Raw genomic sequence first — 72,089 nt, 5'->3', positions numbered from 1 at the left:
TAGACCTTCAGTAAGTGTGAAAGGGTTTTTCATTATATTTTTCTATTAATTCCTAGTTGTGTGATTATAAGACTTGAGTTTTCCTTAAGATCACAAAATAGAAGCAGACAAAACACACTGCAACTTATTGCTAAAATCTCTGCCACGGGGGAGCTTTTAAAAAAAGGGTGTCATTTGATTTAAATTTTAGCAGTAGATTAAATTGTAACTTTATCCCATGGTAAATTCTAATTTCTTGAAATTTGTTTAATCGTTAATTAAATTATTTTTCATTGAAATCTGTGAAAAAAATCTACTCACTTGAAACATTGCATAAACTAAATGAACCCTGAGCCTCCATTTTTTAAATAATGATGTTAAATGTGAAGGAAAAGATAGAATAGGTAATGGTAATGAAGGAATGGGATGCAACCAAGTGGAAGTAATATGCTCAACACAGGGGCTACCAATTAATCTCCATCCCATAATTCTGAGAGAAGTGGAACATGAAATCAAAACTGGTGGAAACATTTTTTTTAGGAATCAACAAAAGCAGCACCATGTAACTGACAAACTGCAAACATAGCACCTATATCTAAGAAAAAGACAGAAGTGACTTAAGTAACTGCAGAGCTATATTTCTCCTTACAATAGCAATAGTAATTTAACAAATGTTGGAGGAAAAAATATTAAAGACAGGAAGATAGTGAACATTAGATTAAAAGGTAAATTGCACCAGACTGACTTGATATCTTTCTTTGATAATATCATTGATTTTCTAAGCAAGGGAAATGTAATAGGTATATTTTCTCTCAACTTCATTAAACTATTCATATGGTGCCACATGGAAATTATAAACTGAGCTGGAGAAAATGGTACTAGTAGAAGACTTGCAGGATGGGGAAGGAACAGCTAAAGGGAAGACAACAATGAATTGTGCTGAAAAGAGAGGTGTGGAGGGAAGTTACTATGAAGTTTGCTGAGTGTAGATCTTGAGACCAGTGTTATATTATATATTCATCACTGACCATAGCACAAAAAGTAATTAAATTTGCTGGTGAAAAAGTTAGTGAGGCAATTAAGGAAGATACAAATGCCACACAGGAACAACTGTATCATCACAGAGATAGGACTAACAAAAAATGGGAAAATTTTAATAGGACAAATTGCAAGGTTATACCCTTAGGGACCAATAACAAGAATTGCAGGAAAACTGAGGAGAAGGGAAGGTTCATTACTCAGAAACGACAGAAGAGGATAAAGACCTGAGTATATTACTTGAACACAGGATGAGTAACCTATATCAGGCAAGGTATTTCCAATAGAGATAGGAAATATTAATACCATTCTATGAGACAATGGTGAAACTTCACTTGGAATAATGTATAGAATTCTGGTTCACTCATATTTTAGAGAAATGAATTCAAACTGAAACAGGTGAGAGAAGGACAACAAGGATGATAAGGGGAATGGGAAGTCTATCATGCAAGAGAGAAATGAAAGAGCTTGGTTTGTTTAGCCAGGCAAAATGAAGTCTGAAAGGAGATATAATTGCTCTCTATAAATATGTCAGGTGAATAAACACCAGGGAGGGAGGAAGAACTATTTTAACTAAAGGACAATGTTGCCAAAAGAACAAGTGAGTATAAGCAGGCCATGAATAATTTTAGGCCAGAAAGTTGTACAAGATTTCTAGCTTTGGGCTGAGGCTAGAAATTTCTAGCCTTGGTCTGAGATCATACAAGATTTCTAGCCTTGAACTGAGGTACAAACATAGCAATCTAAAATGAGTAGTGGGGCAAAAATCCTAATTTAGGAGGTTGGTACATTTATTAAATATAGCATATGGAGCATTTGCCTGAGTTATCAGGGGATGAGACTCAGTGACTCAAGACATCCCTTACTGTCCATTGTCTGATGTTCCCTATGCTAAAACTGAAATATCTTCATCTAATTTTGAATTATTTTATAATTTATAATATAAGATAATAGATTCCTGACTAGCTATAACCTTTAAGTCTCACTCCTAATGCAGGTAGTTACAGTAGTTTTGAAATAAATATGTTGAAGAGAGGTAATGTGAAAAAAGAAGAATGCGAGTAAGGTGCCATTTCTTCTCCTAAAAACTCCACTGTATTCCAGGGCAGAGAAGTCTTGTATGTGGGGCAATTCTTCAAGGTTGTGAGTAACAACCAATTTGTCTGCTGTATCTACAGTGCCTGGGAGGCAAGGTTTGATCTAGTGATTACATCATGGAACTTTTAGTCAGATTCAACAGATCTGGTTTCTCATCCCAATTGGCCATGGGTTTAAAGATAACCCTGTGAAAGAAATGTTCAGCTAAACCCTGCTTAACTGGTCTCTGTAATAATCTCTGTATATAATGTTGATCCTCAAAACCCCCAATCATTTACTGCCTAACCTGGAAACTCCTTGAGGTCTATAAATACCTACGATTTTACCAGTAAAGTTTTCTAGACTTCTAGAAGTCTATGTCTGGTATTGCCAGAAGTAAGTCTTAAGTCTTAGTTAGCTCCTAATATTGCTTAGCAGTTAGAGACCTCAGTATTCTTCTTCCTGTCTTGTCTGCAGTGACCAATCTATTATGTTTTCCTGGAGCATGCTCTCCAGATCAGCCCCCACCCCCCAAAAACACAAGGGAACGAACGGTCCTCCTTTATGAACTAGCTCACCAATTATTCATCTGGTATGCAGTTCACTTCTCTGCCAGAGGGGACTTGAAGCTGCATCCCCCAAGTAGCTGCTGTAACCACCAATCCCTGCTCCAATGATAAAGTATTTTATATTCAACATTCATTAGAGCATGTCTCTTCCTTTCCAAGAACATTCATTAGACTATGTCTCTTCCTTTCATATGTCATATATACACTCACCCTCTTCCTTCTCTGGTGCAATGGATATTTAAGTAATTTGTGTAAAATGCAACAATTTCAACAGGTGGGATTGTTAAAGCTCCATCTAAGAATACCCTATAACCTGGTAGCTTGAGTACTTATCTGGGAGGTGGGATCTATGGGTTCAAATGCCTCCAGCTAGAGGAAGAAATTAAGTTGGGCTTTAGCACGCCTTGAGTGACACACACACAAACCTATTGCTGACACATCACAAAATATTAATTCAAATGGCAAATGTAGCTTAGTTTTAATTATTCACACTAATGCTTTGCACTGTGATGTAGTAGTAAATGTTCAGTAGTACATTCTTTGAAATGTAATTATGTCTTAGCAATGTGAGGCCTTACATAAACATCACATTGACTATTAAATATAAGCTGCAAAAGGTGGAAGAAGCCATTGTTTCAATATGAAAATAATGAACTATATGGGCAGGTGAAATGTAAATTAGTTAGGTTTTACTGTATATTCTGTACTGATTTATAGCATATCCTTAGCAGAATCAGGTGGAGTGATTTGCATACATGTGTCTTATTATGCCAACCAGGGGAGATTTCTTGTAAATATCAAAGAAACCTGTTTGCAATCCATTCCTGTGGCTGACAAAAAATGATTTTGCGAGGTATTCACAAATTCCACTTGTCAATGGTAAACAAAACAAAATAAAACTCTGATACTGTGCATTCATGACTTGCAAACTTGCTAGTAGAAATGGTATAGCAGTTTGTTCAGTACAAAGACCTTCACTGATGAGACCTCCTTGTCTTTCAGTATGACCAAATGCTTTATCAGCTGAATGTTTCATGAAAGGATAGATGGCCTGACATGAAACTTGTCAGAAAGAGAATGCAGGAAGACAATGTAGTTTTGTTATAAGCAGGTACTTGACAATAGGAAGAATATCTTGCAGAGGTTTTTTCCCCCCAGCTTTGTAAGGCATAGCTGTAGGCCATCTCTCTGTGACATATCACTTTCCGGCACAGAGACAATAACATGTATGGGATTAAAGAAACATCACAATCCCATTCACTGAATTTAAGGAAGGAAAATATATCTAAGATTGGAAAGGAAAAATGAACAAAAGTTTTTAACATTGGTGATGGAGTATTTTTTTATGTAGTGGTGGAAGAGGTTGGGGCTATCCCTGAAACAAACCATTTTAAGTATAGGATTTTTACAGCTGATCAGACAACTAGTCTAACATTCTCCCTCCAGCTGTAACCAATACCTGACGCTACAGAGTAAAAAAAAAAAGGCCCACAATGCATCTAAGCCAGTTGTGAAGAGGAAAAAAAATCTTTCCTGACTTTTTCAGCCTGAAGCATGAGATCAGAATTCCCTTATTTGTCTTAGCTGCCAGAGATACCCAAGCTGAATCCAATCTGGCATTTTTTTCCACATGCCACCTTCCCAGTTGAAGTCAGTGGGAATACTGAATGCCCACCGAACCCAATAATCATTAAATTAGCCAGACTAATTAAAATCCATTTACAGTTTCTCAGTCTATGACAGTCTGCTGAGATAAATTCCATGGGCTAACTAGTACAATACTATGGTTTTAAAAAATGTTATTCATTCTTTCAGATTTTAATGGGTCAACTAAATTTTGGACATATCCAATAACTAAAGGCCAGAGTATTCATTACTAATAATTTAACAAATTAAGCCATATTTTGTACTTCTTGCAGGGGATCTCTACATGCATTAACATGAAGCAATAAGCTCTGGAACATATCACAGCATTGGGTCCAGAGCGCATTGAGCTGGGTCAGAGCAGCCCCAGCTGGCAGGGGACCCAGTGGGGGGGGCTTCAGTCTGCCAGCCCAGGGCTGCTCCGACTAGGCTCATCATGCTACAGATGGGCTGGCTGGGGCATGAGTGTACTTCGGTGTTGGGCTAGTCAGCAGGCAACATGTGCACTGTGGTGGAGTACTTTACTCTGCTGCAGGATAGTACTTGTATATACTTGTGGCAGAGTAAATTAGTTTATTCTGGCCTCATAGTGTTGCACATGTAGATGCTGATGTTTTACTGTGGAGCTAATTAGTGAGCTCTACAGTAAACGACTTGCTTAGATGTGCCCATAGAGTTGCAATTCCAAATCTGTTTTGAGTTGTTTACAACTTTTCAATGAATAACTGTGCAAACAAGTAGTAGCTTACATGTTGTTAATAAACTGCTCACTTAGCTGTACTTGCTATTTATTATTTGCTCTGTACCATCCCCTCCCCGCAGTGGGACACGAGGGGTCAGTCCCTTTTCCTGTTGATATGTTACCTGTTCCAGTAGCATAACTAGGGCTGGGCAAGTGGAGCACCAGCCCCAAGCACCAACTTAGAGGGGATGCAAGATTGGTAGCCACCAAGGCTGCTGGCCATCTTGCCTCAGCTGCCTTTTTTGTCTACTTGTTGTAACTACTTGTTACAACTCTAACCTGGTCCACATATTGTCTACAACTGTTTTATTAACGTGTTTTAAACTTTTATTTTTAAAAAATGAACTCTTCAAAATAACTGAGATATAACCAGGATAAATATACAAAATTCCACTAGCATTAGTGACACTTTTCACTTTGGAAGAATATTCAGTGAAGAAAAGTCTGCATATCAGAACATTCTTGAATAAATAAATAAAAGGGCTCTCAAGAACCCATGAACTAAATGTATGACTTTTATTCATATGAATTCTAGTATTTTTGCTGTATTTCCTGAACTTTTTCTTGCAGCCCACTGGAATTTCTTCTGAGGACAAATTGAATACGCTATGACCGCTTGCATAGATATTTAACTTGAACATGTTGGATTAGGTACAGACACTAAAAAAGCCAGGTGGAATCAAATGAAGTTGCATGGTTTTCTGTAAGCAACATAGTTTGGATTGGTAGTCAACAGAACACACATTTGCCTTTTGGCTGATGGGGGAAGGGCAAATCGTAGACTTGGTTCCAACATTTTTAAACCAATCTACGTATGCCAGACTTCTGTTCTGTTGTGGATATAGACTCCTTTCTGATAATTTATACCAGTGAAAATGTAATGTCCGTACCTGGCCTCAGAGTAGTTAACTAATACATTTATTCTTACAAGGTCATATTAGGCAAAGAACTAGCATTACCCCCATTTTACAGAGGGGGCACTGAAGCACAGAGAGGTTAAAGTCTAAGTCTATAGCATTTAAATACCTCCAGCTCTCAGTCACTTGTCAAAAGGCATCTGTAGTTGAATGGAAGATTAAATATATGTCTCTCAATTCCCAAGTGAGCACCCAAATTGCTGGTCTATGCTTTGTTTGACTAGGAGCATGCTAATATTTAGAAAACCTAAACTAGAGCAACAGCAACAATAATTAAAATATTATGACGAGGGACAAACCTGTGTGAATTAGGTTAGGAGTCATTCCTAGCTGCAAAATTTACAATTGTTTTAGAGAAATATAAAAGTTTATTAGCAATAATGGCACTGAGCTTAATTTAGGAGAAAAAAATTGAAAGAAAGTAACTTGCAAATGAAGCATTGATTAATCAGTTAAAAGATGGCCAGAAAATAACAGTAAACCACAAAGTGCTATTCTACCCTAAAAGTGACTCTGTAAAAAATGTCACCTCATCATTCCACTTTTAGCCTTCCCCTTACATAAATTGCTGAAGCCCTTTTGCGAGAGAGGGTTATGGAGCTGGAAAGACGACTGTTTGGGCATTCACTTTTACAGTCAGGGTCAAATCTGCTTAACTTAGTGAGGAAAAAAAATGTTTTCTCTGCTGTCAGGGTTGTGAAATTCTTTTGTTGCTGTTTTAGGAGAAAAATAACTTCTTTATCTTATACTATTTTTCAATGTTTATGTGAATGTGCTGCATATTGAAAAGATTTTTGCTTTTAGAAGCAATAGGCACTTATGAAAGAGAACTTCAAAAAAAAGTTAAAGTTAAATTTCTTGCTATGCCTGCTAGGATCTATAAATTCTACCAGTGCCTATAGGGAAGGAGAAATGTTTAGAGCTATCAGTCACTGAAGAGGGTCTACTAGTGGGGGAATCTAATTTCACTGGTGATTGAAAGAATGGGAGTGAATGGAACCATTAGGTGGATTTTCATTGTATCAGCTGTAAATGTGAAAGACCTGAATTAGGGCTCCATGTATATTGTTTATCTAAGAGAATATTGTGATTTCAGCTTAACAAGGGTTCTCCCTTTCCCTGATAAAAGTGTCTACCTCTAATGAATTTGTACACCAGTGAAGCATACAGTGGCCTTTATAAATATGTTTTTATTTTCAGCCCAATATTTCACTTTTTATATTTTTACAAAACTTGAAATCTACTGTAAAAAATTGACGGTTTTATTTGAATTGAAATTTTGCCTGAAAAAATAATTCAGACTAACTTTATTCTCAATTACATTTAAAGACCAACTTTACTCTTAATTAACACTAATCACATGTTTTAATTGCTTTCCAAATCTCAGGGCATTAATTTGTCCAATTCAAAGTTCCTAAGGTTGAATAAGATAAGAAGCAGGGGTAAATGAACTGAATAACAAAAAGAAATAATTAATCTAAAATGAAACAATGCATTGCCTTTTAAAGTAGACAGAAAGCATGAGGCTTCTTGAGGAAAGAAAAAAAAAATCAGAGAATGAATTTTTAAAGTTCCCAAGGTCAAATGAGCTATTTACCAAAATGGTCTTTACTGTAGTAATAAAGCAGAATGTTGGGAAGTCTCGATTCTGAAAACAGATATTTTGATTCTACCTTTTCAATGAAATGTTATCAAGTTTATAATTTAAGCTCTTTCTTAATCTTTAATTCTATATTGCAAGAGAGAGTTGGCTATGTATTGTATTCCAAGTAGTGAAGAAGCCATCCGAGAATGGAGAGAAGAATATGACAAAGATTTTTTTCCCCTTTTTTACATAAACAAAGAAGATGTTTAGAAGAAGAAGAACTTTTCATATAGTCATCTTGAACTTCAATGTGCTTTTAAACATTATTGAGAAATACAGTCCTAAATAGAAAATTGGTATTAAAACATTCTTCCACAGCCACCATCATATTGTTTTATGACTGATTAATAGTAAAAATAAAATAAAATAAAATAAAATAAATGGTTCCCCCATTCCCAACTGTACTTTTTTGAATTCTCAGGGAGATGTCTCTACACTTGCACCAAACTAACATAAGAGTATTGAAATTTATACTGTACGTAAGAAGAACCTATTAAAATACAGCAAGCACTTATCTCAGGGACTTTATAAAGAGGCATTAAACCAACAAAAGCAATTGAAGGAGGTTTTACAAGGACTTGACAGATTGCAGGTTGATGGCACAATTGTTACAATCTCGGTGGAAAGCTGGCTTTATGTAATTAACAATGAAAAACTGGAACTCCCAGGAACCACAGTGAAGAATGACTCAGGAACTGTGGAACCACAAAGGGATTTTCCTGAAGAAACAGAAAAGGAAACAAACCAAAAATGCATGTTTTATATTAAACAAAACATGTAGCATTCAATTTATTAGAACCAATAGAAAGAGTCACGTAGGTGAAACTGATCAAGCTGGACTGTATTCTGTTGGGTGCATCTACATGTCACTCTATGGTGACATAGCAATGAACTACATTGCTGTTCAGTGCACTATGGTGACGTAGTGATTACGTGTGTCTACATATGATCACCAGCTACATTGCCATCGTGGCACGTTCCCTGGGGATAGCGTGCCATTATGGCACAGTCTAACCAGGGTGCAGTAACCACTCATACTGTGCCATGCTTTAGTACTTCAAAAGGGAAGCATCATAGCAACATCACTATATGACAATGTGTAAATGTGCCCATTGTCTATCATTGATAGGATGGTATCATTTTCAATCAGCTACACCTGTTTGAAACCCCTGAATGTAGTGACATCACAAAAAACATTGTTCTGTTTTAAAAACAGATTACATGGTTGATATACCAGGGTAGGGGAAAAGTAGTTTGGTCTACAAAACCTTGTTGATGATGATTTTTTAAATGGAGGAGCTTTCAATATCCAGTTTGGGAGGAATGGCACCTAGGGAAAAAAAAAAGACTTGCAAACTGAGACTATTTTACAGAGAATTCTTGAGGTGGAATAAATAACCAATGTAGAAAATGAGGCATGAATTCTACAGAACAAGCCAACTGAATAGTAATTTATGCTCTAAATTAAATACAGTATGAGTAACAAAGAGACAATCTACAAAACCAGAAAAATATCCAGACCACTTCAATTCTTGTTGATTTTTCCCACTATATGGGCAATGACTATGGCAGAAGACCCTATGAATATTAAGGTCAACCTCCAACCTTCATGCTCCAGCTTTCAGCAGGGCTCCAAGTGGCAGGATCACCACAGCTGCAGCTCCCCGAGGCCCCCAGGATTCTAAGGCTGCTGGGACCAACAGTTGCCAGTCCCAGCCTTCCCTACCCCACCAATGATAACCTGCTGCATGCCACAGGGTGCATGGCACAGGTATTTCCCAGGGAAACAAATGTTCATGCTCATGTGCACATGCCTATGTGGTCAAAAAACTCTGTCCACTTGAAGAAATTTATGATCAAATAACAGTACATTTAACCTTCACCTGGATCTGAACCATAGCTTCATAGTTTAGTTTCATAGTTTCTAGGGTCGGAAGGGACCTGAGCAGATCATCTAGTCCGACCCCCTGCCATGGCAGGAAAGAATATTGGGGTCAAACAACCCTAGCAAGATGTTCATCTAGCTTCCTCTTAAACACCCCCAGGGTAGGAGGCAGCACCACTTCACCTGGAAGTTGGTTCCAGACCCTAGCCGCCCTGACCGTGAAGTAGCGCCTCCTGATATCTAACCTAAACCTACCCTCTGCCAGCTTCTGACCGTTATTCCTGGTCACTCCTGGCGGTGCTCGGGGGAACAGTGATTCCCGCAATGCCTGCTGATCCCCCCTGACTAGTTTATAACAGGCCACAAGATCCCCCCTCAGCCTTCTCTTTTGGAGGCTGAACAGGTTCAGGTCCCGTAGCCTCTCCTCATACGGCCTGCCCTGTTGTCCCCTGATCATACGAGTGGCCCTCCTCTGGACCCTCTCCATGCTGTCAACATCCTTCTTGAAGTGTGGTGCCCAGAACTGGATGCAGTACTTCATCTGTGGCCTGACCAGTGCCACATAGAGGGGGAGGATCACCTCCTTGGACCTGCTTGACATGCATCTGTGGATGCATGCCAAGCTACGGTTGGCCTTCCTAACTGCCTCCCCACACTGCCAGCCCATGTTCATCTTGGAGTCAATGATGACCCCAAGATCCTTTTCCACCTCCGTGCTGACAAGAGGGGAGTTCCCTAACCTGTAGGTATGGTGCCGGTTGTTCCTTCCGAGGTGCATCACCTTGCATTGTCTGTGTTGAAACCCATCCTATTCTCATCCGCCCACCCTTGTAACCTGTCTAGGTCTGATTGTAGCCTGTTGCATCCTTCCAGTGTGCCCGCGTCCCCCCACATCTTAGTGTCATCAGCAAATTTGAACAGGGCGCTTTTTACCCCCTCGTCCAAATCACTGATGAAGATGTTGAACAGTGCGGGCCCAAGGACCGAGCCCTGCGGAACCCCACTGTCCACGTCCTTCCAGGTTGAGAAGGACCCATCCGCTACCACCCTCTGGGTGCAGCCCTCCAGCCAGTTGGCGACCCATTTGACTGTGTGGGTGTCTACACCACAGCCCCCCAGTTTCTTAATGAGAACAGGGTGAGAGACAGTGTCAAAAGCCTTCCGGAAGTCCAGGAAGACTATATCCACTGCTACCCCTCCATCTAATGATCTGGTGATTTGATCGTAAAAGGCCACCAGGTTGGTCTGACAGGACCTGCCACTGATGAACCCGTGTTGGTTGCCCCTAAGCATGCAGTCCCCTGCTGGCCCCTCCTGGATGTGCGTCAGCATAATTTTCTCAAACAGCTTGCCTAGGATTGAGGTAAGACTAACCGGCCTATAGTTTCCCGGGTCCTCCTTCCTGCCTTTTTTGAAGATGGGGACCACATTGGCCCTCTTCCAGTCCTCCAGTACCTCACCAGAGCACCACGAGTGCTCGTAAAGCTGTGCCAGGGGACTTGCAATGACCTCGGCCAGTTCCTTTAGAACTCTAGGGTGGAGATCATCTGGACCGGCTGACTTGAATACGTCCAACCCCTCCAGAAGCTCCCTAACTAAATCCTCGCTAACCCCTGGCCCAGGTGTGCCTCCCCCAGGGCCCAAGGGGGGCCCAGCAGGGAGGTGGCTGTTCTGGTCCCTACTTAGGAAGACGGAGGCAAAGAAATCGTTAAACATGTTAGCTTTGCCGTCTGGTGTGACGACCAAGTTTCCCATCACGTCCTGCAAGGGCCTCACATTACCCAGGACCTTCTTTTTACCCCCTATGTATTTAAAAAAGTTCTTCTTACTGTCCTTAATCTGGGAAGCTAGTCCCAGTTCCATCTCTGCCTTGGCCTTCCTAACTACCCCCCTACATCCCCGAGCAACTACAGAATAGTCCTCCCTGGTGATGACCCCTTCTTTCCATTGGGTGTAAGCCTCCTTTTTAGCAAGGAGACATTCCTGGATGCTTTTGGTGAGCCACGGAGGCTTGTGTGCTCTCCTGCTCCCTTTGATCCTCATTGGGATTATCTTCCTTTGGGCTTGGAGGATTGTCTCCTTAAGGACACCTTGGCTCCCCTCCCCTCTGGGACCTCAGCACTTCTCCAAATATCCTCCTTAGCTCGTTGAAGTTTGCCCTCCTAAAATCTAGGACCGCTGCCTTACTGCATGCCTTTGCCACCTTGCGCTGGATGGTGAATTCCAGCAGGTGATGATCGCTGTCGCCCAGGTGGTCGAGCACCCGCAGCCCCCTCACCAGGTCATCACCTGTGGCCAGCACTAGGTCCAACAAGGCGTCTCCCCTGGTGGGGCTGTGCACCTCCTGGGTTAGATGGAGGTCCTGCACTCTGGCCAAGAACCTACGTGAATGGAGTCACCAATGACGATCACGCGACACTTCTTCCTCCTGGCGTTCTTGCCTCCTTCAGCTTGCATGGGACATGGTGAGCGTGGAGTTGCCTCCTCCCCGGTTTCGTCCTCTCCTTCCTTCTCCTCCAGGGCTGCGAGGACTTCGTACTTGTTCTCCAGCCGAACTGGAGGAAATGGTACTGCTGTGTTTCGAGCAGCCCTGGCACGGGAGGTGACCGTCTGCCACTTAGCAGTGGAGGGCTCATCTTGAGGTGCATCTTCCTTGGTCTTACAACCCTGCAGGGAAAGAAAATATCTGTCAATTTCCTTCTCTGCCTCCCTGATTCCCCTCAGCCTGCTAACCTCCTCCTGGAGCTCCCACACCTGCGCCTCCAGGGCTCTAAGGCGGGTGCCTGCAGGACAGGTGTGGGGGTCTCCAGTCCCTGCTCCCCCAGGCCTTGCTGGGCAGCTCCCGCAGGCCAGGGGGTTGGGGGATGCCAGCCCCCCACCATGGGCTCCATCTGGGTGGAGGCCTCAGACAAGCCTCGAGAAGGCCGCGCCCCCTGGGCAGGGGCCCTGGCAGCACTCCGTGTCTACACCATCGCAGGAATCGCTGAGTTTCTAGCTGAGTTCGGGTCCTCTGCTGAACCAGTGGCTGAGTAAAGGAAGAAAAGAACATTTTCACCAAATAATTTAATATTAAGTTTGACAACACCCTCTGCCACCTCTTTTGGGAAGGATGGAGAAAAGTACAACCACTTACATGACAAGAAAATACAGCAAATTGAAATATCAAACACTACAGCACTGATAAAGATTTAAAGAGCTGTAAAATAGCAAGATGCTAGGAGCATTATTAATAATCCCCATATTAAAAATTAATGAGTGAAACCTGCATTACAACAAAATACCATGGGAACATGATGAAGTGGCTGCAAAATAGACATTCAGGTATAGTAATCCAAATGTGAGCAGGACTCAGCTAAAAACCAAAATGGAATGCCAGAGTACATAGACAGCTCCTTGCAGCCACAAAAAAGCATTTGTCCGAGCTGCTTAAATTGCTCATCATATGGCTAAAAGCCTGGGATGAGGTAAGACAGACTACAATGGTATGTTAAAGTGCCAAAGATATTCAGGTTTTCCTGGGAGAGTCTCCTCTTTTCCAGAAGAAACCATGGGTATATAGGTGTCCAGAATTAATCTCCCAAAGGAAAAACAGCCACTCCCAGAGAAAAATAACCCCAGGAACAACCAGGGTTAAATCACTCCCAGAAGAGTTTCTGCTGGGAGAGTGAATATCTGTACACATTCCTTTCTGAAAGAAGTCAGCACAGTCCTTCAGAATCCCAGGGTGCTTTGCCTACTCCTACCCCCTGATCAGGGAGACAATGTGATCTTAGGCTAGACTCTAGGGCTAGGTGCAGACAGTCAAAAAGCTCACAAGCTGAATGAATTCAGTCTTTGCAGGTTAGTTTAAACTGCACAGATTAAATTGAAACATAAATTAACAGACATTTACCTTTGATTAAGGAAATACAACTACATACCTGCAGTGGCTCAGGCCAGAAGCTGAGGGTCATTAGAGCATGGCTCCCTGGCTGTGTTCACTTCTTCATCCTGCTGCCCTTGAGGTCTCTGGGATTTGCAGTCCAAAATTACAGCAGCAGGAATCTGCAAGGTTGCTTATCACTTCTTCTTCCTGCTTCCAGGTGACTCTGGGATTTGTAGTCCACAGTTGCAGCCAGCAGTAAGTTTAAGTGCAAGAAGGGGTGTTTAACCCCCCTCCCTAGCCCCAGATTTGCACTGGGGTTTGCTGGGGGAGGGGGGAGAAGTCCTCCCTTATAGACTGGGCTGCATTCCCAGCTGGGCTTGCCCCCTCACCCCCTTGTCAGCCATCCCTCACTGCTCCAGTTAGGGAGCAGGGGGGCAGGGTCAACCCTGCTCTCTGGAGCAAACAACATAGCCCAGCCTGGGGCTGGAAAGCATGGTGGGATCACTGGCGGCACAAGAGGGGGTCCACAGGGCTTAGTTCCTCTCCGCAACACAGGGCAGTGGTAGGGCCACAAGGCAGCCCAGCCGCAGGCTCCTGGTAGCTGCAGCAGGGGTGGGGAGGGAGTGGGGCTGGGGCTGGGGCAGGCACTTCACACCCGGGGCAGGACAGGGCACCAGACAGAGCTGTGAGCAGCTTGTTCATGGCATAGAGGTGTGGAAGCATGGCTTCTGCTGCTACACACACCCCAAGAGGGCATTGGAGGGTGCTCCTGGATCTGCATGGGGGAGGTGGGATGCCACTGCAGGCCAGGGCCAGGGCTGTGCCAGGCTCTTCCCCATGGGAGCTAGGCCAGGCTGCACTTGCGAAGGTGGTGGTAGTGCTGGGAGGTGGGCTATGCCCTCCTGTGGTGTAAGCAGCAGCAGGAGCTGCTACCCACTTCCCGTACTGGGTACCCCCCAGGTGAGCCACTCATGGGTCCATCCTATGCCCCGTTTGGTCAGCCCTGCCAATTTTTTTTTTCCCTCTGCCTATGGCTGGGATGCTGGAGGACTGTGATTTTAATCTGAATGAGAACGGGATCTGGGACAAGTTTCATAAACTGGTTTGACTCAAATCACTTAAGTCTGACACTACATTCAACCAAGTTCATCTGAAACCAGTTTCAGCCATTTTGAAGCTGATTTATGTGCACTAAGCACATAAACACATTTATGTGTTCTGTTACAGGTTTAAAACAGTTTCTGATCACTTAAACCCATTTACATGTAACTTCTGTCCTATCCTAGTGCTTCAGCCAAGTGGGGAGCACAACACACACCCTTCACAATCCCCACATTGTGCTACAGGGAAACACAGGCTGATCTTGAGCAGTCTGGGTCAGCCAGTCAGGGCTGCCCTGTGAACTGTTGCCATTTTGTCTCTGGACACACTAAGGGAGCCTGCAGGGTATGCTGAGATGTGTGCACAGGAGACTCTTGGCTGTGCAGCATCAGTACTGCAAGGTTTCTGCTCTTCAAAGGCTCAGCATGTGCATGTCTGTTCATGCGTCTTCAGGTAAGTTAATCTACCAAGAAGACGACCCTGGGAGAGTTGTCACAGATCATTTGAATGTGTGTGAAGCCAGTGAATAAAACAACACATGCATTATACCTGTAGTGATGCAGTAACTGATGCTAAACACTTATTTGAAAGAAAAGAGGTAAAGTTGGTAAAAACACCTCACACACCAAAAAAATAACATTCTTGGTCTCAGGCCAGATTCAGTATATAGAATACATTTGGGGGACCCCCCTTGCCCCCCCCCCCAAAAAATCAAAGAAACAACCCACCTGTTCCCTGCCCCCCCCCCCCGCAAAGCTAGATACAGCCTCCTGTTTAGTTTAATAAAAAAAATAAATAAATCATAGAATCACTGAAACATTTCCAGTACAGGTCAGTTTAGTTTTCACAGTGGTCCATATATGCACATTTAAAGTACAAGTATAATAGAATAAAAACAAGAAATTATCATTTAGGTTCTTATACAAATTGCTCAAAACTGAAAAAAAAAATAGCTTTACCAAAAATTGTCAGGTTTATTTTGCAGTTTGAGATGGAACTTTTTTGTGTTTCTGTTAATTGATTTTTATTGACAACATTAATATTTTTCATGTAACGTAAAATCATTTTTCAGTAAATGTAACTTGAGAATCATTCTGATCAAAATGTTCATGAAAAATGTCATTTAGATCTATGACAACATAATATTTGGAGTAAGATGATAATGTTGAGCAAGTATATATTCATTTTTTGAAGGAGGCTGTTATACAGCACTATATCGTGGTAAAAAAATTGATCAGTTTTATTTTCAATTATTATATTTCAAAGTTCAATTATTATAGTTCATGAAAAAGTGTAGATTCTATTTTCTCACTATAGTACAAGCCAATCACCAGTTTTCACACAGAGTGAAAAAATAGCTGAAGCTGTAATTTAGAACAGGTTAAAACTTATTTTGCAGTATATTAATGCATGGATGAAAGTGAAAGTCCTTTTTTTGTTACTGTAGTCTAACTTCCAAGTAACGATGACATGAATGTAAAGGGACATGTACTCAGAAGCCAAAATGAATATGTACTCTTATCAGAATAAACATCTGTTCTTGTAATAGAAGACTTCAAGCTAGTACAATTTTCTTTTAGAAGATATAAGTCTCTTCTTATAAGGCAATACTGGACCAGAATCTGTTCTCAAACCCTTATTTCTATGGCTTTTGTATTCAGCTATGCTTTCCTCTGTGATGGGTCTAAAGCTGGTCCTGGATTTCAAACTGTATCCCCTATATTTGGGGAACATAAGCTTGCCAGTGGATCATCTAACTCTGAGACCCAGGATTAATTATTCTGCCAACAAATGGAGCCATAATTCCAAGGAGGGACTCTGGATGACCAACTGGACTAGTCTTTTCTCACTTCTCATCTAAATAGAAATATTCCCTCCCACACACTGTACCTTAGCATTTCTATTCACCCTTTGGCAGCAGCAACCACCTGTGGGAATGGCCAGCATGGTGTTGTTGGTAAGTAAGGAAACGGGTCTTCTTCTATGAAAGGAACTTTATTGAAGGCACAGGTGACAAACATACAGAGTCATTTTATCTGGCCTGTTGCAGCCTGCTACAGAATTTGGGGTCTCTGGACCCTGACAGACATGTCCATCACTGGCAGCCCCCTCAGCATTGTGGTGCCACTCAAACTGCATGCTTCTGCAAACTGCATGTTTCTGGACCTGTGCTGTTGCCTAGACATGGCCCTGTGCTGACACACACTTCTCCTCCATGCCACCATATGCTCCCAGCTCCATACAGCCACCCAGCCAGAGCCCTGTATTACCACATGCCCCTGACTCCATGCTGCTACCTAGCCAAAGACCAGCACAGTTGCGGATTTTCAACTCCATGCCAATGCCTGGCCAGAGCCCCAAACTGATGCCACACGCTGCCATCTACCTCCACTCCCATATTGCTGCCAAGTGCTGGACTTAGTCTGCCTCCTGAATATGGCCCCATTATAGTCACAGCTGGCTCTATGAATCCTTCCTGAGAAGAGCCCCTGTAGTTCAGGTCTGGCCTGGTGGGTAGGGTAAGTCTGAAACCCTTGATTGATGGTATAGGATGAAATGTAACAATAGAAGTAGCTTCATCTCTATGGAGCAGCACACTAAGGCATGTGCCACCCAGAATAGCTATGTAGCAGGACCAACCCCTGAGGATGGCCATGGCACCGTTGTTTCTGCCCCATCCCAGCTCCTCAGGGTACCCCTTCCCTGCTTTGCTTGCCATGCTTTGATGGAAAAATTATGTTACTTTGGGAGACTGCCCCAGAGTGAGTCTTGCATACCTAGTCTCAGCCCCTATGTTCTTCTCATCCTGCTTTTCCTCTTTCTTATAGCTTTGCATCTCCCAACTCTGCCCCAGAATCTCTGGGTCCCCTGGCCCTTAGCTAAATTGATCTGCACCTGACTGGTGCTGCTCTGTACCTTGCTGGCATCGCTCTGACCTACAGTTAGTAAGTGTTGCCCACTGGCCCTAAACATGTCTTAGGGGCACTAGCATGGTTTTGGGCCTCCCCCATAGCCATACCCATGTATCATGGGTCTTCTTTTACTGGGTTCTCTTGTCCTACCTGGGCTGCAGCCCACTGGATCCCAGATCTTTTCAGGACTGTTGTCTTGCTCTCTCAGCCCACAAGGTCCCTGACCCTGGCAGGGTTCAAATCATAAAGCATTTCTCAGGCAGTTCTGTGATCTTCAACTGCCTTTGTAGCCACTCCCAAACCCCAAAACAATAGCTACCAGAAATAAATGGAAAGAGAAATATTGGTCTCAATGAAGGTAAAGAGTTGTGTGATTATAAATTTTTTTCCTGTTGTCCATTGATGTATGCAACCTATAGACTAAAAAGCCCTTAAAAAGTTGGATTTATAAGAGGCAACAGGTTTATCCCATTCACAGTGTATAGCCAAACATTTTAAAAGACCACTTGGGTGTTTTTTTGGCACTTAGACAACTGTGCAGATGACCAAATCTGAACCCTTAAATGACCTGAAAACAATATAATGTTACCCTTGTGTGACATGGAGACTAACACTCCTGTTACTTGAAGGGAAAATTTGCAGCAGACAGAAGCCAGGCAGCAGAATAAAGGCTGCAAAGGTGTAGGCAGTCAGAGAGCACTGTTCTCTAGGCAGAAAGCTGCACATTAAGGAGAAGGGGAACACCTGTAGGCAGTCAAGAGCACATTGCTCAGACTAAACTGGTTGCAGGAAGGCACCCAATTAGAGGCCAAAGGCTAGCAATGCCTAGTGCAGAGGTTAGGCTCTGTCCTATTGTTTTAGGGTAGCAGAGCCACTGGACAACAAGAAAGCCGCAGTAACAGTAATTGTAAGCTCCTTTGGAAGTTAGGCAGCAAATCCTGATGAGCAATCACTGCAGGGAGTTGGGGGGGAGAGAGACTCACTTGACGTACAGGGGCATGGCTTAGGGAGTATAAAAGCCCAGGGCTTGAGCTAGGGGTCAGTCTGGCTCTGGAAGTGGTGAGGGAAGGAGCTGTGCCCTGAATGGACTCTACAGGAGTGACTGACTAGGGACTCCTTGCCCTGAGGACTGTAAGCTACCCAGGGAAGGAGCTCTGCACTCGAACCAAAGTTGAGAGACTTACTGGGCAGTGCTTGCCATGAAGACCACAAATAAGGCATACAAATAGATTCTTTATAGAGCCAGTAGGCATAGGGTTTGTGTGGTAGCTAGTGTGCTCATGTTTTGGTTATAGTTATAACAGGTGGACTAGTTTGGGCGCTGGTAAAGGGAGGTTGGAGATCCCGGTGGTACCAAAGTAGTATGAGACTGTTTTGGGGAGTCCTTCCAGGGGCTGGAGCCCAAGACCCAGAATAGGTTCGTTTCAGAGGAGTAAACCTAGAGGAGAGAGAGAAAGGAAGCAGTACACAGTACCCAAGAGGTGAGAACCAGAACCAGAGATTCCACAGTCCACAGATTAGAACTGGGACCAGGAGCCTATAGCTCAGAGAGGCAGAACCACAGCTTGAGAGGCAAGAACCAGGGCCAGGGACTTGTAGCCTAAAGCGGGTGATAATAAACAGGGCCAGGGAGCCCACAGCCCAAGGGGTGAGAACTAGGGCCAGGGGCCCATAGCCTAGGAGAAGCAGAAGTGGACAAAGAAATAGCCTGAGCCCCAGGAGGAAGAGAGAGTGATAGAGGCTATATACAATGCTCCAGATATGTTTTCTACTTACAGGTGTAAGAGTCTTGCTCCCAGCTGATTGGGGCTTCTCTGGTGACCAAAGACACTTTCTCTGTATCCGGACCTACAAGAGGCCCTTCTGTTCTTGCCCACCGTGTCTTGGTTTAACTACTTAAGCAGAAGGTTCCTGATAGATCCAGGGTTGCCCAGGCGAGACCACCAGTCATCTTCATGGGACTCCTGACTCCCCCTTGCCCCGTCCTTTCACCAACCAGGTGTTCCAAGCACAAACAAAATGGAAGCTCACAAAATCAAAATAAGTCTTCTACTACCTGACCAATGGTCAGGGCTGCCTTTGGGACAGTATCTTATGGATAATTTGTCCAATCTTCAATTCTAACATAATAAAGGGCTTAGTCTGCCTGTCTGTGTGTCTGTCTGTCTGTAATGTTTTTGGGCAACTGCATATGCACTACTGAGAGAGCTGGTGGTGATTGGCTGCAGGGTCTCTGCTTCCTCAAGCAGGGAGGGAGCTGCCACCACCTTAGACAGGAAGGCAGGAGCCCCACTACTTCATGGGAGAAGCCTCCATGGGAGGCGGGTGGGTGGAGGGGAGGGAAGAGCTGCTGCCACTGCCGCCTCCTCAGGAGGGGGGAAGCCCCACTGCTCCACAGGAGAAGGCAGAACCAGGTGAGCATTTGGGAGGGAGCCACTGCCACCACCACCACCTGCACAGGTGGAGGGAATCCCCAGTGCTCTGCAGGAGCAGATGGGAGGGAGGAGCCACTGCTGCCACCCCCTCAGGTGGAAGGAAGGCCCACTTCTCTGCAGGATGAGGTGGAGGAGGCTGGTGGGCAGCGGGTTGGGAGCTGCCGCCGTCTCAGGTGGAGAGAAGCCCTGCTGCTTTGTGGGAGGAGGCAGAGGCACCTGGGGGAAAGGGAGCCACCACACCAGAGGCTGGAGAAGGAGGCAGTGGCAGCAGAGGGACTGTTTACATGGCTTGCCCCAAAGGCAGTGTTGGGGGGCATGTAAACTCTCCCTTAAACACTCCACCATTTATGATGGGCAATTGGCTAGTAATTCAATAAATTCACAGGGGAAACATAAAATATTCAAAACCTCAACATTCCAGCACTCATAGTTAGCTGTTCCCATCTTTCATACCCCACTCAACATTTTGGGACTCCACCTCACTTCTGGTACCTCTTACTGCTGCTGATCTCTGGCTGGGGATCTCACTCTTAGGCCCCCACTGCCAGAGACTCCTCTGAGTGTCTGGACTTCTGTAAATCTCCTCTGGCTCTCCTGCAGTTCACTCTTTCTAGCCAGCCAGCCTTTACCATCAGGGCAGTTTTTTCCTGCATGCTGGCACTACCTGGCGTACGGGCTGTCTCCACTGTGTGAGCTCTCCCCAGCATGCCCACTCTCCCAGTGTACTGGCTTTTTGTTGGGATTGGAGGGGGCTTCCAATTACACCAGAAGCTGCTGAGTGCCTGCCCACGTGTGCTAGACATATGCTTCTAAAGCATGGCTGGGGCAGAATTCAGATTGGTCATTGCTCGTTTGGCATGGCTGAGACTTCTTCCTGGGCCCTATGCTATGCCCCCAGGGTACAGGGCTGCTTCCCCATTTCCTCCTTGTCCCATGTTCTTTGGGACATTGGGAGGCAAGCTCTCACAGAGGCACAGAGGACTGAGCCCCAGGGCGGGGAAAAGAGTGAGGGAAGTCAGAGGCCTGAATGGAGTATAGCAGAGGTTGGGGCTCAGTGCCCATTCATTAGTGACTGGTAACACCTGTGAGTCATGGGCATGGCTACAGGGGAGGTTGGAGTTTGTGAATAGCCCATAAGGCACCTGGTGTCCTAGGCGCTACATACAGGGCCCACCTAACATAGAAGATGGGTCAGGGCTCACTCAGTGGCCCTTGGGGTACCTCCCTTTCCAAGTCTATTAAGAATACCAAGTCATGACAAGTGAGACCAATAGAGCGTAGCTTAGTGTGAGGGAATGGGGCCTAGGAGCAGCCGTGAACTCTCTAGCGCCCCCCTACCATCATTTACGGTGGACTCAGCACCCTCTGTTTCTTGCCCGCCACGTCTTTGACGACAATTAGTTCAGATGGGAGGCTGCCTTTATCCCCTGGTGAACGGTGTGAGTGTTCCTACCCCTACTCCATATGGGGTGCCTCGGCGCCCCCTGCCTTAAGGGCTATGCGTGCCTCCTACCTCCCCTTTAGCACGCCCCAAGCCTCACAGCTGTTCTCTGGATGTTGTTTGGTCCCTTGCCCTCTGGCGCCCTCTCTGGCGCCCCTGGGCCTATCGCACCCTGGTGCCCCTCTCTAGCACCCCTGGGCTTACCACACTCTTGGCGCCCCAAGGCTGTCCCGCCCCAGTGCCCCTCTCTAGAACTTCTGTTGTTACCAGCGCCCCTGGGCCTGGCACATAGCCGCCGCCCTACTGCTGGTACCCCTGAGCCTTGACACGTAGCCGCCACCCTGTTACCGGTGCCCCTGCACCTGGCACATAGCCACTGCCCTGTTACCAGCGCCCCTGGGCCTGTTGCACCCTTGGGCTACCACTCAGCCTGCTGCCCCACTCTGGGGCCTAAGCCGCGCCTCACGCACCCTGCTGCCCCCTTCCGGGGCCCATGCCACGGTCCGTGTGCCCGTTGCCCTCTCTAGGGCCTGTGCCGTGCCTCTCGCGCACGCTGCCCCCTTCCGGGGCCTAAGCCACGCTTCCCGCGCTGGAGCTACAATCCCCACTCACCGAGCACCTCTCCGGCACTCATCCACTGTGCCAACTGCGGCACCCGCTCTGTGCCCCCCGCTGGGCACCAGGAGCCCCCAAGCCACTGGGGCGCTCCTGTGAGGCCTCCTCATGCCCCTACAGCCTCACCCGGTCCTCCGGTGTAATCATAACACAAACCCGAGCCCAACGGCTATAACAAAACAACAAGGAGCCTCCTGGCTCATAACGTACCCTCTGTGCCATTCTGGGTCTCAACCAATACAGTCCTTCAGGTTTGCTCTCCCCTCGCATCATTGCAGCCGGTGAAACCGCCACCATCAACCCTGCTGCTCAGCTCACCCACAGAGCTACAGCTCCCGCGGCTGCCAGAGGAGAACTGCTGCTAGGCTCCAGCCTGGGCTGTTTATAAAGGGCCTGGCCCTGCCCCCTTCCAGTCACCTGACCGGCTGGTTACCACAGCAACCCGCAGCTGTGCTGCCCTGCTGATTGACAGCTCTCCTTCTCCTTTAAGGCACAGGACACCTCAGTGCCCCTGTGACACTTAGAGGTAGAGTTGGACAGGAACCGTTTGTCCACCAGGGGGCATCATGGTCACTTCTGGGGCATGGTTCTGTTACATCTTGGTACCTGAGTCTTTTCAAGTGTGAGCACTTAGGCTGCACAAGAAAACAGAGACTCAAGCGCTATCCCAGATTCAAAGAATCTATAGTGCATAGTGAGGCAAGAGGCAGAAAAAGGGTTAGATCATGGAGTGTTTTTTTACTATTCCCCCTTTCTGCCCTTTCAAGATTTCTATAATTTGCCATATATAGGTCAAGTAGCATCTCTGGGTAGAGCAGAGTTGACCATCTTCAAGGGAGAAAAAATGTGAAAGTACGTGGGGCAATTTGCTAAGGGGTGGATCTAGTGTAGGCATACAATGAGTCTATATGAAGAGTACAAAATCCCACAAAATCTTCAGGATCTGGGAAATCCACTAGGTTGGCAAGTAGGCAAGAGCTGTCCAAAAAACTGAATATCATTTCCAGGAAAAATGTCAAGATTTTTGGAAATGTTTTTAATGCAAAATCAAGCCCCCTTCTCTGCCCAAATCTGGATTATTTTCTAGGAATAGAATAATATTTTATGTTAGAAATACCAGAATATTATGACAGTGGAAATACATTTCTGCCAGGAGGGCTGCAAGGACCACAGAGGTGCTGATGAGTTAGTAAAAAAGGTGATAACCCAAAAAGACAGAGAAAAACTGAAGCTGAACAATATCCAGTGAATTATGAAAACATCCAAAAGATTTTTTGCTGCACTAAGGTATGGTATTTAAGCTCACAAAATAATATTAAGGACTTAAGCACATCTGTAACTACACACATGAGTAATCCTATTGGGCACAATCCTCTAATGCCTACAACATTATTAAAATTCAACAAATGAATATTTGGCAGAGCCTTTCACTCATAACAAACTCTAACCAAATTAAGAAGTCAGAAAAAGGAAACAGCTGAGATATTAATATTTAAAACTTTGCTGTGCAGTGGACATATGTAATAACTTTTCAAAGAGACTTTCAGAAGGATTTTTTAATATTGTACATGCAATACTTGTCCTATATACATATTTACTTGACAGACTGGAGAAGCTGTTTTAAAAACTGTTCAGGTCTCCTGGGTAAATAATATTCCTTTCAAAAGTTATGACTACACATTTAACTGATAATCCAGATTGGATCTGTTATGCATATCATAAACCCTTTTTTCCAGCTGCCTAGTGAATGTTTAATTGTTGAGTAGAAAAAGATCCAAATTATTTAATAGTCTCTATTTTTTTAAACTGTAATTATTTTCCATTTTTAAAATCCCCAAACAAAAGCAGTCCGGACACTTTCTTCCACCAAAGTAATCAAATACATGTAGTTAACAAATATAACTAAAGGAATACAGCATTTTGGGTCCAAATTTTTCTGTCTGGTATTGTTAAGGCATGATGAGAAACTTCTGCATTATAAAACTACCATTTGTTCTTAAAATTCTGATGATAAGAATCCATGATCCAGGTTCTGCCTTTATTTACTCACAAATAATAGTAGGGTGTAACAGGGAACCCTAGCCCTGTTACCAGAAAGCAGGCTGGCCCCTTTAAGACCAGAACTTTCCAGGCATGGCCTGCTGGCAGGATAAGGGTTAAAAGCTGAGCCTTGTTGTTTAGTCAGGTAACAGGAAGCGGGCAGGCCAGAACTATAAAAAACCTGGGCTGAGTAGGCTAAAGGGTTTTTTGGCTGCAGAAGGGGTGGACTTCTGACGACTCCCAGAGAAACTGCAGCAGCCCCATAAGAAGGAGTACAGCAGACAATGGGAAGCAGAAGCACCGAGCCATGGAAAACACGAACTAACAGACTGCCTTCCTTAACTTTATTTTGGTTATAGCCCATAGGCTTACTGTTTGTGTTTGATTGGTAAGCAGGTGGTTTATGGTTGATGCTGTAGGGGAGGAGGAGGCCTCATTAGCACCTTGGGGCGCAGTCATGAAAGGCCAAAGGGCCCCAGTGCACTAGTGGGTGCAGCTGTACGGGGCCAAGGGCCCACAGCTGGATGCAGGAAAATAGGACTTTGAAGCTGGGTCCTAGTGGGTGGATCTAGGCTAGTAGCCTGAGCTATATGAAAGGGGCTAAGCCTGAGGAGGCAGAAGACCCAACAACTTGGTGTCCAGGAGTGCAGTGTGAAAGGGGGACCAGAAGGCCTAGTGCCATAGTGAGCACAAAAGGAGGGTCATGGGACCAGAGAGTATTAAGGGGCTAGAGCCTCAGAGTCAAACCCTACCTGGTGGGTTTAGGTTGGTAGGCCTAGCTTGAGAAAGATGGGGGTGAGAAGCCCAAGGTGGCTGAGAACCCCAACATAGATGTACAAACAACATCTTTGAGGTGTGGGGCACATACAGAGGTGGTCGGAGCATGCAAGGACAGCCTAAGTCATCAGGCGTACAATAGGTAGTTTCCCACTTATAAACTAAACAATATTTACATCAAGACATGGCAGGTGAGTAAAGGTGGGATACAGGACAAAACACAGGAGTGAAGCATTAAAGGACTTCAAAGGTGCCCCTCACAAGCCACTACAAAGCGGCTAGGGATGGCAATGTGTTACATAGGGAAATAAGGTGTAGAACAGATTGCCTTCTTTCCTACCCCCCAACAGAAGCTAAGGATAATTCCAACCTGATACCCAAGAGTACAAGAGGGAGCTGAATTTATTTGTGCTCATCTGCAAAATATAACACCAAGGGAACATAGATTAATCAATATAAACCACAGCAAGCTTCCAAACCAGTTAGTCTATGCACAGTGGTCCACAGCATAAACTAACCAAAGGTATATGCTGCCTCTTTCTAAGGGCCTGATTTTATAAAAGATGACTGTGAAGCGTGTTCTTACGAATGTATTAATGTGTAGAAATATTTGGAACATCAAACCCCACAAAACCTAAAAGGATGCACATGACTGAATGTTCCTCCAGATCCATCTCATTACCTTGACAAGTAGCATCTTTAGATCCAATAATGCACTGGCCTGTCTTGCTGGACAAAAGCCACAAAATATTTTTTTAATATTCTAAAATAAATTCATTAGTGTTTGCTCTTCACATACATTTCCTAAGTATGATTACTGCAGGGGTGTGCAAAACTGGCCCCATTCAATTCAGATTCACATTTGGATTTGGCCCAAATCAGGGACAGTGATTCAATCCATTGATTTGAATCACTATCCCTGATTTGATTCAGCCAAATCCAAATCTGATGATTCAATGGTGAGTCAGCGAATCAGAGATTCGGACGCAGGCACAGATTTAAAAGTTTTTTCTACATACCTTGAGGTAGCAGCACAGCTCGTGATTGCTGCAGTGCTGGGGCAGACAGAGCATCCCACAGCAGCGCTGGGGTTGATGGCAGTGAACCCCGAAGTTGCCCAGTAGTACTTCTGGTCCACTTCCGGGTCTGCCGGGGAGCGCGCAGGGGGCTCCCCATGCCTCCCCGGCTTGGCAATTTGCTATGGGGGGACCCCGGGTGCCCCTCCCCCAGACTCAGGAGGAACTAGTCACCATGCTGGGGGGATTTATGGGGGGAGGGGCTCAGCACACTCCCCAGTGGACCCAGAAATGCTTCTGGTCCACTTCCGAGTCACTGCCAAGCGTACTAGGGAGCTCCCATGCTTCTGTGGGATGTCGCATCTGCCCCAGCACCACAGTGATCATGAGCCCCTGCTACCTAATGGTATGTAGAAAAAACATTTAAAACTGTCTCTATGTTCAAATTGCCAAATTTTTCCAAATCAAGTCAAAGAGATTAAAGAGTCTGCTGATTTGATTTGGATTTAGAAATTCAACCACTGAATCAGTCCGAATCTCTGCCAAATGAAATCAGAGACTGATTTCATGCAGCCCTAGTTTACTGACCTGAATATTATTTAAACAAAAATTATGAGATATTATTGAAAAATGTTCGTGAATAGCAAATTTCAAAATGTTAAATATGAATACTAGTATTGTAACTTCAAACATTATTTTTGTATAATCAGAAAATGATGATGCATCTCAGATTACCTATTTGTCTAGTCAAGACAAACTGTAATCTGAACATTAGAACTGCAAATGGAACATCAGTTAAGATCATACAGGAAGCTAGGGGCTAAAATTATACAAGAAATTATTTGATACGTAATTTTTAACATATAAATATGGCTGTTAGAGTGAAAACATATTTAAACTGTCAAGTTTTCCTTCATTTTTGACTATTAAAAAATATGGGTGTTCAGTGAGTTTTGGTTATCTGAAAATCAAACACTATACTGTTAATTTTTTCCATAAAAAATAGAAAAAATTGTTGCTCAGAATTCTCCTCTTACCCCTAACATTCTTCATTGGAAAAAAAGTCTCAATTGGTGCTATAAATAAATTCTAGAAAACTGTGACCATATGTGGCCAGAAACAATTTAATTAAGTATTTCAATTGGATTATTTGTTCAAACCTATTGGCCAATGTCCACTCTGCTACTCCTAACACAGGAAAAGATCTTGCCTTCCCTTGTCAAGCTGTTGACCTTAACAGAGCTATTTGGTATAAAAATCATCAACAGGGTCTAACCCCAGGAATTCCATCATTAAAGTACATATCTCTCCCACTGCAGATAACTATGTGGAAGTGGGACAATAAAATGGTTGGAAATATAATTAATACTCACTGGGCATGTCTACATGAGACACCGTCACTGTAGCAATGAGCTATGGCAACATAGCTCGTCACTACAATGACATAACATCGGTGAGCACAAACCATTATGCTAATACTACATCACTGTAGCAATGAGCTACATCACCATAGTTCATCATTACAGTGATGTAGGGTCTAAAGCTAACCATGTGCCACTGGGACTGAGCATTACCATCCAGTATGGCACAGAACTCTCATTTATTACTTACTAAATGACTTCACAGTACCAAATGCGCAGTCAGAGATGCATGTAAACTAGCCCATTGTGTAAAGGAGGTCTTAGTGTAAATAATGATCAGTTATTCCTCTTTGTAGGCTAATTACTAGAAGGGTAAATGACACACTAGATCCTGTGTGTTATACATGTGCAAAATAAGTTCCAAATAAATTCTTAACAGAAGAAAATAACTGAACTTTGTGGTGCAGAAAAATATGACAAGATGATACCAGGCAGTATCTCACTTACATTTAGTCTTTCCTACTCTTCAATTTTGGCATCACCATTAACTTTAATCTGTCTGTCCATCCATAATGATTTATTCACATTCTGATTTGCTGAGTGGTGGTGGTGGACCCGGGCTGATGTGGTGGCAGTGGGGAGAGGGGAGGAGTGGGCCTGTGCTCAACATGGAGGTGGGAAGGAGGAGCGAGCCGGAGGAGTGAGGGGGGAGAAGTCGGCCCACCACAGCAGTGCAGGGGGAGCAGGGGGCCTGGCTTGACGTGGCTTGATGTGGCAGCGGCTGGCGGGGAGGGGAGGAGTGGGCCTCCTTCTCGCCTTGGGCATGGGCCCACTCCTCTCACACCCACCCACCCTCATCGCATACTAGCCCCGAGCCAGCTCCTCCCGTCTCCCCACTGCTGCTGTGTTGGCCCAGACCCTCTGTTTCCCCCCACCCCTGCTACTCCATCGCCACCTACTCTCCCCACCCCATCATTCTTGATGGGCAATTAGCTAGTGGTTAATAATAACCATATGTAGTCCTGCATCCACACTAAACATGACGTTACTCTTGTTCTGATAGTTAAGGCATGGATATTCAAAGGAGGAAGGTAGCTGAGTCGATTCTATTGATCTGAATCATGTGATTTAGAAATAGATGATGTGGAGGAGAAAAAAAAAATTCCTCCTCTAAGGGACAGATTTTCAAAAGTGATTGGACAGACTTTCAAAGGCTCAGACACCTTCAGCTGACACCAGATTTTTATAAGAAGACCTAGTTTCCTTTAGACAACTAAATACAAGCTAAATTTTCTAAATTGATCTTTATTCAGGAGCTCCTACTATGTTGCTTATGACCAGATTTTAAAAAGAGACAGGAGCATCTAAAGTGCTTTTGAAAATCTGGTCTTAGTTATAGATGCTGGCCTCTTTTGAAAATGTAAATGGTTGTGGTACAATGGCACATAGAAAATCATGTTCAGCTCCAGGAACCTAATTACTAAAAAGATATTGACAAATTGGAAAGAGTTCAAAGAGAAACAAAAATGGTCAGGGGTCACAGGAATTTACATATGACAGCAGATAAAATGAGCTAAATATGTATCCAGCAGCTAGGAGATAATTAAAGAAGGATACATGTTAAGGGCCTGCAAGTATTTGTTGTCTTCTGTGAAGAGAATTAAAATTTAGGATGGGCTATAGGGTTACAACTAGAAGGAAGGAATAAATATAAAGAAAAAAAGTAAGATCTGCCAGGCAGTAGAACAGGTAAAAGCCCCACTGCTTGGGACATTTAAAACTAGATTAAAGATGAGCCATTGGAGACCCTAGGGAGCCTCTTGTTAAAATTCTACCACCAAAATGCAGGGAGATGTTAAGTGATTTCTCTGCCCTGAAAGAGTTCAAACCCCTCTTTAGCAAATCTGATGGTGCTAAGAACAACTCTGCTAAGAGCAAATCTGATGGTGATGAAATTGATCCCTGGGGAGCATAAAAACAGTTCTCAAAAGCATATATTTGTCCTAGTGGGTGTTGGCACTGGATTCACAACTCAGGCCCGATACCTTGCTCCAGGCAAGCACAATCTTCAGGCTGACATTCCTCCAGTTGATAATAGGCAATTTTTTTGATACACAGTGACAGGCAATACAGGCAATGGAGGCAAAAGCATTGAAAAGCAATAAAGAGTAATGCACGCAAGCAAGAAAGATGATTACAGCATACATTACCCAAATTCTCCAGTGCCCAGAATACACACAAGGTGAACAGTTCATCCATCCAGTATGTAAACTTCACCTTAAGGTTCTTTGCTTGAATGTCTGATGTCAGCAACCTTTGAGGTTGGGGGGCTGATGCTAACTGCCCACTTGCTGTTTTGAAAACCCCTCCTTCTGTATTCTTTCTTCTCCGATGACTCTTCATCTTTGGGCATCATTGATTGGTCTTCCTGTAGTCATCAGACTGTCCATGTTCTGTTTTGTCACACACAATCCCATTTTCATAAACCTATCACATGCATATATCCTAATATGGCCTTTACCAGTGTCCTCCTAATTTGGTCTGTTCCCCCAAACCTGGAAAGCCCAAGGACTTTTGCAAATGGGCACTGAAGCCCTGCAGCCAGCCATATCTCTACTATGAAAATAAAGCTTAGATTCCCAGTTCAGTTTCCCAGAATGTATATTTCCTTGGCCTCAGATACCCTGTCTTTCCTGAAGGCTGAGAGACAAAACAGGCTTTTAGAAATGAAGTAACCCTTATTGTTGCCTTAGACCATTGTTGTAATACAATATCTATTTTACCTATAAGCCAATTCCTAAAAGCAAACCTTTACATATCACCTTTTAGCCATCAGTGGGCACATCTACATATGCAATTAATTTAATTTAATTTACTGCACAGTAAATTTATGTGCAGTAAACTAATCCCAGGTGCGTGTCTACACTTGCACTCACACTGGGAGGAAATTGTGCCAGATGGAATCAGTTTAGTCTAGAGCTGCTCCTGCTCTGCTCTGTCCCCCTGCCTCCAGGCTTGAGCTGCAGCTGCCCAGGTGCCAGCACCAGTCTTTGAAAGGCTGCATTGTACCTTGTTCCTTCTCTGGCCATGAACAGTCTCCAACCTGCTGGTACAACCCTTTAGGAAGCTGTCTTGAGAACCTATGCCCAGTGCACCATGGATGCTCCTTGCCTTACCCTCTGCCTCCTCTCCCACAGTGATAACTAGTGCTATGGGCTTCTGCTCACTGCCACACTAGCCATGCTCCACACCCATACTGACTTCTGCCTGGCCCTGGTGTGCCTTGACCCCATCTGTTCCACCCTGATCCATGGCCCCACACACAGGTCCATGGCCTAGACTGTGTCATGCTGCCCCCAGGAAATTGGCTACCAGCTCCTGGGCCACCTCCCAGACCCTGGAAGAGATGCTGACGATGCCCACATGGATGCTGCTGTGGCCACCATCCACAAGCTCCTAGGGCTCCGACCCCACTGCATCTGGGCCCACCCCATCAGCCAGGACTGGTGGCACTGTGTTGTCCTGCACATCTGGGATAATGACCAGTGGCTGGAATCCTTCAGGATGACCCAGGCCACATTCCAGGAGCTAGTCCAGCAGCTTGTTCTGCACCTGAAGTGACAACCCACCACTATTCGCCCACCCCTTCCTGCGGAGACCCACGTAGCCATCACTGTCATGAAGCTTGCCACACCTGCCAGCCTGCACTACATCACCCACATATTTGGGGTGGGCAAGGTGACTGTCAGGGAAGTCATCCTTGGGCTCTGCAGTGTCTGACCGTGGATAAGTGATCTGGCTGGCCACCACATCCCAGGGTGCCAAGGCATGCCACCCGGCTACCCAGGTAGTGACCTTCACTGGTGAGGAGCTGGAGCTCATATGCACAGGGGCCATCCCTGCCCTGTCCTCCTCATTGGGGGTCTACTGTCAGAGTAGCAGGGGCAGGTGGTGGCCTAGGCTGCCCAAGCTTCCAGTTGAGGCCAAGGATGGGGACTGTGCTGGGATCTGGTGCTGGAGCCCTAAGGGGCCCTTCTCCAGTGAATTGTCCTGCTCTGTAAGCTGTAGCTGAGATACTGGCAGCCTGGCTGTGCTGGAGAAGACATGCTAGGCCTCACATGAAGGACTCTGTGGGAGCTAAAATGTGGTCCAGCTCTCACATGAAGGGCATGCTCTTCAGTGCAGCCCCAGACCACCTGTTGTAGTCCATCATGTGGACTCACTTCTCCCTCAGGGCCTTGGCCTTCATGCAGCACTGCTGTCCATAGCACTGAAAAGATTTCTGTCTTTCAGCACCAGCCAGACCTCCCCTCCTCTCTCTCCTGTCCTGGAGTACAACTAAAGCACCAGGCCCCCCTGCCATCCCTCAGCCTTGGGCAGTTACCAGCCCATTTTGCATTCTGTGGGAACATAAAGCTGCCTCATTCACACCTCCTCCCATATTGATTTCTCAGGGCCATGCTCAGCTACTCAAACAGCCCCCATCTCCCCAATGCACTCACAGAAAGGAACTAAAGTTGTTTATTGCCTCTGAAGGCAAATTGTAAAAAAAATTGTAAAAAACAGGTATAAGTGCCAGTACTCTGCACCCCGTCCCTGATTGGCAGCACCACAGGGCTGGTTGGCAGAGAGGACACCAATGTCAGGGACAAGAGATAACACACATCTATCTATGAGAACCACTTGGGTTGCGGTATAGCAGGAACAAGCTTCTCCACATCCTTCTTGAAGTGTGGTGCCCAGAACTGGATACAATACTACAGCTGCGACCTCACCAATGCTGAGTAGAGCAGGAGAATAACTTCTTTAGTTTTGCTTGAGATGTATTGTTTGATACATGCCAGTGTACCGTTTGCTCTGCTAACTGTAGCATCAACACTGGAAACTCATATTCATTGTATGGTCACTTTATGGTCATTTATGACCCCTAGATCAATTTGGGAGGGAAGATTTTCAGAAGACATGGGCATCATGGGTGCTGCCTGCCCAGCTGGCAACGATGTGGGTGAAGCTACTCTGGTGGTCAATGACACCCTGAAGGATGATGGAGAAGTAGCCCTTGCAGTTGATGAATGCCCAGGCACCTTGGGGCATGAGGATGTGGATGTTGTCTCTGGCCCCAATGCAGTTGAGGAAGCTTATGTGGCAGAAGGCAACAACTACCTCCTGTGGAATGAAGCATTTGGCTAGGATATTCTGGATGGCCTCTCCAGCTGTGGACTTGCCCACGCTGAACTAGTTGGTGCTGGAGGCTCTTGGGAGTGACCAGCTTCAAGATGATGCTGGCCACCCCATTCTTGGGAGTAAGGGGTGGCTATATGCATGGGGGTGGAGCTGAGCAATGATGTTCATGAAGCTGGGCTGGTGCATGCAGAAGGGCTGGACCCACTGCTCAGCATCCTAGGTGGACAGGACAATCTCCCTGCAGTTACTGCTGGTGGCATTGGCCCAGAATCAACACTCAACATTCTTGAGGTAGGACACAGAACCCCAGCATCCATGGCATTCTGGATGGCCTCATCATCACCAGCCACTTGGAATTTGGTGGCCAGGATGCTTGATAGGCACAGGGTGCAGTACTTGGCTCCATGTGGGATGGGTGGCTTGACTTGCAGACAGGAAGCCATGTCCTATGGCAACCAGCTACTGCATCATGCCCAAAAGGCCATGCATGATATCCCACAGCCTCTGGTAAGAATCACGCAGGGTGACAAGCAGCATGTGCCACATTTCCTGAGTCTATGTCCTTGGGCATGGACAGTGGGATGCCATGTTGGAGTGAAGGCAGGCTAGAAAATGGAAACACATGCAATTAACAAGGAGAGCACTTACTCTGGGGCTCTTCTGAAGTCTCTGGGTAGGGCACATGGGAGGGCCCTCTGTGAGGTGACAGGGACTTGGGGCTGTGGTTGCCTCCACTTGGCAGCCAATCCTGGGGGACTCAAGTCTCTAGTAGCCTGGGGAACCCACAGGACACACTGTGAGGCATGCAGGAATGCTCCCACCTAAGGCCTCAGCCAGCATAAGCTACGTGCACAACTCTCACACCTGCAAAAGCAAAATGTATATAATGTTCACTCCCAGGCTAAACTAAGTTAGATAAAACCACATACTTTAGATTGATTCCTTTTCCAGATTTTTGAACATATGTTTGTGGCCTAAATGAAGCACCCATATCATGCTAGATAATTTCTGCATTAACAAAAGTTGGTTGAAAAATTCCTGTTAAAACTATTTGGGTTTTGACAATTGCCCCTCCCCCCGCCCCAAATCATTTGCTGCCTTCCAAAAAATGACATATATATATATGTATAGACACAGACAAAATACATATATATTTTGGAAGGCAGCAAATGATTTTCAGGAGAAAAGAATTCGCCAGCCTCTGGCTGCTTTACTATTCATTCCATTCAGAAAGAGCACAGACCACCTGCAGACGCTTCCTCAGCTTGACTGAGGATATTTGTATGCAAAAGCTTACAAAAAAGAATGTTTCCAATTATTTGAGTTAGTCTAATAAAAAATATCAGATTTACTGAAAGAACCTTACCTGCCTATATCCTTATACCAACACGGCTACAACCTATAGCCCTCAAAAACGCAATACTTTTACTTACGGCCAGTATTCCTTGTTACTCCTAGTAGTGCTCGGGGGAACAGGAACTCTCCCATTGCCTGCTGGGCTCCCTTGGCCAGTTTGTAGATAGCCACCAGATCCCCTCTCAGCCTTCTCTTGTGGAGGCTGAACAGATTCAGGTCCCGTAGCCTCTCCTCGTAGGGCCTGCCCTGCGAGTGGCCCTCCTCTGGACCCTCTCGATGCTGTCCACATCCCTCCTTAAGTGCGGCGCCCAGAACTGGATGCAGTACTCCAACTGTGACCTGACCAATGTCATATAGAGGGGGAGGATCACCTCTTTGGACGTGTTCATGTTGCATCTGTGGATACATGACAAGGTGCGGTTAGCCTTCCTGACTTCCACATTGGCAGCCCATGTTCATTTTGGAGTCTATAATGACTCCGAGATCCTTTTCTGCCTTTGTGCTGACAAGAAGGGAGTTCCCCAGCCTGTAGGTATGCTGGTGATTCTTTCTCCCTAGGTGCATTAACCTGCACTTGTCAGTATTGAATCCCATACACACACACCTCAGTATATGTATATGTCAACAAATATATTCATGCAGAAACTGAAATCTTTCAACTAAAACCTGGAATATTTTGATTAGAGGTGTAATTGCAACACTTCATGGAAGTTGTAGTTTGATTGCCTCTTTTCCCTTGTGGTCTAAGTTTTCCAGTACCACAATTAGGAATTAACATGATGCAATATTTCCTTTCCCTAAAACAGTGGTTTTCAACCTTTTTAGACTCAAGGCACCCTTGAAAAGACTTGAAGCACCCCTGGAGAGAGTGAAATTACCCCTGGGAAAATGCCAGCTCTTAGTTTTCACTCATTTTTGACTACAAGAAAATATAAGAGTGTTTCTTCTATTGCAAAGCACTTGGAAAGACCCCAAAAAGGAAGAATGTTTTTAACACTATGGATTCCTATTTGAAATCTCTGAGTTTATCATATGGATCATGTTTGCACACCTAACAGTGCTAACATTCCATAGCATTCTGCAGCACCCTTCAAAACTATCACCGATCTTTGTGAAACTTGGCAAGCTTCATGCTCTCAGCAGAGGCTACCATTCCTACAATTTTCATCCAAATCAGACAGAAAACAACAAAGTTATAGATATTTCATTGATTCCCCATTAGAACCTTTGGCCGGATCTCCGAGGCAGCTCCAAAGCTTTGGAGCCGCTTCAGCCGGATCGAAGCGGGAACCCGTTCCAGAGCTCCAGATTGGATTGCTGGCATCCAAAGAGGCCAGATCTGAAGCCAGATCAAATACCTGCCTACTTGCACAAGCCTAGTGCCTGGGGCTACCCCAAATCTCTGACTCAATGTGTTAAGAGGACAAAAGATAGAGACTGTGAATAAGAATGGAGCCAGTGAAGGGCAAAGCCTGTCAGAGACTGAGAGGCAGGGTTTGAACATGAGAAAATGGGACTAGTGGCCCCTGTGACTATTCAGGAGTTTCATGGGGCTTAAAGCCCAAAGTTCACAAGGGCATGACCAAAGATGAGCCGGAAGCTTGTGGCTCTGGGCAATAGTCTCCAAGCAAGAGGCCACAGTCAGAGTAAAAGTAAGATAAGGCCAGGGGAGCCACTGTCCAGACAAGGGTCCACTACCCAAAGGTCTCCTTGCCCTGGGGCAGCCTCCCCCATCAGTTTATTACAACAAGGCATGGCAGACAAGAGTACAAAAGTTAAGTGAGACCCTAAGGAGATGAGAGGTGTTAGCAGAAAAAGGCCCATAAAGATAGCTGCACCACACTGGCACCTGTAGTCATGGTACACATAAGTTACACAGAGTACTGAAGACAGATTAGAGAGAGTGGTCAGGGGTACTGTAATGGTGAGATTTCCTTCCTCTCTTTCTCTTCTGTTATAGTGGCTAAAGTTATACCCAATAAAATAAATCTCTCTCACAAAGTATAACCAATCTGTGGAACTAACTGCTGCAGGAGATCATGAAGCCACATACTGTGGCTAGATTTAAAGAAGGACTGGATACATTTTATGACCAAATAACATCTGTATAGTCATCCAAGCTAGTTTAATGGTGATGAAATTTCATGCTTGAGCATGTAAAATGATTGCTACATACTTCAGAAGAAATATATATTCTTTCCAGATACAGGATGGTACAATTTGGAAGTGCCATGAGAGGGTGGATTGCAGTGGCTTTAGTTATTGTTTACCTTCCTCTGAAGTGTCAAAGACTCTGAATCTCACATTTCATAATTTAGCTTAGAAAATATTCTCCTTATATACAATTAAGTACTTAAATGAGACATTTTATATTCTGGGCTTCAAAGATTCCTGCTCTGTCTTTCTTTCTCCCTCCTCCAGTACTCCCCCGCCCAGTTTCCCAACTAGTGTCACATTCAGGTAAAACAAATGAAGCAAATCTTAGCATCTGGCAAAATTTACTAATTCACCCTCTTGACCCTAACAGGTGAGAGACAGTGAGCTTACAAGCAAACCTGGAGAGGTCTAAATCTAATCTTTGATGCAACAGCTGGCTTTATTTCTAGTGCAGCTTCCATTTACAGTACATCTGGCTTCATTTAATTGGAAAACAAAACAAAACAAAAAAGATCTGCCTCCAGGAAATGGAAGCCTAAGAATAATGCTGACCATTTTCTCCTATTTTATCACCTGGATTTCCTTTACAGAAGTTTAGGAAGTGATAAGTTAAATGGGGAGAAAAATATATAGTGAGCTAAAGATTTCAGTGATATCTTAAGACAGGTTTAATTCACTGGCAGTGCACGGGAGAGGGAAGTATAGGATGCAATAGCTGCGGAAACACTTAAAACCTCATTACCACATATCCCCTCTTCACCCGGAGAGCCCCCAGCCTGTCCATTATTGTCCTGCCTGTACTTTCTGTGGGACTTTGAAAAGAAAAGGTTCAAAGAGCAAGACTTTCATGCTCCCCTTTCCATGTCAAACACTTTCAACTCCTGATTTCAAAGTGCCACTCGGTTGCTGTTCAAAGGCCTGTGGACTCGCAGGGGGTGAGATTGGAGTAAAAGGTTGCACTACAAAGCTCGCTGCATTCAGAGTAATATCCAGCTTGGAGATACAAATGGTAATATAAACTCAAGCACCTATCAATAAAACTGCCAATATATGAAAGAAGGGACAGAATAATTCTAAATAGTCTTTTTCTCTCCCTCTCCCCAAACTGAAATCGTGCTGTTATCAGTTTGGATGAAAGCCTAATTGATATTTTGAAGTGTTCCTTTTCCCTCTGTTCCCATTGTGACCAGGGGACCACAGAAGCAAGAGAGAAAGCCAAATCCCAAATAAGTTAGATAAGAATACCTAAAGAAGTTCCTACCAACATCTAAAAAAACTGCCTTGCTCTAGTTGAGTATTCATCTACCTCCCCTTCTCTCTCTGTAGCCTTTTTATCTGCCTGCCCACAAGATTTGGAACACCATTAATTGGTCCTTAGGGAGGCTGACAGGCCTGTGCTTTTATGACTTGGTTCTTTGTATTGTACACATGTGGGCATCTCTCAGGAGATAAACAAAGAGAAAAACGTGTGGAAAAGGGGACAGAATTTGTATAGGACTAAACCCAGAACAGACTACCTTCTCAATTTACTGTTAATGCTCTAAATTACACGAATAAATCCAACCCCCGCTTTTGCCCCTCCACAAGTCTGCTTCACTTAATCTGCTTTTCCTGATTGCTACAGGCTTGTCTGCTGAGGAATTCTACCTCCTATTTCAAATCAAACATTCAAACTCCTTTTTTTGCCCCCTCCCCTTCTCCTCCCTCCCCCTTTCCAACAAAAGATAGAGGTGGTCTTATGGGAAGATAAAAAGAATAGTTGATCATAAGAACTAACCTGGAGCCAACACCTTGGTCTTTCGTCCCTTCAGCAGTTTCTAAACCCTAAGCACCTGCAGCTAATTCTCATGGCTTCCAGCCCTGGTTTTGGATATACTGAGACTGACAGACTTTTTGGCACAGCTTTCACAGCTTAGGAAAAATAAGTCCACCACATGTCAAAAACAAAGTTTATCTTTTATATCTAGGAAAGAGAAACTAGTGTTGTATTACAGTAGCCATCTCTTGAAAATGAAAACCAGAATCTTTACTGATAAGCTACAGTATGCCATACATGTTAGGATTTCCACTGGGCATCTGCCAGCAAAATATGTATAAAATTATTTTCCCAATGCCGAATAAATCTAGGATCAATTTTTATTTGCTTTACTTATGGGGAATATTGTGAATACGAAGAGCAAAATGTGTTCCGTTCAGACCTCAAAAGTACTGAATGTGCCAAACAATCCCACATGCTATGTACCTCAAATGTTCCTTTAACAAAAAAAACCGGAACCCTGTTGCTGGTTGTTCTAACAGGGAGCTGCGAATCAGAATTCTCTTCCATTTCTGGTTCAATGACTAATACATCATGTGATTGTAATGTGCATCACATGACATAGCATTTTCAAAAAAGTACCGCTTAAAATTAGGTGTCTAAATGATTTTTGGGTTTTTTTAATGATGTCAGTAGGCAACTACCTCCATCTTTAGGTACTTAGAACCTTAGAACATCCTAATAAGTCTTAGAAATAGTCCTTAAGAAATACTTAAGTATGAGTTACATGGCTAAGTGCTTCTTTCTTCAATAGACTATGGAATGCAGACTGATGGTTTGGGCACTTTTTACAGGTAGCAGGAGCTGTGGTTTTAAATGCTCTCTGTTAGAAGAGGGAATTGAACTCAAGGCTCTCCTCTTGGGTGAGTGCTCTAACCAATGAGCTATTCATGATGTCTCATCCTCTAGCCATCATATGAAAGAAGAGAGTAATTTCTATTTCATTCTTGAAAGAAAAAGCCAAGATGCCCCCCTTCAGTGAAGAGTTATGCCGAATAAGGCACCTGAACCTTCCTCAGGTCAAGGGGTTGAATTTAAGACAAACCCATGCACTCAGCATTTCTTACTGGGTAATTCAGATGGTTCCCTGTTCAGCATTCTTGCTTTTCTGGGGCACTTCACTCAACCCAGACATTGTAGAGGGATACTAGGTACCCCACTAAGGGCTGTGGATTCCATTACAGAGTTGCAGAGACCAAGTATCAGGGAGCACAAGTTCTTTGGTGGGTCTTGCCCTAGATCATTTGTGACAATATGATTGCAGAGCTGACACCATTTAAACACTCTTAAAAATACAATCTACCTGTAGCTCGGTTTGCCCATCCGTAGAATAAAAACATTATCCACTTCGGCAGACAAAAGATAAAATTTGAGAGTAAATTCATAAATAATTGTCAGCACTTCAATACATTCCGAGAAAAAAATGCTAAGTGTTTGATAGTATTTACAACCCTTTCCATAAAGTAGATTTTTTTATTATTTCGTATTTTATAGTATGTTAGTCCAATATATAGCATAGCCTTTCACTGGCCTTTGAGTGAACAGTCACCATTAAGGAGCATTTAGTTTTGTTTTATTTATGCTGTTCCACAGGAGATCTTTTTTTATATAATAAGGGCACAGAAAGCTACAAGGGGCACACTCTTCGGCATTAGAAATTTTTAAATAGGTTATGTTCAGAAAGTCAAGCTTTTAGTGAGAATAGGGAAGGGCTCATACTTGGGGATGAGATGACAAAAGAAACAGTCAGAGAGGTTTTGATAAGTCTGAATGTATTAAAGTAAACAAGGCCTGATGAATTTCATCCCAGGGTACTGAAGGAAGTGGCATTAATATAGGTCTCAAAGCCTTTGACTATTAGGAAAAAGCTCTTCACTTTTAAAACAGTGAGGCAGTAGAACAGAATGCCCAAAGAAGTGGTGGAATCTCCATCTTTGGAGGTGTTCAAGAGTTTGCATAAGCATTGGTCATGGGTGATCTAGGCATAGCTATACCTATGCTCTACCATGGGTATTTCCCATGCTTCTGGGCTTTGCTAATTGCCACATGGGGCTTAGAAGGAATTTTTCACCTTCCTGCTGCTAGAGAAGAGGGGTGTTCACCTTTCTCACCAGAAATGGGTGTTAGCTGTAGCCAAGACTGGGGATTGACTGAAGTAGGTTAAAAGGTGGTGAAACTACCAGTGCTCCTGGTGGGTCTTAAACCAAAGTTGCCTGGCTAGAGGTTCTTCCCCCTTTACTGAGAATCAGGCTAATCACCATATTTGGGGTCAGGAAGGAACTTTACCTCATGGGCCATGGGAGTTTTTGACTCCCCCTGTAGTGGGGGATGTCATTCTCTTCCTTTAATGTTTTGAGTGTATTTTAACCAACTTTTAAGCAGCAGGATGTTCGATGCCATGGCCCCTGACCTTTACCTATGGCAGTTAAAGTGCAAGCAGTTGCACACTTAAGCAGTTTAGCATGTGTTGAATACCTTCATGGCACTGCAAAGTTGGGGCCTTATTACACATTGTACTTTGAGCTGCTCAAATGTCAATCAGAGTTTGAGTTTGAGGCAGTCACACCTTAAGGCTAAAAACCTTCTCTGATTGTCCCCCATGTGCACAGATGTGACTTGCCACTAGAGGGCTGGTGAGCAGGGGCCTGACTATGAGCTACAGCTGTAAGTTGTCCCCACAGGTGTGGTGAGAGACAGGCTTCTCTATCCCTGCACTGGGTGAGAGTATGTGAGAAATGGGTTGTGTGGGGTGGGAACCTGAAGCTTGGAGGCAAAGAGTTAATGGAATGAGGATGAGTAATGACATGGGAGGTGGAAAAGAAATGAGGGTGAGGGAAGGGTGATGAAGTGAAGGAAGTTAGTCACTGAAGGATAAAATAAGAATAATAAAAGAACTTAAAAAGAAATAAAGAGGAAGTAAATTAAAGAAGATTTTGTGTTTCAAGAAACTGAGATTTGGGAATGGGGTACAGGGGGTACCAGTCATGCTTCCCAGGGTGGCTATGAGCAGTGAAGGAAGGTGCTTCTGACGGAGCTACAGCTGCTTCCTTTGGAAAGAAGCCTCAGCTAATGGGGACCGGATCTACCCCCCCTACCTTATTCCCCCTCCCACCTTCATAGACCCTACTCCAGAACCCATCCATGCCCTAGAACATGGCTAGCTGGCATGTGCTCTTCAGGCTGTTGGCATGTGGTTACATCCCTGAGGGTGAGAAGGCCAGACTTCCATGGGCAGGAGGGGGAGTTGGTTTTGTGCCATAACTACTCCCTGGGCAGTAGAGTTCAGGGGGTGGAAACCTTGTCCACACAGAATGGGGTGGGGGATGGGGGGAAGGAAGGGTACACTGCATTCTGGTATGCTGGAGGACTGTAGCTTGGGCAGCTCAGTGGGAAATGGCCATACATTAATGGAACATGAGCTAGATGACATGGATCAGAGACAGATCTGTCCTGGAGTGGCATAACTTTAAGCTGCCTAAAGTGTGTTTAAAACTGGTGTCAAGTGCTAATGTGTGGACAATCCAGGGATTAAGAGTTTCAGGAGCTGCCTAAAATTAGTGTGTAACAAGAACCTCAGTTCCTTTCAGATGAGGCTTATCTTCCAAATAACTTTAATAGGTCACGACATTCCAATTATTTACAACTGTTCCAAGTGAGCATGTGACAAGGCTTTAGTTTTCAGCTGGTTTGCTTATTTCTGCATTACATTGTAGTCACTAAAGTGACTAGATTGTTGACTCATCTTTGGAAATATTTAAGGGAAGCCATTACTGTAATGAACACAAATTTAGGTCTGCGGAAGAGCTATCCAAGGAACTAGGGCTGTGTTTCAGGACACCCCTCTGTACTCACTCCACAAGGACCCTAGAGCCAAGCAGGGCAAAGTGGCTGTACCAATACTAATGCAATGCAGACTTAGAGTGACTGGTGCAAGCTTAGGGTTTGTCTACAGCAGTGGTTTTCAACCAGTGATCTGTAGACCCCTGGGGCTCTGCAGACTATGTCTAAGGTGTCTATGAAAGATGGCTATGATCAAAGTATGTAAATACCCACACTTTGAATTCAAAGGGTCTGTACCGCCATTAAAAAATTTGTAGATGCCTGCAAATAAAAAAAGTTGAAAACCACTTGTTTAGTTTTTGTACCACTATTAACTATATTAGTTTAGAACCCAAACTAAACTAATTCCTATGCATGACCCCATCTTGTTAGCACAGTTATGTGAATAGAAAGGGCATTAAGACTGGAATTGCTCATTCCCTTAGTATTCCCTGAGACTGTTAGGCAGCTTGTAATGAACAAGGGTTACCTAAAGGAGGAGCCACAATGGAAATCTCCTTGTCCCTGGGACAATCTCTGTGGAGGATAGTGGTACAAAAACAGACTGCCTGCTTCCACAAATGAAGCACTGTAGAAGTGGCTCCTTTGCTACAGGAAGCTGTACATTTCCTTTTCATGGACGTTAAAATATCCACTAACTGCTGAACACATAGATTGAATCAGGACCCTATTCACACCAGGCAGATATCCACAGACACCACAGCTGTGAGTTTAAGATCATATTGTCCCCTCCACTGTATGGCTTTCTGTACTCCATCATATTTTTAGGTGTGATCAGACTGGTATGAGCAGTCTGCAACCACAAGCATGCCCCATAATGCAAAACTGTGTAATCAATTTACAACTATTTTGTCTGATACTGGGCAAAAAACATTCAGGCAGTTTGCCCCATTATGTCAGTTGCTGAGACCTGGTCCTTCCATGACAGTGTGTCATTTTGCAAAGAAGATAGGACAGCTGGCTTCTCATTAATGCTCAGACTGCCCTGTTGCACTAAAAGAATAGTAATTTTTCCAATCCTCAGAAGGAAATGCTGCTTTCAGAATTCTAAGTAGCAATACTACAAATCAATGCTTCTGACATTTGAAACAAAAAGTAACATTCTCTTTGATTGGTTTACTCAGTTTACTGAGTAAAAATAAATCCTTTTAAAATAGCACATTCTCAATCAATTTATCCTGTACCAATAACCAAGGCCTGATTCTCTGGGTCTCTGGACTTTGTATTGTTATTTAAAATAATAGATAGTGGGTATAAAACTTTCCTAGTCTCAACTGGTAAGGTTTAAAGCAGGGCTGCCAATTAATCATGGTTAATGCTCACAATGAATGTATTAATCATTGTTTGCATTACTTTTTTTAATGCACACATGGTTTTGGAGCCTGTGGTTAATCGCACGTGTGGGGAGCCCGTGCCTGGGTTTCACTCTGCTGCTGTCAGTGCCACCTCCAGGCCACTCCTCAGGGCAATGGTGGCAGTGCAGAGTACCACAGGGCAGCCCAGGAGTGGGCTCTGGGCAGCTGCAGTGTGGAGAGAGGGACATGCACAGATACAGACACACAGCCACAGCCTGCAGGCAGCCAGGAATGCAGCCTGGGGGCATGTGATACACTGCCCAGTAGGCAAGTCCATGAAGGGGAAGGGGTGTGGGGGAAGGAAGGGGCATGGTGGGAGAAATCGAGGACCCCATAGTAAAGGAGGGAGTGGGGCAGGAGGAGGGGCATGGTATGGGGTGAATGTGGCCCCAGGGTGAGTTGTGGGATGGTCAGAGCTGCAGGCAACTCGTCCAGGGGTCAGGAGGGGTCTCCTGCCGCTACACACACCCTGGGGGAAGCATGTTCCCCTGGATTTGTGTGTGGGTTGGAACATTTGTGTGCGAGGCTGCAACTGTGGGCTAGGGCTCTGCTTTCTACTGCCTCTGCCCTGGGAGCCACGCACTGGCTGCCTCTCATCCCTTGCCCACTCAGTGACAGGAGGCACATGGTGTTGTGTGGCTCCCTGGGCAACTGCAGTGGGGCACAGAGTCCTAGCCCACTGTGGCAGCCCGCCTCTGCCCCACACACAAATCTGGGGGCCACATGTCCTCCATGCCTCCCTGGGGTGTGTGCAGTGGCAGAAGCCCCCCACCCTCACACACCCCTGGATGAGCTGCCTGCAGCTCTGACCATTACATATCGTGCCCTGGGGCCCCAATCACCCCAGGCCCTGCCTCTGCCTCGACCCCACTCCCTCCCTAACTGTGGGGGCCTCTATCTGCCCCCTGCCCCTTCCCTTTCCCGTGCCCCTTCCCCACCAAACACACTTACCTGTTGGGCAGTGTCTGTGTGCGTCTGTCAGCCCTTCACTCCGAAGCCACAGCCCCTCCAGCCGTGCTTCTGCCCCTCACTCCTGACCCACAGTAAACCACATCCTGCCAGGGTATGTGGGAATCCCCCTCCCCCAGTTCTAACCTCCTCCACACACACAGCACCCCTTCATAAATTCACACACACACCCACCCCCTAACCATACAAAGTACCTGAATAATTTTGCATAACTTTGAAATTTTCTGCACATATTTTTGAGTTTTAGCTGTGGAATTAAAATCATGATTAATATGACTTTTTTCAATCATGATCAAATGTTTTAATTGTTTGACAGCCCTAGTTTAAAGTCTTCTTGCTTCAGAGGCAGGGCAGTGGAGAATAGGCTTTATGTCACCATCTCTTCCTGATATGATGGCAAAGCCAGTGAAGACATGAAAGCATGATCTGAGTCCCATTCTGCTTCATGGTTCATCAAAAAAGTCACCTCAGTTCTAATGACAAAATCCTCAATATTGTTAGTGATGTAAAAGGCTGATGGAGCACAGCTCAATGTCACTGATGGAGAAGGAATAAGGGCTATGTCACTTAGCATGTTAAATACACTTAGATTGTGAGCACCCACATGTTCAAGCAGTAAAAAATGTGCTAAGTGCACTTGTATCATAGCAAAGTTATGTCTTCTCACACAAGGAGTACTATGAAACTCATATTCAGCTATTGTTCATTACTGTCTTCATAGAGATAATAAAAGCAAATTTCAGTCCTCCACACATCCCCAGATGCAACCCTTCTGGCCCCTTCTTGAGACAGACTATCTACTCACCCAAACCCTACTGCACAAAGGGTGGTACCAACCCTAAGACAACACCCTCTATGAGTTGTGACTCTGTCCAGCATGGTACCACCCTGAGCACCCATTGACACTCTTAAGGTTTGGAAAGGTCTGCCACTTTGGCTTGAGTGCTCCAGTGCAAAGAGTGATCACTTAGCTTTGTGAACTGAACCAAATCAGAGAATCCCTTCCTCAAACCCTAGCAGGCAGGCCTCCAATGGGACTTATGGCAAAGTGCTGGACCTCACTGCAATTTAAGGTGAGGAGAGAACAATTTCCACCACTGCCAACAGTACAAGGGGCAGCTGACAACACCAAGTGGTCTAGAAGTGCCCAGGTAGTAGCTTGGAGGCACCAGTGGGACCAGCTGCAGCTATATACTAAAATCAAGTGCCTGGATTCACAGTACACTTAGGGATGGGGTGTTAACAAAGTCTGGGCACCACAAAGAACATGGTTCCATACTACAAGGAACTATTTTGGATCTTCAAGGAGGACTACACCATGCACTGTCCACTCAGGCCCAGTGTAGCACAACAATGATGAAAACTAAAATGGAGTCACTGATCTGTTACTGAAATGGCCATGAGGAGCAACATGAGGATGCCTGCTCAATGGACTTGTTACCCATCCAGACCCTGATCCAGGCCTTGATCTAGACTCAAACCTGAACTCAGGCTGCACAAAATGGGGACATCTCAGATGAAACTCTAACTGAGCAAGACAATGGACAACACTATACCAACTGCTGGTGAATTTCAGTAGCTCTGTGTGAAAGGGTGACTGGTGGTATATTCAGGAGTCTGACTATGGGGACAACTTATAGCTCAGGCGTGACTCAGGCTTGTGGATGCTTCTGGGGTCTGGACATGGTGAGTGGCTTGGGGGAAGAGGCTAAATGCAGAAATGGCAGATTGCCCTCCTTCCAATCTCCACCCCTGAAATTTACCAGGGGGAAGGGCCATTTTGTTCTTTACAGTACAGAAGAGGTGAGAATTGATGGCAAACCCATGCTTGGAACATAGCAATTAGTGCAGAGATCAATGGCCCAGTTCACAGAATCATAGGGAAGCAGGGCAGGAAGGAACCTCCATAGACCATGTAGTCCAATGCCCTGCCTGATGCAGGACTGTCCTTTTCCAAACCATCCTATACAAATCCATTGCTTACTCTATTAGAAAATTTAAACAGTCAACCCTTATGCAACAGCAAGAAATAACACATTCATCTATCACAGGTAAAGCAGTGGGATCACATCAGTGAACATTGTTCTGCTCCAAAAGTTGTTAAGATCCAAGGAAAAGGGTGTCACATTGCCTGCTACAGAAAAAGACAAAGCACCCACAGTCCAAGTCAGTCTTACCATGGGATAAAATTCCTTCCTGATCCCAAATATCAGGCTGACTCTGAATAGAGGAGCAAGACCTTCTAGTTGCAGCTTGATGGGCCACTTAAAGCTTTCAATGGCTGGGCCAGTTAGGGTGCTCAAATTAATTAAAAATTAATCAGTAAGTGAGAAGTACTGACTGGAACCCCAATCCATCCTACCAGGCCTCAGATCTCCCTACATATCAGCAGTGGTTCTCAACCCATCCTTGTCCCACCCAGACTGACTTTCTTAGCAATGGCAGCTCTCAGCCTGCCCCTCCTCCTCCCATGGTGGATGTCCTCTATGCACTGGGTACATCAGTGAGTTTTTGGGGCCTATCTCTCCCTTAGAATCATAGAAATTTAAAGATGGAAGGGACCACAGGAGGTCAAATCCAACCTCCCTGCTTAGACCAGGACCAACTCCAACTAAATCATCCTAGCCAAGGCTTTGTCTAGCCAAGTCTTAAAAACTTCCAAGGATGGAGATTCTACAACCTCTCTGGGTAACCTGTTCCAGTGTTTTACCATCCTCCTAGTGAAAAAGTTTTGCCTAATATCCAATTTAAGTCTCCCTTGCTGCAACTTGAAACCATTGCTCCTTGTTCTGTCATCTGCCAGCACTGAGAATTGTCTAGCTCCATCCTCTTTGGAACCTCCCTTCAGGTAGTTGAAAGCTGCTATTAAATCCCTTCTCAGTCTTCTCTTCTCCAGACTAAATAACCCCAGTTCCCTCAGCCTCCCCTCAAAAATCATGTGCCCCAGCCCTCCACTAATTTCACTGTCCTCTGTTAGACTCTCTCTTATTTGGCCACATCCTTTCTGTAGTGGGGGGCCCAAAATTGCACACAGTACTCCAGATATGGCCTCATCAGTGCTGAACAGAGGTGAATAATCACTTCCCTTGATCTCCTGGCAAGCCACGCACATGATCAGAGGTCAGGAAAACAGATCTTACGATGACAGGCTGAGAAACATGGGACTCTTTAGCCTGGAAAAACGTAGGCTCAGGGGTGATCTGACGGCCACCTATAAGTTTATCAAGGGTGACCACCAGGATCTGGGAGAACGTTTGTTCACCAGGATCTGGGAGAACGTTTGTTCACCAGAGCGCCCCAAGGGATGACGAGGTCGAACGGTCACAAACTCCTGCAAGACCGTTTCAGGCTGGACATAAGGAAGAATTTCTTTACTGTCTGAGCCCCCAAGGTCTGGAACAGTCTGCCAGCGGAGGTGGTTCAAGCACCTACATTGAATACCTTCAAGAGTAAATTGGATGCTTATCTTGCTGGGATCCTATGACCCCAGCTGACTTCCTGCCCTTTGGGCAGGGGGCTGGACTCGATGATCTCCCGAGGTCCCTTCCAGCCCTGATGTCTATGAAATCTATGAAACTCCTACCAGTGCAGCCCAGTATGCCATTAGCTTTCTTGGTGACCAGGGCATACCACAGTTGGCTTATATTCAGCTTATTGTTCACTGTAACTCCTAGGGCCTTTTCTACAGAACTGCTGCCTAGCTAGTCAGTCCCCAGCCTGTACTGATGCATGAGATTGTTCCATCCTAACTGCAAGACTTTGCACTTCTCATTAGTGAGTTTCATAAGATTTCTTTTGGTCCAATCTTCCAATTTGTTGAGGTCTCTCTGAATCCTAGCCCTAGCTTCCAGCCACAGCCAACAGGTATGGGGGCATGTGTCCCCCCCGAGATAGTCCCCTGATGGCACCGTTCAGGACAGGGCAGTTTTTTTGCTGCATAGGCTGGCAGCAAGTTGTGGGGGCGGGGGGGGGGGAAGGGCAGTAAGCCACGGTACAGAAGTATAACAGTGCATATAGAGCTTTTGGCCCACCCCCAGGCCTGCCCACAAATTGTGCCCCCCAGAATCAAGTAGCACCAGTCACCCCTGCTTACAGCATATCTACTACTCCCCATACACACATCTTGGTGTCATCTGCAAACTTGCTGAGGGTGCTCTCCATCCCATTATTCAGTTTGTTGATGAATATTTTGAACAAAACTGGCCCCAGAACTGACCCCTGGGCACTCCACATGATACCAGCTGCCATCTAGACATCGAGCCATTTAGTACTCTCTCAGCCCAATGATCCAGTCCAATGATAGCAGACCCCCACCATGACATCACCCTTGGTCCATGGATATCAGTTACTGACAGTTGAACTGCATGTGCCAGTACCTAGGGATGGGCTCAGCAAAAATCCCACTCTCATGGCTAGTGTGAAACTGTCAGGACTGCTTTTCTGTGGCAACAATATATAAAAGCACACAATCAAAAGCTTTTATTTAGGTGCATCTGACCATAAGTGAAAGGGTAGCTGAGAGACTGAAGCCCTGAGAGAAGGGGAGGCATATACTAAAACAGCCCCATGCTGCCCTGCATCTCTGTTCCCCAAAGCTGTAGATTTTGGGGATTCCAGGTCCCGCTCACAGCTTGAAGCTGTGGTGATAACAGGCTTGGGTAGAGCACAGGACAGGGCATCTTTTCTTCAGGGGAGAGCTTACAGAGGAGGTTAATCCTGGTTCAGGGCATGATCAATTACTGCATTCACTCTTAGGAGGTCTGGCAAAGCTATAAAGTTGTAATGTAGACATAGGGATGTTCACAGGTCTTGCCCTCTTGAATTTGTCCTGCCTTTGTCTCATCCTTGGGGTATAGACTCTGGACCCCTCAGCTCTGGCCTGGCTTTGGTAGAGATCAAAACCTGCAGTGCTTCCCAGGCATCCCTACATGACCATCTATCCACCCCTACAGCCACTACCTGATTCTCTGATATATGACTGAAACAGAAATGCAAGCAAACACTTCAAACTCAAACACTCAAAGCCCCTCCCTGGATCATCATATTGGTGCCAAAGCCACCTCCCCACTTGCTGGCTGTTTCAGCTCCTGGGAGTACCTAACCTGGCCTGCTGCTCCCACAACTTGCCACCCTGAGCTGGCAGGAGCAATTCTTTTCATAATATTCAGGGCTGTGCTAGCCAGCCCTCTGCCTCAGGAATCCTGGTTTATATCCCCTGGACTCCTCCGGTATATCCTCTTCCGATCAGGTCTTCTGACTGGCCACAGCTGTGTTCTTTCAGCTTAATGAGCAGCTTACTGCTGCTTCTTGGGTTATGTTGCAAGTGCTGATTGGCCAGGGCTGCCTACGTAGTAGCCATATAGTGGGCACGTGCAAGTGCCCACTATAGATCTCTGGCTGCCTATTCTCCTGCAGCAAATCTATGTTCGACTGCTTGCGCCTGCCTGCGTATCTGCCTGGTGCAGTTTGTTTCTGAAAGGAAGAGGAGTTCTGGTTTCCTGTTATCCTACCATTGCTGCTGCCCACGCTGAATTGGCTGGCAATGGAAAGGAGCATGCTAGAACACTAGCTCACTGGCCCTCTAGCAGCAGAGCACAAGCTGTTCATATTAGAGATCATAACTGTGCAACTGCTCAGAACATATTCGAACATTAATACCACGTAACATTCCACAGATTTATTAACACACCATAAGTGCCCCATAAGACAAGGCCTGAAATATGGAATTTGGCAAAAAATCTAAAGCAATGAAATGACTGAAGTTGTCCTACAGGTCTCTCCCACATGGAAAACTTATCACTGCCAACTGAGAAAATTTTTCAGATGAAGTGGTAGATAAGATGACAGAAAGAAGAATATAACTTTATTCTCAAATCCCTCAGTTTGTGTATGTTAGTAACAGTAATTATTGTTTGCAAATGGAACCATCTCAACCAATCCCAAAAAATGCTAAGTAGATTGGGTTAATTTTTGTCTCTGAACTATTTTATGACAAAAGTGATTTTTGAATCTAAAAGAAAAATCCTACAGGAAATTTTCAGTTTTTCTTGACATTTTACAGGGTTTATTTGTTTGTTTGTTTGTTTTTTGTAATAAAGAACAAAAACTGAAAAGTAAAAAAAAAGTGGTTTTGGAAACCAAAAAAGTTCAGATATTTAGTTTTGGTTTTTCATTAAAAGACAATTAAAACTACACGGGAGATTTAAAAGGAATTTCTTTTAAATTCCCATAAAATAATTAGCATTTTTTTGTCTAGCATGAAGCTCTCCTTCAGAGTCAATGTAATGGAAATGTGAGATGGTTCCTCTGATGATGAGCTATCACTCAGCAGTATTATACCCTTACTTTGAATTTTAAATATTTAATTTTTATTTTATCCCTGGTTCTCCAAAGCATATCATCTGTGGCAGAGAAAGTGTGGCTTAATTTTTCTTAAAACCACTCCAAAATTGCTTGTACTGCTCTAAAACTGATCAGTTAGGGATGCTGTGGAATAAGGCTTCCAATAGCTGTATAAAGAGATATGTTGGACAGACCTTTTTCTCTAGTTTTTTAGTGCAAGTAAATATTAGTAAGTACAAACAAGCCTGTTTTGAAGACACATTTCATAAAGCTACTCTTACAATTACTCCTTTCTCTTCCTACAGATCCCTGCCCTGACATACAGTAAATCTTTGCCCACATAAGAAAAAATATTTTAAAAGTTTCTGAATTCATTTTTCAGTATTTGGCTCCAACCTTACTTTTTCCCTAAGTCTTTTAAGACAGGGAAGTGATATCAGCAATTTCACCTACATTAAGATAACCTCATTCTCCCCTGATTTATACCCCATGAAATCCTATTGCACTCAGAGGGGTTGTGGAGTGTGTAAGTCAGGGCAGAGTTTGATCCAGAATGTTAAATACCAGAGCATCACAGTTATAGGCTTATTGCAATTATTATTGGTCCCTGTTGGTTATTTACTTATTTTATATCTCAGCTATAGTTAAATTCTATGCTACTGGGTACATGGGGGAAATAAAAGCACAAATAGCAATAAAATGGATTGATCTGGGATGTTTTTGGCCTGATTCAATGCCCAAAGTTCTGGCAGATTGCATAAAAAAGTGGGATTTTCAGGCCTGCTCAGTGCAGTTTAAGAGCTCAAATCCCTGAGTGGGTGGTTTTGAACACCCACTAGGAATCTTTCATTCAGCCTGTATCTATTTTCAATTCCAAAATTCCAGGCATTAAATCTTAGTTTTACTGAAGCCAGGAAGCATGAGGCATCTTGCTTTCACTGATGGTTTGAGTAGGAACCTGGCGGTAGGTGCTGAGACACAGAAAAGTAGGCTTTAGGGGAGATGCAGCTTCCTAGCCACAGCGGAATATAGATTGCTTGGAGTAATTTTTGCCATGGGGGTAGCTAGCTTGCAATACCTTAGAGCTCTTAGGGCTAGTGTGATGCCTTTTTGAGGATGTGCCTTACTTTAGATTACAGAGAATGTTATGTTTAAGTGCAAATAAGGTCTTTGTAGCTGTGATGGCCCTTTTTGTGTCACTTTCCTTTCTCTTTAGCTTTCAAAGAGTTTTACAACAACTGCTGCATTGTATTTCTATTGTATGTAATGAGCTAACCGCATGCTTTAGGGTTTGCACTAGTCAGATGAAGGGGCAAGGAAGAATATTTTCCTCCCTTGCATGCATGTCATGGCTTCTGGTTTTATTTATATATTTATTTTTCCTTGTTCTAAATCACCAGAAGATTAGGGGGGATGCATTAGTAGTACTAAGAAAACACTCAGATGTGTGGATACTCTGTTTTGCAGACATGTTTGGGGTCAAACTGATCACTAGGTGTGAGAACAAGACAACAGCACTCTTCCAGACATGGGTTGATCTAGGATTTTGAAAAGGGGGGGGAGGGGGGGGGAAGGGAGGTACAGATATTGAGGTTATATAAAACAATACATTTTTCTTCAGTTAGAAATAAACTAGGAGCTTTACTAATAAATTAGAGGTCTAAGTCTGTATTATTTAGTTTAAGATTGAAGCAAAAACAAATATAACTTCATTAGAATGAATTAAAAACAAATCTGCAGGGTTGTGAAACAGGAGCTTCATTACCAGGAGCAGTTAGCAGACAGCAGAATTGTAGAACAAAGGATGGCTTGATTGGTGGAATATCAAGACCATTAAAAAGAAGAGAGATTTGTTAACAGCTGTGGAATGAAGAGTTAAAAGGGGTCAGGTAGTTTATAATGAGCTATGCAGTCAAGTGACTCCTTCAGCACTGCCTGACTAGAAATGCTGCTGCTGCTGCCGACAATGCCAGGCAGTTGGTTTTCAATTTTCTGGAGCAGGAATCAATGAGGGGGTGCAAATGCACCAGAGCAACTTCCCTGAAGCTGCCTCTGCTTCCAGACTAGATGGATCGGAACCATTTTTATTTGCCTTATTCTGCACCATGGAGCATGGTCCACTTCCTAGAATCATCTGGTCATTATAGATAACTTGTCATTGCTGCAGGACTCCAAACCACTGGCAGTGCTTAAATTCACTCCTGCTGTCTTTTTTAAGTCTTTTGAATTCTTGTATTAAAGGTCCTAAGTTTGGAATAAAACAATTAGAGGCATGATTTGTGGTTTCAGTGTAGGAAGTGTGAAGTTCATGTTCTTGTGAAATCTTTTTGGACTGAACATGTATTATATAGTTTCTTGTGATCCCAGGTACCTGGACCCAATTACTTGAATGATCCCTTCCAAAGGCAGTTACACCTATAGGGCCAGAATTTCATTCCTGAATACCCAAATGTTAACTCAGGCCCTGACCTTGATCTTACAACCCATATCAAGTTACAGCAGAGTTTCACAATGTGTGTCTAGTAATAACAGATTACCTAGTGAGGTTGTAGAATCTCCATCCATGGAAATATTCAAGAGCAGGCTAGACAGTTTAGTTAGGGGTGATCCTGCCCTGATCAGGAAGGACTAGATGACCTTATAATGTCCTTTCCAGCCCTATGATCCTCATAGAGGAAAGGGAGGAAGGAGAGGAATGATTTAAGTGCTCACTCTCTTGAATAATGCACATTGTATATAGACCCACGTTACAAATAAGACTGTAATTCTAAAAACCCTATGTACTGTAGTATGTATTATTTCTTCCCCCCAAATCCAGTATTTTTATAGACATTAGATTTTCAACTGACTTAACATTTTTATGGAAAGCAGCTGCTTTCCTTGAAAATCTTCCTTTTTTCCATTGGATGATGGAAAAGCCCCAAACCAAAACATTTTAACCTAAACCTTTAGTTTTTTTCCTACAAAAGTCAACATTTCAATGCTTTTTCAAGCAACTCTGCTGTAAATAATTTGAAATGGGGGGGTCTAATTGTGTGTAAGAGGAAGTTATACAATATTATGCATCACTTCTTAATTTGACCCACAGTGTCAGAAAATTGTGTCTCCCTAAAATCACTTTTCACTTTATTTTCAGGGTTCAAGTTTGCTTTTCTCAGTAAATAGCCAAAAGAATTGCATGAATTACATTTGTCTGACTAGGTATTACCAATTCAGCTTCTAAATAATACTTTGCTGGTCCAAAAAATTGCCTGCTCTTCCTTTTTATGACATCCCCTAATCAGAATCTAGTCTGCCTTACAACATTCAGCTGCCATTGTAACAAGTTACAGGAAAATTATAATGCTTCCTAAGCATTTCCACAGAAACAAATTTTATGTGTGGGGGTGGAGGGTAGGAGGAGGAGAATAACCTTGGGAAAACCACAATTATAAACAGCTGCAGCATGCATTAAATGTAATTATGATTGATTCCTATAAATAATTCTTTGTGTAAATTTCCACTTAAGCTGGATTTGCTGTTCGGGTGCAATGGACAATTCTGCATTAAGTGATTATCTCTTTTTATTATTATTAAAAATACAGATTCTTTTTCACAGGGGAGAGGAGATGGGGAAGGAAGATGTATTGTACCAGCATGAATGGCTGAAAAATCTGGACTCCTTCACAATGAATGGCTTTCCAGGCTGGCCTCAGTGCAAGTGTTTGTGTCTAAACTATAAAGAAGGATTAAAATGAAGTGTAGAGAATTCATGAAAAAGGGCATGCCATGCAAAAGTACTGTCAGCAAAACCTCATAATTCTATTTCAACAATGTAGCAAGCATACAATGACTGATAGCATCTGATGAGTCACTATGGAACAGTTGACTATATTAATACGACTTGACATTTGTTCTGTTAAGTGGTGAAAGCGCAGAGTACTAACAATTTCTTTTATGCTAATAATTTTGTCATTTAAAAAATATCATTCTAAAATAGCCCCCATATAAAAAACTTGAATAAGTTTTCACACTCACCCTGCTCTGTGTTTTACCCCTAAAAAAAATATTAAGTAAATAATTATGCACATTAAAGCATCAGACTAATACAGTATCTCAGAGTTTATTCTATTCCTGTTTTTAAAGCTTTACTGCTGTTTAGGATACATATAGTTGTTGCTTTTAGATCAATCTAACCAGGGTTCAGTCAATCCAAATGCCCAAGTGTGCAGGTGTTTAAGAGGTTTAATTTGGCCACAAAAATGGCACATCAGATTTAAGGTACATGGACCATGATTTAACTGGGATAGAGGGTGGGTTAACCCAATCTAGGAAAGGGTTAATGCAGTTTTCTGAATACCTGAATGTGTTTGTAATGCATCCCCAAGCCTGGGAAAGCCCAGGCCTGTCCTAGCTCAAGGGCTGTGTTGATCACAACCCCCAACAGTGACTGGGCAATTTTTGTCCCCCCAGTCTCCACCTCCAAGTGGGCAACTCTCCTTCTGCAGATCCACTAACCACCCACAGACTCACCAGTCCCACTGATCCCACCAATCCTTCTCAGAGCCACTACCCCTGCCCCCACATTCCCTTCAGCCCTTCCCTGACCTGTGTTACTTGCATCAGGCTCCCCACATGGCTCCTGGAAGCAGTCAGTAGCTGCACACACTGCTCCTGGCAGTAGCAAACTGCTGCAAGTGCCATTCCTGGTTTTCAATTATTAAAGTAAGCCACCCAGACCTTGACTAGATTCAGGAAGCACTTGATAAAACAATTAGAGGCATGATTCAGCATTCATGACCACCATCTTTAGGCCCCCACCACGCAACTCTTAAGATGCGATTAACCAGTTAATCGCATCTTAATTTGTGACTTGGCCACATGTTCAATCAATAAATGGCATGATAAAACAAGGACAAAGCCAAAAAGTTATTCCATTAAAAATGTGTAATAACTAATGGCTGGTTCCTATCATTCCATAAATTGAACATGTGGCCAGATGTTCCCTTGTTGCTAGGAGCTCCATCCATTCATTAAAAAAAAAAAGAAAAAAGAAAAAAAAAGGAGTGTTTACCAGGTGCTGGAGTGCATGTGGCACACTGGAGGCTGTGAACCCTGTCAGCTGAAGGACTCCCATCCACAAGAGCATATGGGGATGGCAGCTGCAAGCCCCATCATCTGTGGGACTCCCTCCCACTCTCCTCATGCTGGGGTTAGGGCGTGATTGGATCTAATGTGGAATCCCAGTCACACTTCCTGTCTTACATGCATAGCATGGCAGGAGGCATGAGTGTGTGGATCCTGCATCAGATCTTATCATGCCTTTACCTGAAGGTCTAGCAGGGGCCTTATATGAACATATGGCAGCAATGGTGACAGGTTCAACCATACCATCTTTTTTAAGAGCTCATTCTACTCCAATTGAAATAAATGACAATGTGGCCATTTACTTCAGTGGGGCACAGACAGGACTACAATAATGGGCTTGGTATTACAAACAAATGAACATGTGCAATTCTCACTGACCTGCATTAAATGTAGGGTGGTAAACACTCACCAGCACGTCACATGAGCAGACACATAAGGGGATTTTAATGTGCTTATGTTTTCTACAACTTAGATTGGATGATCTCAGATCAGACCTCTATAAAATGTCCATTCAAATGTATACATGTTCAAACATAGGTCTCTAGCATACATGTAATCTTTTCCATGGAAGAAAGCACTCAAACAAATGCCTAATTAAGCATGAACTCCAGAGACACTCTGAATCAGCCACTTGTGCTGAAAGTTAAGCCTTTGCTTAAGTGCTTTCCTGAATTAGTGCCATAGCCTATATAATTCATTCATCTTCTCATTAATGTCCATTTTAATTCCAAATTATCCAGATCACTTATAGTTTCTAATGGGATAAATATATAAGCACAACACAAACATTAGTGATGCTGAATGCATATCAGTTTTGCAGCACAAAATTAAAAAATATCTTAAGTGTACTTTTTTCTACACCTCATCTCAGTTAGACCTCAGAATGTAATGGCTTATGTTCATAGATGTTAAGAGGTTTTGATAAGCTAGGTAACACTCAGTTTCTGTAGATGGGAAAATGATGTGATTTTGGAGCCTAAATACCTTTTAAAATGTTGACACAAAAGACTCACCCAAATACACTAGTTATTCGCACAACCAGGAATAGAACACCCAACTTTTGATTCCTACACCTTTGTGTTAATGAGAAAGCAATACTTCATGTAAATCCTTCATATATTGCCTTGAAATTAGATATGAAAAATGGCTCCTTTTTTTTGTTTTTGTTTTTTAGCTTCAGGTCTACTGGCATTTCCTTCCTGTATATAGTTGCCTGGTTATGTAGTACATTTAATTTATGGTTTGAATCCTGATCACTTTACTCACATAACTTTGGTGGAACTACTTATATGCCCAGGATGATCACTGTTTGATTTATCAGTTGGTAATACTGAATGGATAATTAATATTTCAGAATTTCAAAGTTCCTTGGTGAAGAAATACATTTTTTACTCCAAATGATGCCAGAATTAATATAATAGCCCTTCTGCTGCTGTATATAATACATGGGATGCAGCTGTGCTGTCTGGACTGCACACCTTGCAAACCAGAACACACAGCAAATGCATATTTAACTCCTTGGGCTAATATTTTTACACTGGTATCTAAAAGTGCACCAAAATATTCTTTGAATGAACTTTTGTATACTTAAACTGCAGTTAGGCATGGAAGTCAAGTAGAAACCCGTGATGCAGATTCCAGGGTTGTTTCCATCACTTTGCCCAGAAAGTATATTCATTGTATTTTCCTGATGTACAGATTTCTGGAATGTTTTTAACATGTCCAGCAATTTTAAAAATAACTACACAAATATATCTTCATTAGAAACATGCATGCATATACATATGCATATGGATACTAGGCCTGTGTGAAGTGGCTAGTATTTGCTTCAGATTTGGCCAATTGGGTGCACAGAGATTCGATTCGGTGATTTGAATCACTGTCCCAAATCGATTCAGCCAAATCTGATTCAGAGATTCAGCTTCTGTCATAGTTTCATAGTTAGTAGGGTCCGAAGGGACCTGAGCAGATCATCAAGTCCAACCTCCTGCCATGGCAGGAAAAAGTACTGGGGTCAAACGACCCCAGCAAGGTGACTGTCTAGCCTTGTCTTAAAGACCCTCAGGCTAGGAGCCAGCACCACTTCGCTTGGAAGTTGCTTGCAGATCCTAGCCGCCCTGACAGTAAAGTAGCGCCTCCTGATATCTAGCCTAAATCTACCCTCTGCCAGCTTGTGACCGTTATTTCTAGTCACTCCTGGCAGTGGTCAGGGGAACAGGGACTCCCCCAATGCCTGCTGATCTCCCTTGACTAGTTTATAACAGGCCATAAGATCCCCCCTCAGCCTTCTCTTCTGGAGGCTGAACAGGTTCAGGTCCTGTAGCCTCTCCTCATAGGGCCTGCCCTGCTGCCCCCTGATCATGTGAGTGGCTCTCCTCTGGACCCTCTCAACGTTGTCCACATCCCTCTTGAAGTGCGGCGCCCAGAACTGGACGCAGTACTCCGCCTGCAGCCTGACCAGTGCCACATAGAGGGGGAGGATCACCTGCTTCAACCTGCTTGAGATGCATCTGTGGATGCATGACAAGGTACGGTTGGCCTTCCTGACTGTGTCCCCACACTGCCGGCCCATGTTCATCTTGGCATCAATGATGACTCCAAGATCCTTTTCTGCCTCTGCACTGATGAGAAGGGAGTTCCCCAGCCAAATCAGCCAAATCTCTGAATCACACAGGCCCCATCCTCCACCCACTCTCCCAGCCCCACCTGGCCCCAGCTTCTGGTTCTTTGAAAAACAAAAAACCAGAAAACCTGCACTTACCAGCTGCTGCCAGGCAGGGAGCAATCCCCGCTATCCTCTACTGCTCCATGCCATGTAGGGGGCTCTGTCATGAGTCCCCCCCCCTACTGTCCCAGCCCTCCCCACTCGAGGTCCCAGCCTTTAAAAAAAAACAAACCATAAAGAGGCTCCAACTCACCGACTGCTGCCCCCCACTGCCCTACACTGAATGGGGGGGCTCTGCCACAAGCCCCCAGAAGCTCTGAGGCCACTGCAACATCCAGTGAGTGGGTTTTTGGGGTTTTTTTTAAAGGACTGGTAGCTGGGGCAGGTAGGGCAGCCATGGGAGGGGCCTGGGGAGCAAGCAGGGGATGGGGCCTGGCAGAGGTCCTCCCATGGTTCCCTTCCCCCTCCTACAGCCTCCCCTCCCCCACCCTCTACTTGCCAGCATGGAGTCTGAGTCCAGCTCCCTGCTGCAGCCAGCAGGGACTGCCCGAATTGCCGAAGCTCTCCAAATCGATTTGAACCTTTTAATTGGTTCCCATGTTTTGATTCAGATTCAGAGAATTGGCCATTGAAAAATCAGGTCAAATCTCTTCCAGATTGAATCAGAACCCGAAGCTTTGCACAGCCCTAATGGATATATGTATAGTATAGATATATGTATAGTATATATAGATTAATCTATCTGTCTATGGATATTTTTATGTGTTATATATAGATCTGAATCCAATACAAAGATAAATATACATCTAAATATTATGCAGAAGAAATATTCATATATTATCTGGAAAAGCATCCTTACTTCAATCAAAGAAACACACATTAGCAAGAAGAAAACATAATAAGACTAATTTCCCTTGTTCTGTACTGGTTCCTTTTTTTGCACCATCGGAAAGAAATTTACCTCTCAAAACAAAATATTAAATAACAACAAAATGTGACTGTGATGCACTTCTGCACAACACAGTCTAATTTCCATAAAATGTCTGCAGGGTTTTGCACATTAAAATTTCTCTTACAAAAATGTTTATAGAAATAGGTTATTATGCACATTACTAATAGAGAGCAATTTGTTGCTTTTAAAGGAGCTTTTATATTAATAGTTGTGAATAAACACATATTTATCAAGCATCCTAAATACAAACAATGTATATTATATGAGTATATGGAAGTATATACCCATCTCACACACATACTAGTGGGAAAAAAAGCTATTTATTCAGGTCCACTCCTGCTCTTACTGAAGCCAATGAGAATTTTGATAGTGATCTTAATATTTCATTGGGAGTTGAGTGATGCTCCAGTAATGGATGCCTAGCTTTGTCCACCTGAACAGTCTCCCTGAGTTTATCAGGCATCTGTGTACAGATTTGCAGGACTGGGGCCCTGATTTCTAACTATTTCAAAATGGACCTGGAGGAACAGATCAGAGATTGATCAAACTGATGTGTCATATTGGCTGCTGACAGACATGAAAAAACAAAACAAAACAAAACCCAACGCTTTAATGGAAGAGGAGGTGTGCTAGTTTGACCTGGTTCCCCAGCATCTGTGTAGATCTAGTGCTTCAGTGCAGCTTTTTGGTCTTTTTATTCAAAGTCATTTCAATCAGCTATTAGATAAAAGCGCCAAAAAGCCTCGCTGAAGTGCCCAATCCATACAGATGTCAGGAGAGCCAGGTCAAACGCAATGACTCTTCTGGGCATATGCTGTGCTTGGCACAGGGGGGTGCCAAAATTAAAGTAAAGCACTGTTTTGTTTTGTTTTTTCCTCTGTAAGCAGCCATTGTTTTCAGTAAGGCCTTCTGCAGGGGCCTGAGTTTACCCAAGAGCTACCTGCAGTATTAGACCCTTAGGTTCAACCTAGAAAGCCTTATTCTGTTAAAAGTCCTTACTTACGAAAGTTGTCTTAGAGGAGAGATTGAGACTACTTACATTAAGGAGAACTCATGTAAGTTAACAGGATATGGCCCTTCCCCTCAACACCACAGAGACCACTATTAGCACTTAACAGTGACACATATTATTAGTAATTACACTGATTTTGCTAAAACTCAGAGGAACCAAAAACGTGCAGCATGGTAGTTATTTTGACTGCATCATGGTACTTATCTGAAAGTGCAAGATGCCAGGTTTAAAATGTTAGGTTCATGAAACAACATCCTACAATACATTCACACAGTAGTCAAAATCAATTATCCTAAAAGTAGCACTTAACCAATATATTAGATCACCTAGAACATGCAAATAAAATGAGCTGTTTTAGGATGATGTGTTGATTTGTGCAGTCCCTCGCTTGGTTGTCAGTAAAAGTGAAGAAAATGTAAAACATCTATCCAATTATTTCAGTTAATATACAAGCATTAGGCATTCAAATTCCTAATTAAGAGACAACATGCCCTGTCAGGCATCTGCATGGGCTATTGAACATTGCCTAGATTGTTCCATAATTATCCCAGCTTAATAGCTCTAAAAATGTAAGCAATGTGCATCCACTGAGGAAATGCACCGCTTATCACATGAGAAAGAACAGCACACACAGAACATGCTCTGCTACCATATATCTGTACTGCAGCTTTTTAGCAAAACATGTTTTAATTAGCAGAGAGCACCCACAGCCTGAAACTGAACTTCTACTGGCAAAATGGAAATGTAAACTATCAAATATATTTCTGTGGCCAGAGTCACACATGCAAAACTCAACTCTTCAGAGACTGATCTTCAATTAAGCATTAGAAATGGGAGAAAACATGTATGAAAATATTCCCAGACCTATTTCAACATACAATGTTTCCAACTTCATTTATAAAATAGCAATAAAAAACAATAACTTAGCTTCCTTTAGTTTGGTCAGATTGTCACTAAAACTGGTTTTTGCCATCTTTTAGAATTTATGCAGTTCCAGTCAATTTGCTGCAATTTCCTTCTTTTCAGAGCTGATAAGACCAGTGCTTCCATAAACAATGGTGAAACAATGCTTGGATATTGACTCGCAGACATGATCTGAAAAGGATGGTCAAACATAGAAAATATTTTCTACAAAAAAATTTGAGAGGAACAAAACCTTAATTTTGTTGAAGAATTTTCAATGGCATTTCTGTTTGCCTTTCTTCTAAAAAAGCAGACTATTAGGAAATTAAATGAAAAATATTCTCTGCAAACATTTTTATGGTGGTTAAAAGGCCATTTTTAAAAATTGAATCAAATCTTTCAAAGATCTTCATTTGTTACTGTTGCTGCTTTGTAACACAGGTAGGGTCCACCCTGCTCACCTGCTCCTTTTCCCAGACTCCCCATAACTCCTGTTTCTTGTCTTCCATGACTTTGATGTTATTTGTTGTGAGTGAGGAGTCCTTGGACCAGTAGCAGCTTCATGAGTAGCCTGGTCTGTCCAATCAGACCAGTCATCCTACCCGAATCTTTGATCCATCTGTACTCAAACAGCACTCCCCCTTTAAGGGGTTGTTCTCCCAGGTTTTTGTGGACTTGTTGGAGCTGCAGCTATCATATCCTAGGCCCCCTTTTTTTCTATGGCTGTGCCCCACCTTGGTCCACAGATTAGGGCCTCAGCTTCTGGGGTATAGACTTGGCCTTAATGGCAGTCCTTTGCTCTTTGGAGTATACCCATCTCAGTATTCTAATTTCTGCCTCATAGCCTGGGGCTGGTTTCTGGCCCCTAATACATGGGGATGCACCCTATCACCCCCATTTGTGGCCTCCTCAACCCCTCTAGCCACAATCCAGTTCTCTTGTCACAAGTTCAAACCAAACCTAAAACACAAGTCAACTGCTTCAAAAGAAAACAAGTAGTCTCCCCTCTCTGCTACATGCTGCCTGCAGGCCTTACCTGCTTAGGCACCTTCTCCCCAGCTCCTCTGTGTTATATCCCCCTCTACCTCCAGCAAAACCTATATTCTCAAAGGCTCCTCCCCCTGCTGCAGCCCCCCCCTCCCCCCCTTCCTGGGCTGGGCTTAAATCCTCCAATCTGGCCTCCTTCCAGCCACCTGACTGGGTCCACTGCACCCATTGACTAGGTGCAGCCAGTTATTCATGCCCCACCTGGCCTGATCAGTCCTAGGTTTAGTCCACCTGTGCTGCTATTCTTACCTGCTTACTCTCTCAAGCCGCACTGGTAACAGGGGCAGGGGTTCCCTGTTGCAGCTGTTCCTTTTCTTTCCTCCTTTTTTAAATCAAGTTCTGTTGTCTGTTGCATTGCTGAAATGGCTTGGGAAAATGCTGGTTGCAGAGCAAGGAGCTGATCAGACCAAGTGGCAGTTTTGCAGTACTATCCTGTGGTTATGGATTAAAGAAACAGGTCAATTCATCTTCCTTGAAAATAAAAGTATAAAACATTATGAGGTGTCATGCCAAAAACAGACCAGACAAATGGGTCAAAACAGGCAGTTTTGGTTTTGTTTGTTTTTCTTGGGAGGGATGGGTTGCTTCTGAAATGAAACTTTCTTCTGAAAAATGGTGACATGGAAATTTCAGACCAGTTCTAGTCAAATTTATGCAGAAGATATTTGTAGGCCTTCTCTGGATGAAACCTGGATTCATTCATTGTTTTCCTAACATCCTAATGGCACAAATTAGAATAGATTCAGGATGCTATAAACTTGTGTTGGGGCAGAAAATCAGAGGGACAAAACCATCTTCCTTTGAGTCTGCTGTGCTCAGCTAGACACTTGATCTGCCGCGGGAATAAGCACCTTATAAATGAAGAATATGAATAAATATATCTTTTGTTGGGTCAATTAAATAGGGTTGAGTTGGTTCATATTGGACATCCTCCATTCTTTCTTCCAAAGTAAGATGGATTTGCTTAAAAATCTACCTGGAAATTCTCCCTATAAAGAAAAGCAGTATAAAAGCAAATAAATTATTGTGTGTATACAATGAATTTTGAACTATTGTATCCAGAAGACTGATGGGCATATTTTATACTCTCCAAAGGATCAGCATTTAGATATAAGGGATATGTGAATAGTGCGTACATTCTGTGCTGCCCCCTATTTGAGGATAAATTTGATTAAAATAATGTTTGTGCTCAATGGATGTTCTCTCTCCCTCCTACCAATTAAAATTCTGAAAATCCCAGTAGGAGATGAAGGGCCTCAGTGGAAAGTAGAATCAGGCCTATGTTTTTAGCTTTTCCCTAATTTCTTTACAATACATATACCTATTAATTAATTAATGAAAGGTGAGAAAATACCAGGGAATATCAATCAAATCAATCAAAAATATACAACAGAATAGTTTTCTTTCAAAACATAGGGTTTCACTGAAATCAAGATAGTATCTACAATTGTATATTGTATATTATACAAAATCTTCAATACACCAAAGTCAAAACTAAATACCTGCAAGCAATATTATTGAAAGGAAATGTTTCAATTTATTACATTTTCATTCTATGGGGAAAAATGAGCTTTTTTGATTTCAGGTTGAAACAAAGAGGTTTTGAAGTTTTGGGATTTGTCATATGAATTCTGGCTCCTGACTAGCACTACAAATAACTAAAGGCCCAGTTTGCTAACATTTATTGAGCACAAATTACTGGGCATCTCTACGCGAGACATTTACTGTTCAGTTGACTAATAAGCTGTGCAGTAAATGTTGCGTGCCTACATGTGTGTCCCTATTAAACTGGAGTAAATTAATTTACTCCGCAGCAAAATAGTACTTGTAAATACAAGTACTGTTCTGCTATGAAGTAAAAAACCCATCAGTAGCGTATGTGTAGACACTGTCCCAGCTTCAGTAAGCACCAGCTTATTGCAGCATATTAATATGCACATGTAGACATGCCCACTATACAGTAGCCCTGCACACAGTATGCCTTGTTCAGCAGACTGGAACCTTACTGAAGTGAAAAGACAACCTCTTAGGGTACCATGCCCAGCATATTGGGTTTTCATGAGTGCCAAAGTGACTTAGGGAAGCATGTCCCATCAAAATACTTACAATCTTAAATTACCTCAATATTTTCACAATTCCACTACAGTACCTGATCCAATACATCTTTTCTGTTTGGCCACTCCTTTGTACTAACATTAGTAGAGCACTAGTGCTTTGAATTCCTCTCCACTTTTCCCATTGCAACAAAAGCAAAACTAGAGATGTGTTTTCTAAAGTAAAATTGTTTGCTATGGTTTAGTGCAGCACTCAAGAGTAATCCTATGATACAGGAGCAGTAACTGCAGAAGTTCCAGGGTTACCCCACTTAAACAAATAGTGAACCTTTTAATAGTAAAACCACAGGACCATCATTGTCTGATCTGCAGAATTGTGGATTGCTTCATGGACAGCACTCTAATTGCTCATTAATATTGAAAAATAGGGTAATTGCTCTAGTAAAATCCCATGGCACTTACAAATCTTACTTTTGCCAATTTTTGTCTTCTGGTTTGTAACGGCAAAGTGGCATCCCACTCACAGGAGAGACCTCAGTGAGCCACGTGCACTGCATGGCAGGAAAAGCAGACAACAATTTTTCTCACCAACTTTGTGCAAAGGGGGAAAAGAACTGTGTGTATGGCATACAATATATAATCTTCAACAAACACCTTTAAGTATGCAGAGTCAAATGTAGTGAGAAAAGGTGGCCAGAGTGCTGAATTTTAGTTTCCAGATAAAAACACGCCTACAGATTTACCTCATGTTCCACATATATGTATTCCTATTCTTTTGCTGTAATCTATAAACCAATGTGTTATTTGGGTTCCCAGCCCCATCATTCCCCCTCCCCGCCCCAATCTCTCCTTACCTGATTAATAAAGATCTGTAAAACTTCCACATTACATCCAGAAGAAAGTTCACCTGGAAACCAGGTAAGCAAAGATATTTCAGAGAACACCTAAATTAAGAATGTTTTCCATTTCAGGTTTGTCAAAAATGTGAATAGCTTCATAGATTTCCTTGGAACATTTCATGTATTCAAGTGTTTTGGTGGGTTGGGGCTGTACAGTAAATACCACAATTATGGTTACAAACATGGCTTTAGGTATATAGGTCTTAGTCCTTCAAAGACTTATGCAACTAATGCAGTAACATTCAATAGACATTTTACAAGACTGTTATCACAATACTTCATCCTTAAGGACTTTCTCATACCCCTACCACAATAGTATGTTACCCTCGATCTGCAGGATTTCTTTTTAAAGCCAGTAAAACCTTACACCATTTATTTTAAAATTATTTTAACAGGCATATCACATGGATGCACAGGATACAGTTGCACATATCTCTTTAAAAGCCAAAGCCCAAATGTGGAAGTATAAAGGTAACTCTTCTTATAACTCTAGTTCCATGCCTTTTTTTTATTCCTTTGAGGTAAATCATGTTTCATAAATAAAAGCAAAAGGATAGGTAATCTGTATGGAATGTCATTAGTCTTGGAACTAAAGTGAACCACATTGCTAGAAATGAGGGTCCTTTGAGAGAAGTTAAATCAATTCTTTAAAATGCAAAATACTGTGGCCAATATGTAAGCACTTATTTTCATCTTGTATTACCTTAGAACAAAATACCCACTGGCAGTCCAAATGGAATATGGTGTAAAAAAATTACATTGTTCAAATTCTCATCTGAATCCAAGTAAACTTGAATGTTATGATGATCCCAGGGACTTTTGAAACTTCCTCAAAATCATGTGGAAGGGAACAGTATACTAGCTAGCAATAGTCCCCAAAGTAGGGGACTCATTACATTTAGGATTTTTAAAAGTTTGGAAAAAACAGATTTCATTTTAAAAAAAAATGAGTGTTTACCTGGACTGCTGTTTTGAAATTCAACTTTTGACTCATTAAATACTCACATTTACTGATTCTGCATTTATGAAACCGGGTGCTCTTAAGTGGACTGAGAAGCATTTCTTGCAATAAGTAATTCTGTCATGAAACAGAGGAGTATAAATCAATTTATTAGAGATCATCTGCATGTATAATTGTAATAAGGACCTCAGGGCAAAAATACAAGGCTGCTGTAATTTGTACTTTGGGAAACCATATATAAAATATCTTTAGGCATCATAAATTTAGATGGCTTACCGGAAAACACTGATAACTTTCCCAGTACAGGGGGCAAAAAAAATCCTACTGGGCAATGTTCATATAGCTTATTTCCAAAAATGTCTCTATTTCTGGTAAACATCATGCCTATTGGGTTTGGTAATAATAATGGAAAAGCAAGACAGGAATAATTTTTTTTCTTAACCTATGCACCTACATGAACGGGCATTATGGACATTAGCTCATACCCAATTCCCAGCCTACGTATCCTACACCCATATGGTTAAATGTTTTACTGAACTGGGGGCTCCTATGCACCAAACAAAATTTGGCTAGCCCATTTGCCTCATTATCTACAATATTTTACATGGCCCCCATCCCTAACTGTGCGTTGACAACAGTTGATTCTTCACTCCATGGAAAAAAGAAAAGTTTCACCAAAACACAAACAAAAGACCAAAATGGTTTTTCTTGCCCCGCCATCCAAAACCCAATTTTCTGTTAACAGCTCTGGTGAAAAATAATAAACCAACATAGATTCCAGATGTCACCCTCAGCTCTTGACTCATGTGCATGATGGTTTGTGGGGCTAGCCTGTGCTGCTGGATTATTTACCTCCTTTCTAAGGCTGCAAAATGTCCTCTTTGATTTAAAGACCCTTGCAAAAAATAAATGGTGCGTCCTGTCCTCCTCCTCATCTCCTTCATTGGATATGGACACGCAACAAAACATCCCAAATGCTCTCTCCCTCAAATTCTATTGCTTCTCTTCTCTTTCCCACAACTTGTTAGTCATCAAACCAAACTCTACTCTAGTTCTCAATCTTTTAGTAACCACTTTCAGTCTATTACACTTTTGATAATATTTGCCATAGTTTAGAGGTGTAAATAAGTGTGATCTAATCTGGTGCATCCAATTTATATACATGATATTATTAAAGCATTTTGAAACACTAATTATTGTGCCGTATGGCCACAACATTATGTTAGAGTAACCAATAGTCTGACCACAAACATCACAAACCAGAATACAGGGAGTTAATTCTGAAACACCATCTTTTTTACACCCTGTTGTGTCTCAGTACTGCAGAGGTCTGTGAACAGTTGGAGATTTTTTATACTGAATGTGCTACAATCAACAGGCACCCTGGGATGTGTTAAGGATCATGTTTGAATCTTAAGTATGAATTTCTTTGCTTTTCTTGGTTTAAATCTAATATAATTTAATTTTAGATTTCTTTGCGGGAACTTATGTCCTTTGATTTAAAATTTTTATTTTGTTCAATTGCTGAATAAAATTGCATCATTTGTTAAAACTTGACCATACACAGCAAGAGAAATTTAAACATGTTTTAATGGATTAACTGAGGACAATTTCTCTCAGAAATAGTTTCTAAACCTGAAGGCAAGGATTTTTGTGAGTGATATCTTTTATTGGACCAACTGCATGACTGGGATAGACTTAGACAAACTGAAAGCAATGTATTCTAAAGCAGAACTTACTGATGTCAAATTAAGGCCCTGATTGTACAAGAAAAGTGATTCAGACAAGCCTTTGCATTCACATGGAACTTCCTGGCCATGTCTACATGTGTATTAATGCACCATAATTCTGGTGCATTGTTTAGTATCTATAATGACAGGTACTAACTTAGTACACTGTAACTGTTGCTACTGTGCCAGCACACATTTTTTAGGTAATATTAATGTGCAGTAGACTAATTATACTGTGCATTAGGCCATTAGCATGATTTTTGCCATGATGTACTAACACACAGTAGAATTAGTCTACTGCACTTTAGCGTCTTGTGTAGACACACCCACTGAGGATCAGGATTCAAACATATACAGCCCAAACAACTTCATCATCACACATGAAAAAATTCTTAGTTTTCCTTCACCACTGCCTCCTTTCTTATTCTCTGTGAACAGTACCAACATAGCCTAGCTATCATCTTCAACTCAGGTCACACTCTAGGTCCTCAAACCCAGACTCTATGGTGTCTTACGTGTGCCCCAGGGTGCAAGGATGGGGATGCTTCAGAGCAGCTCCAAGAACCGTGCTAATTAAAGCACCCACAGCATCACCTGTGTTCAATGGGCTTTAGTTAAAGTGCCCCCACCACCATTTTGAAGCACGGGAATGCTGAATACACACAATGTGGAGGCTGCTGTAGCGTGCTAATTAGCATGCTCCAGCAGACTCAATTAAATCTGCTCCGATGCATGCTAATTAGCACGCATCAGAGCGGATGTCTATCATATGTATAGTTAGGTAGATTCTTTTTCCAGTCCCTACAAGAAACAGCCTTTCCTCTCCATCCATGCAACTAAATCTCTTGTCCAGGCCCTTATTAGCTCATGTCTTAAATTTTCTGATATCCTTTCTTTCTGGCCTTCAAAAATACAAGATTGCTCTGCTCATATCTTTTTATGATTGCAGCTGCAAAGACCATTCTCCTAGCACTTGTATCCCTCCCTTGAATTTCCTTTCTCTATTGCATCAAGCATAAGTTACTCGTCTTCAGTTTCAGAGCCCTTCACGATCTATACCCACTTTACTGATCATCTCTTATTCAGTACCACGAGGTTTGGCTCCCACAGCTGACAATCCCATATGTCAGCCACTCCCACACTTATTACATTTTCAAACAGACATCTTTATGCTTTCCCTTTTGTGCCAAGCTCCCTGTAAACATTCATGAAGTCATCTTGTTATTCACCATAAAACCTCTTTGCTGTGATATATACAATAAACTTGACAACAGTTAGGCTGCTGGCATGCTGAAACCATCACATATCAGATGGACTTACATTGTGACATTATTTTTTTACGCTCCCCCGTAAGTCTGTCTGTATTCATCTTGTTTTATACTTAGAGCTCTTAGAGACAGGGATCAACTTTCTGTACCAAGTTTCCAGAGAGCTTAGGCACAATGAAGTCTGTGACTAGCTTTTCTAGCTACTATGACAATGATGATGAGGAGGGAAAGTGGTAGCAGTAGATCACAACAGAGAAATGTATTTGAATGTTATAAAACAACAGTCCAACCAGCCTTGTCAGTGTTTTTATAATATCACTCTGATATATTTATTATGAGAACAGAATGAAACCATATAATAGCTAATGGACTTGATAGTGTCTAAATTAGTTATGTAAATTTGAAATACCTGTGTCTTAATCACCAGATTAGGAGTCAAAGGACACAAAGTGAGATTCTGGGTTTAGTGAAGTCAACGTAGGAAGTTCATTGTTTGGATTTATTTATGACCTGGCTACAGATGCCTTTTAAAAAATGACCATCTCTCACTTTCTTCATCTGAAATGTAGGGATAATGTTTTATTACTTGTCTACATCAGAAGCAGTGCCTTGAGGAACGGGAACAGATGGTCAGTTGATTTAAATCTGCATATCTATGGGTTCAACTACACATTCATTAATGCACAGTGCCTACTGAACATTAAATTTAGTACTTGCAAAAGGAAGTACTAAATAAATGCACAGTAGGCTGCCCTACTGTGCATTAGCATGATCAAACCCTTTTTTGTGATAGTTAATACACAGTCGACTAATACTACTGCTCATTAGTGTAATAGCATGGTTTTTACCATGATACTGTAAAGTAGGCCTGTGCAAAGTGGCTAGTATTCACTTCAGATTTGGATTCAGGGGACAGTGATTTGATTCAGTGATTCAAATCACTGTCCTGAATTTATTTGGCTGAATCTGATTCAGTGATTTGGCTGCTGCTGAATCTCCAAATCAGCCGGCCCATCCCTCACAGCCCAGCAATGGCTGCCCCGCCCATTTCAGCTCCCAGGTCTTTCGGGAAAAAAAAGCCCCTACTCACCGGGTGCTGCTAGGTGGGGTGGAGGAATCCATGCTGCCCCCCACTGCATGGGGAGCTCTGCATGAGCCCCCCAGCCCCTCCTCACTCACGTAATGCCCTCATGGGTGCCCTGCCTGGGCCAGCTCCAGCCCTCTAAGGAAAAAAAACCTGTGAAAACCACTAGACTCACCACTACTGCCAGCAGCGGCAATCTCTGCTGCACCATGCTGCCCCACCTTATGTGGGAGGCTCTGCATGAGCTCCCAAAGCCCCAAGGCCACTGCAGGAATGGTGAGTCTGGGGGCTTTTCTCTTTTTTTTTCTTAAAGGGCTGGAGCATCCATGGGGGGAATGGAGGAATGAGGGGAGTCAGGGGGCTCATGCAGAGCCCCCCACACAGTGGGGGGCAGTGGGGATTGCCGCCCCCCACACAGCAACACCTGGTACCAGGACTCTTTTTTAAGGGGCCAGGAGCTGGGGCAGGGTGGGGCAGCCATGGAAGGGGGACTGGGGAAGCAGGCAGGGGGGCTGATAGGAGTCCCCCATGATCCCCTTCCCCCTCCCCCATCCCCCTTCCCCCGCCCCTAGTACTTACCAGTTTGAGTCAGCTGCAGCTCCCTGCTGCAGCCACTGGGGACTGACCAAATCATCAAAGCTCTCCAAATCTTTTCTGACGATTTGGAGAGCTTTGAATCGATTTGGATCTTTTGATTGGTCTCCTGATTCAATTCAGATTCAGAGCTTCAGCCACTGAATCAAGCCGAATCTGCTCTGAATTGAATCACCACCTGAAGCTTCACATAGCCCTTCCAACCCTAGAAACTATGAAACTATAAATCAATTTAGCCATAGAGAAGCCAGTGCAAAGTCTACCCTATTACTTTTAGTTGAAGAGTTTCAAATTCTGTCCCTTAAATCAAAACTTTGATTCTGATTCTTATTACTCCATTACTACTGGAGTAATATTACTAATTTTACACTAATTTTACGCTAGTGTAGTGATAGTCAAATGGGAATCAATCCAGGGTATTGACACGATTGCTTCGTAAACAGGTGATTAATGCAGGTAAAATATCTTCCACCTGAACGTAAGTATAGCTGCTAATTGACAGTTAATGCTCATGTGGCTTGAAGTTGCATGAATGTAGACCATGAGCAGTACACATAGCCTTCTGCTGTTCCTAGGAACTGCAAGAGTATACCAGTCTAAGTAATTCAGAGTAGAGGAAGGGCTGGGCAGGACTTTAGGAGCTAGTGTAGGGTTGGTGGGATCGGGGGTGGCTGTCCAACTGGATGGGAGTTGGAGAGGTGGGAATAGCACAACCCTGGAGTTAACCCAGTCTTGATTTAAGTTAGTGCACCTACTCAGGTGAACTTAGACTAACCATGCCATTTTTTTCAGGGTGGTTTAAGCCCTCTGTGCACCTACACAAATGAGTATTTAGATTGACCTAACCCTTGTTAAGTGGGTCAAAATGTAATGCCTGTGATTGAAATGTAACACCAGGAAAAATTTTCCAAAGGAAACCTCAATGTATTTGAAATAGGAATTTTCCATGGGAGAATCTCAATTTTTGCCCTCCCCCAAATAATTGTTTAAACAAAACCAAAAGCCTCAAACCCTAAGTGTAATCTTTGTTTAGTGTTGCTTTAGCCAAAATTTAGATTTTCATTCTTTTGAAATAACTCAAAATGTTTTGTTTTGAATCATATCAATAAAATATTAAATACTTCTCCCCACCCCCACCCCCCCATCATCCTTAAGCAAAGATGTGGTTTGCACTCCTGTTCTTTTCCCTGGGTCAGGCTATTTGGAAGTCTATATCTTCAGTAATGCAATGTGAAGTTCCCCTTCATTAAGTTTTGTATAACGCATGTTGTTTAAGGACTGGGGCATAGGCAGCCTGGCCTAGTGAGCAACCACAGGAGGGCTAGAGACAGGCACTGGAGTCTGAGTTACCAAATCCAGTGGGGAAATTCCAGAGGTGGAGTTCAAATCATAGACCAAGTCAGGCTTCCATCACTATACCCTTTCAAAGCACTACATATCCCTTCCTAAGTCACCTCCCACCATTTTACAATCTCTTCTCTGTTTTCCCTTGCATCCTCCTACCATTTACACCTTATCCCATTCATAACACAAAATTCAAAGTGAGCATGCAATTATTAATATTTGAGTCCCTTCCGGTCTCAGCTCCACAGTGCACCTTCACAGGTACTTCCTACTTGCTGCTGCATTTGGCCTACTGTGAAAAAAAACCTACCTCCTCTAACATTAGTACAAAGACTAGCACCCCTGTAGAAATCATACAAGTCAAATAAGCT

The sequence above is a fragment of the Crocodylus siamensis genome, chromosome 4 (genome assembly GCF_052110815.1).
Source record: "Crocodylus siamensis isolate JL-2025a chromosome 4, ASM5211081v1, whole genome shotgun sequence".
In the NCBI taxonomy this organism is placed as follows: domain Eukaryota; kingdom Metazoa; phylum Chordata; order Crocodylia; family Crocodylidae; genus Crocodylus; species Crocodylus siamensis.
The sequence above is the reverse complement of the archived record's forward strand: the minus strand, read 5'-3'. Positions refer to the sequence as shown.